The 72,089-nt window shown below is 41.7% G+C and overlaps 2 protein-coding genes across 2 annotated transcripts; both read right to left on the bottom strand.

Annotated features, from left to right (window-relative positions):
• Window positions 1-49,231: 49,231 nt before the first annotated feature.
• Window positions 49,232-67,030, bottom strand: LOC117533496. Its single transcript, XM_034197274.1, has 2 exons — window positions 66,397-67,030; window positions 49,232-49,336 (listed from the first exon to the last, which is right to left on the bottom strand). The coding sequence occupies exons 1-2, from the start codon at window positions 67,022-67,024 to the stop codon at window positions 49,251-49,253; spliced, it is 714 nt and encodes a 237-aa protein (XP_034053165.1). The 5' UTR covers window positions 67,025-67,030; the 3' UTR covers window positions 49,232-49,250.
• On the bottom strand, window positions 64,009-65,938 carry LOC117533495. Its single transcript, XM_034197273.1, has 2 exons — window positions 65,666-65,938; window positions 64,009-65,178 (listed from the first exon to the last, which is right to left on the bottom strand). The coding sequence occupies exons 1-2, from the start codon at window positions 65,915-65,917 to the stop codon at window positions 64,660-64,662; spliced, it is 771 nt and encodes a 256-aa protein (XP_034053164.1). The 5' UTR covers window positions 65,918-65,938; the 3' UTR covers window positions 64,009-64,659.
• Window positions 67,031-72,089: the final 5,059 nt, after the last annotated feature.

The following is a 72,089-nucleotide window of genomic DNA, read 5'->3' as shown; positions in this document are numbered from 1 at the left end:
TACTTCATGCCAGACATGCTTCAGATGCTTCGATGGCCTGCCCTCTGTATCAGAAGTGTGGTACACAGAATCGTACACGATACATAGACATTGGTAAACTAGCGAGCTCCCTGGGCGAGGAAGTCTGCCAAGGTCTTGTTGGACTACATGCTCTCACTGGGTGTGACATGGTCAGTGCATTCGCTGGTCGTGGAAAGTTAAGTGCACTGAAGCATCTGAAGGAGAATGAGACGTACCAGGAGGCCTTCAAGCGTCTTGGTGAAGCATGGGATGTATCTGCTGAACTATTTGATAAGATGCAGGACTTTGTTTGCCGGTTGTATGCATCCTCATCCACCACCTCTGATGTCAATGAACTCCGCTACCAACTCTTCTGTGCACAACGGGGAGAGGTGGAATCCAGCCAACTGCCACCATGCAAGGATTGCTTGCACATGCACGCCCTCCGCGCAAACTATCAGACCGCGATTTGGCGACGCTGTCTTGTGAGTGAACCTGTTGTGCCAGACCCCAAGGGCTGTGGCTGGACTACAGATGACGATGGCAGTCTGGAAATAGAATGGATGCAGGGATCACCGGCACCTGATGCAGTATTGCAGCTGATGTCCTGCAAGTGTGCACATATCTGCAAACGTCCAGCCTGTGTGTGCCTGTAGAACCAACTGAAGTGCACGGACATGTGCAAACTGCAGACATGCACCAACCAGAGAAGTGAAGATGAGGACGAAGTCGCAGTGGAACTGGACGAGTCTGACACTGATGATGAAGATAACTGACAATGTTTTGTTTAGGCAATGGTCTGGACTTTATAGTCATACCGGTACAACTTCAGATGAATGTATAGTACCCATGAAGTGCATGGCAAGTCACTGTCGATGAGTATAAACTGATGTATACTCAAGTACTGGGTAAATATGTAAGTAAATCAAACTAGACTTGCCCCCATGAATATTTCTTGACCTTGTGAAGGAGTTCTACATATAAAACTGGTAGTATAGTTGACTTTGTCTAGTTGGCTGGTCAAAGCTAGACACTACAGCCATGTACATGTAACTATGTTATGCAGTTCCATGTTTTATGTTTTTTTTTTTCAAGTAATAATAATTTTATTTGGCTAAAATATTGTCCAAGTTACTTTAGAATGACCTGTCTAACTAAACAACACCATAAGAACAATGCATTAGCCATTAAATGGTTGACTTCATGTTGGTATTTGAGTTATATGTACATTCAAGCCACATTTTACGCCTTCGAATTTGGCGCTTCGGGTCATTGTATTCAATAGCTGATTTCTATGACTAAGCTACCACTCTGGAATGTCTATCATACCAAAATATCATCTATAGATATATGCCACTTAAAAACACTTCATTAAAATTTGCCACCTTGGGTGGTACCGATAAGTGGAAATCCAGGTATGGGCCCATGGATTATAAGTCCCTGAGGGTGGATTAGGCAAATGAAGCCGCTGACGTCACTTCTTCTTCTTCTGCTTTGGGTTTACTGGCAGGCCGCAAACCACTTCTCGGCGTATACTGCCGCCCAAAGTCCCCGGCCGGAAGTCCCCGGAGTTGGGGACTGGCTTCAGTAGAAGCTGCTGGGACTCCCAGCAGCTTCTACTGAAGCCTTCCGAGTAAATCGCCAGAACGCCGACACCTCCTCATCTCCACCGCTCCCATGTTTTATTTTGTGTTGCCATAAGTTAGTCTCTCTGCATTTCTGTGCTGGGCTAATGCTAATGCTAATAATGCTAATGCGAGCATAATAAAATGGCGGCTTCACAACACTTTTTGGGAGTTTTACGGGGCGTGGTTTGCAATCCGCCCAGCCAATCAGAAATATAGCTCTTTTCTCACAAGAGAGCCGCACGAAAGTCCCTGCTCTCTAGCAGGGACTTTCGTGGGGGTAAAAAGGTTCTCATGAACTAATTTTAGTACCGGCTCTTTTTGGTGTGAACGCGACAAAAGAGTTCTCATGAACTAAGTTCTGCTAGAGAGCAGGGACTTTCGAGCGGCTCTTTTGTGAGAAAAGAGCTACATTTCTGATTGGCTGGAAGGATTGCAAACCACGCCCCGCAAAACTCCCAAAACGTTTTGTGAAGCAACCATTTTATTATCCTCGCATTAGCATTATTAACATTAGCATTAGCCCAGCGCAGAAACGCAGAGAGACTAACTTATGGCAACACAAAATAAAACATGGGAGTGGTGGAGATGAGGAGGTGTCGGCGTTCTGGCGATTTACTTGGAAGGCTTCAGTAGAAGCTGCTGGGACTCCCAGCAGCTTCTACTGAAGCCAGTCCCTAACTCCGGGGACCCTCCGGCCGGGGACTTTGGGCGGCAGTATACGCCGTGAAGTGGTTTGCGGCCTGCCAGTAAACCCAAAGCAGAAGAAGAACAAGTGACGTCAGCGGCTTAATTTGCCTAATCCTCCCCCAGGGACTTTTTCCAGTGTGAACGCGATCTGTACTTAGTTCATGAGAACTAAAGAGTTCTCATGAACTAAGTTCACATGAACCTTTGTGGGAAAAGTACCGCAGTGTGAATGCGCCTAATGACTGTCCCTGCAGTTTGAGGTGTAAACAGTTGTATCGAGGAAAAAAGTTTAAGATGGCAAGATAATTGTATTTGTTGCAGTTTTGCATTATAATTAAGTAAATATGTTTATTATTTATAGAGTCATTACATCCATGCCTGTGTGTTCTTGGGGCATTTTTTGTCAACTGTTTGTATTTATAAACTTCTATTTGTGTTCAAAAGCTTTTTTTAAAAATTAATTCTAGTATCTTCCTTCATTGTGTTCAAAGTAAAGTCATGCAGGTAAACCTTTTCAGGTGTATTTGCACTCTCAACCAACTGTACAAAAGCTTTTAACTAGTCTTTGTTGCACCTTTTAATGTCATTATACACCTTCGTTGCCATGTTAAGGCTACAGTAGGTGAAAGTGGGCAATGAGTGCATAGCGAATGTGATTCTGACATTATACATGCATAAACAAACCTCTACCTTTATATGTGGCAGATCGGATATATTAACAGTTTTTGGTGTTAACAAGTCATTTTGCGATTAAGGAACGAGGACATGTTTGCTCAGCGACCTTCTGCAGCTGCTCTCGGCTCCCTTTAGCTCCACGGGACTTTTTATCTTCTGTGGTCACTGCTGCTGAGAGACAGATCTCCATTAAGATTGACCTGAGTGACAAGAGCTCCAGGTAGCTAAAGGAAATCTCTGTGGTAACCAGCAGGATAACATCTGCTGCTCAGTCTCTCAGAACGAGGCTGTGAATATCTACTTTTTAAAACTCACATGCTCTGTAGATCCGCTCCTTATCTGTCAGGAAGAGCTGAAGCTCATCCTGACAGAAATATATTTCACACCTGACTCCTTCCTAAGCAGATTTCCTCCCTTTACTGCTCTCCTCTTGCAGAAAGTGATGTGTGAGCTGATATGCTCTAAGGTGATATTGCTACTTTCAAATAGAAATCATGAGCTTTATTTTCCACATTGGAAAGTGCATCCACATGGTTTAAAGGTCTCCTATTATGCACAATAAACTTGTTCATGTCTCTTCTACATCAACATGTGTCCCCTCTTCTTCATGTCTCTTCTACATCAACATGTGTCCCCTCTTCTTCATGTCTCTTCTACATCAACATGTGTACCCTCTTCTTCATGTCTCTTCTACATCAACATGTGTCCCCTCTTCTTCACGTCTCTTCTACATCAACATGTGTCCCCTCTTCTTCATGTCTCTTCTACATCAACATGTGTCCCCTCTTCCTCATGTCTCTTCTACATCAACATGTGTCCCCTCTTCTTCATGTCTCTTCTACATCAACATGTGTCCCCTCTTCTTCATGTCTCTTCTACATCAACATGTGTCCCCCTCTTCTTCATGTCTCTTCTACATCAACATGTGTCCCCTCTTCTTCATGTCTCTTCTACATCAACATGTGTCCCCTCTTCTTCATGTCTCTTCTACATCAACATGTGTCCCCTCTTCTTCATGTCTCTTCTACATCAACATGTGTCCCCTCTTCTCCATGTCTCTTCTACATCAACATGTGTCCCCTCTTCTTCATGTCTCTTCTACATCAACATGTGTCCCCTCTTCTTCATGTCTCTTCTACATCAACATGTGTCCCCTCTTCTTCATGTCTCTTCTACATCAACATGTGTCCCCTCTGTGCAAAGAGACTCTGAAAGTTTCAGGATAAAAGATTCTCTCTCTTTTTGTCCTGATCCATTTCTATAAAAACCTGTCTGAAAATGAGCTGATCAGATTTTGGCCACTTTATGATGTCATAACGATGTTTTGTCTTGTGTAACCATTAGCCAATCAGCAACCAAGGTAACCCCCCCCCCCCCCCACACACCTTATCACCTGAATCTCCTCCTAGAGCACCATTGAGTTCTTTGTAACCAAATGTCTCTCAGAGGGGCGTGGGGAGGGGCTCCTTGTTTTCATCTAAAGTAACAGACAGAGAATCAGCACTTTAGAAACAGGGCTGAAACAAAGGGGATTATGGGTAATGCTGCCATGATCTGTTTGGTGTTTGGAGCCAAACACTTCAGAGACATTTTCTGTATATATCTGAGACCTGTAATATATTGATGAGAAACAGTATAATAGGGGACCTTTAAAGTATGTGAAGCTTCATCACGGAGCAGATGGCCCGGCTCATTCGGCACTCACTAACTCCAAAAGGGGAGATCCCCTCTTTGGGGTAAAGTGACACCTCTTAATGTCAGGTTCCTCTACAAAACGTGTGTGATGTGATTACAGAAAGAAAAATGGCAATGTTACCAAGTTAATGAGATGTATCCAGAAAGGCCAGTCTGCTGATCCACAGCGACTCCGTGACATTTCTCTCTCTGCAGTCGATCGATAGGCGGCCACGGGCTGAACACGAAAGCAAAAACACAAAGAATTGACTTTGACTGAAATGACTGACTGGAACAAAACACAACAAAAACAAAAGCTGATGCATAACAGTTTCCTAGGATCATATGCACGTTTCTAAAGTATAGATGATCCAATAACAAAAGTGATTCTTCATTACATTGGTTGAGGAAAAGTGGTTTTAAAGATATGCCTTCAGAACATTTCAAATATAAATGTCAGGAACTCAAAATAGCTTTTCAATAACCTTGCAAAACTAAACATTACTGAAAATAAGTTTAATGAAAGTGGAATGAAATGATCTGTTAACTATCAGCGAGCATCAGATAAGAATAGTCCTGCCGTTTGTTATATCATTTTCTTTGTTCAGTAATATAATGACATTTTCCTGCATATAAAAACGGACATTATTTTGCATATGAACAGGTTTGTGATATATGGAGCATATAGGAGCCGAAATATATTTATAGTAAGCTCAACTCGAACCACCAGCATGTTTTCGAGCTGTGTTGTGAACAAACTGGAAACACATTTGATACATTGCATTTTAAACTGATGTTTGGATGATCGTGAACATCTGCTGGCTACAGTGGTGACTTTAATGAGGGGTGCAATTCAGAGTCAGATGTACGTGAGCAGTGTGTGCCAGCGTTTCCGTCAACAAAAGAAATTGGTGCAAAGGATTTCCCTTGACTTTGTTGCCAAATAGAAGAAACAGAATACATATACTGTAGGGTATTTTTATTATATGTACAGCACTTTGGCTCGACCAAAAATCGTTTATAAATGTGCTATATAAATAAAACTTGATTTGATTTGATATACAGTCCCGTCTGGCCCATTACATTTGATATAAGGCTTGGTAAACACCAGTTTATGGAAACAATGGTGGGGTGTGGCAAGCATTCTCCAAACTGTCTCCAACAAGGCCAAATGATAAAGCAGATTAGATTAGCATAAAGTGTCCAGGAACGGCTCGGAGATTTGTCGCCACACTTCTGCTGCACGCTGTCTCCAGTAAATGAATTCACGATGAGAATCACCTCCCCCTAAACTCGGGGCATCACGGCTGAATGGTTGTTATTCTTTGCTTTAGTTTGTTTTTGAGGAGGCTTAAAGCAGCTCCATCTGAAATCGTTAAATGAGTTGATGGTGGCAGCATCTGCTCTCACGGCATGCGTGGTTAGATCCGCTCCGCGGGGAGACTGTGGAACAAAAGCAGCAGGAACGCCACGTTGTCTTTTCACATGCTCCGGTAAATTTGACCACCGTGTCGGCTCGCAGCGTCGCTGTCTTGCCTGATTACTCCCAACAAGTTCCACTTCTCCACTCATCTGCTGTCAACAAGCTCAGTGGAAAAACATCACGCACTTTGATGTCTGGAGTAATTTGATGATAGCTGCCCTCTGTGGCACAGTTAGCCTCTTGAGGGAAATGTACTCTTTATCTTCCATCCAGGACCTTTTCTTCTGCCCACATAATGGTGCAATGCAGTTTCTATTTGCCCCCAATGATATCTAAAACAATCTAAAAGCTTGGACTTGTTTTGCTGGAAAGTGAGGAGGTGTTTGTCTGTTGCCTGTGAAGATGGAGGCGTGTTGGCAGGAAGTGGAGATGTTTGTGTTTGTCGAGCTGCTTTGGAAGGAAACACAATGTTTTCTCCTGTTTCCATCACTAATCTCTGTTTCACTTAAATCCGCCAACAGTCCTGGAAATCACATCAGTGTGAATTCAAGTGAGGGAATCCTTCTGCTCTGTGTCACCAGTTAACAGGTTTAACTGCGGAGCTGAGAATAAAGCTGCAGGATGGAAGAGAGAGAAAATGAAGCGGAGACGCTGAGAGAGAGACCGTCATTATGAGTTATGTAAATCTCCAGAAGCTGGTTCCAGACATCATTTCCATTGTAGATTGTGGTGTAATTGTGCTGCTGCGTGCTGCTGATAAACCTTTGGAAGAGTCCGGTCTCCTCTGGATTCTATCAGGAGGCCGTCAGACAGGAAGTGTTGGCTCTGACAGGAAGCCAGGAGCAGCAGATTCTCCTCTTTGTCTCTCTGCACTAGATGTCACAGCTCGTGAAGAGAAGACAGAAGCAGCGGACAGGGACAGATATCAACACCTGTCATCATCATCTGTACATGCAGCTGGCCGGACGCTCAACCTGCAGCAGCTCACAGTCCTGAGAGCACAGACTGAGTTTAGACGCTCAAATAAAACTAGTGACTGTGGAGGAGCTCGGCTGAGTTCACAGGACTTCTGTTTCTGTGGCTCCATCCAAACCTTCCTGACACTTTGCTCTCCAATCACTTCAAGTTCAACACTTGAGGCAGTACCAGAAATAATCAAACAAGTTAAATCACAAATCTTTCCTTTTTCACTTTAATGTCGGTCGAAGGGATGAGCAATTATTTCATTTGAATCGTGTTTATGATTTTCTGCAATTTAATGAACCTGATGACGCTTCAAATGAAATCAAACGTTACCAGACCAAACTAAAACTTTGAACAGTCCAGAGTAATAATCAGGAATAAGGAATAATAATGATGAATATTTGTGGTTTAGATATTGATCAAAAATAATTGTAATTACCTTTTTGGCCATAATCGTTCATCCACTGTAAGTTATAATCAGTTCTGATCCTCCAGCGGACTGACCTGTCTCACTCACAGAAGATTAGCTGGTGAGCGAAAGCCAAAGTCTACAATGTGCACCCTCCTGATTTAAAGTGTATTGAAGGAGCCAGAACACCACAGGAAGAATCCATGATGTAATCAATCTTTTACTGAGGCTTTAAATAAACTGTGCTTACATCTGCACAGTTTGTGCTGAGCTGATTGACACAGATAGATGAAACCACAGACTCAATTTACACAAACCAGAGAGAACTGAAGAGGCAGTGCTGAGAGATAAAGGTAAATGTAAATGTGACAAGATAGAGAACACATTTTTGTATTTTTTGAACTGCAAATAAACCTAAAGTAGTCTCTTAATCTTTAAAGGTAACAAAAGAAAAGGATAGAAGGGATTTTTAATTGTTCGCCTGTAGTGGAAAATGTTAATTCTGAGGTCATTCTAATGTTGATCATCAGGAGGGGAAGAACTATTTAGACCCTTAACTTGAGTCAAAATACTGCAAACATTTCCCAATGGAACTAAAAGTCCTGCATTAAAATCCTACTTTAGTATGTAAGGATTATCAGTACTTGTGAAAAGTATGAAAATAACAGTAATATGTTTGCTGTTACTGCTATAGGAATTGTTGGATTCATTTCACTGCTGCATTAATGAGTACGTTGCATTTAACTGTATATATGTTCCGTTGTGCATAAGTTAAAGTCCTTTAATATACTGTTGGGTAGTTCACCATACAGCAATAGGCGCTTTCACACCAAGTACTTTGCCCGGCTTGCGGTGCGGTGGTGTTGCACAGGGTGTGGGTGTGGGTGATTATGTCCAGGAAAATGAGGTGGTGGTTTTGTGTGAAGCAGAAGAAAAGGGGTATGGGAGAAACATCTTTAAAAAAACAAATACAAATGGTGAAAAAAAACCTGGAATAATCAATGAACCACACGGTGATTTGGTAAAAGAAAATGTAGGAACAGGTGAAGTCAGTAAAACACAGGAGGAGGATATAGATAGGGAAACACATTTGGACAAAACAAGAGAGGAGAAGAAAACATGGGGTGAGCAGGTGGAGGTTGCTGAGATGGAGGAAGAGGAGGTCGCAACAGAAATGATAAATAAAAAAAAGACTGCTACTAAACGCAGGAGAAATAAAAAGGATGAATCAACCGTTGCAAAAAACAGTAAAGTAGTGAGTGAGGGAAAGGAAGAAAGAGAGCAAGAACAGGCGGATGAGAGTTGGGATGATTGTGTCAGACAGCAGTGATGTGCCAGGTTTTTTGAGCAGTAGCCAACAAAATAAAATGTACTCGGCTGAAATGATAACAAATTACCTAGTGCAGACAAAAAACCAACATAACGTAATCATTGAAGAATATTTCCCAGATTTGTCCGTTTTTTGTGCCTCAGCCAGAACTCATGAGCCGGAGAGAGTCTGTCCTGGATGAGCTGGAAATATACAGACTAAAAAGAATTGTTACTAAAGTAAGGAAGCAAATGGGTAGCGTTGATTTTAAAAACCTCAATGTCTGTGTTTAATTTATTTGTTTTTATTTTTGCTTTTAACATCTCACTCGAAATGGATACTTTTAGAGTGGGACGTTTAAATGTAAATGGAGCCAGAGAGGAGAGAAAGAGGGCTTTAATATTTCAGACTGCAAAAATAAAACATATCGATGTCCTCTTTTTACAAGAGCGACGTTTTTAATGAGACGGACTGGAGAAAGGAGTGGGAGGGGGAAGTGATTTTAAGCCACAACACCTCTCTTAGTGGGGGGGGGGGGGGGGGGGGGGGGGGGGGGTGGGCTTCCTCCTCTCCAAGTCTTTTAGTCCTGTCTCTCTGGAGGTCGAGCATTTTATCACGGTTTGACATTTTTACAGCTATTTTTATAAATGTGTATGCTCCAACAAACGGTGCAGAGAGGAAGCTGTTTTTACTCAAAGTTAATGATGTTTTAAACGTTTGTGCCACGGAGGATTTTTTATTCTTCGGTGGGGATTTTAATTGTACAGAAAATGCATCTTTAGATCGCAACCATGCAGAGCCGCATCCAGCATCCCAGCATCCCAGCATGCTCTGAGGCAGCTGGTCCACTCCCACGGCCTGGTGGATGTATGGAGAAGGATGCACGCAGACAACAGGCAGTACACCTGGTCCCACATCAGAGAGAATAGAATCTCATCAGCTAGACTAGATCGTTTTTATTGTTTTAAGCATCATTTTAATACTTTTAAAATGTGCAGCATATCACCTGCTGGTTTTACGGATCACTCTTTGCTTTTATGTAATGTTTTTATTAGAAATGTTTTACCCAGAAGTGCATATTGGCCTTTTAACTCGGTTTTAACATTTGATAAACATTTTAAAGAGGCCCTTATTTATTTCTGGAGTGTTTTTAGGCAGAGGAAGGGAGATTTTAGCAGTCTTAGGCAGTGGTGGGACCATGGTAAGACTGAGATAAGATTGCTCTGCCAACAGCACACCCTAAATGTCACACAAGACATCATTAGATCTATGAAAGACCTGGAGAGTGATATTGTGGAACTAGAAACAATAAGTGAGACCACAGGAGATCGAGGACATATTGAAATCCTCAAAGAGAAAAAAATGGCTTTAGCCAACCTGCTAGACGTTAAAGTTCAGGGTGCACTAGTCAGGTTCCGGTTCCTCAACACCAATGAGATGGTAGCTCCCACTAGCTTCTTCTTCGGCCTGGAGAGAGAGAATGGGCAGAGGCAAGTGATCCACTCACTGCTGTCAGACACAGGGCAGGAAATAACAGAGCCAAGCCAGATCAGGAGGCGAGCTGTGAGCTTTTATTCCACCCTCTACACAGTGCTTGAATTGGAATGAAAAAGGTGCCAGTACTCTAAAATCAGCAACTTTTTCAAGTCAATTTTATATATACAGCCCACAAACAAGAATTTGGCTACTATAATGCTGGTGGGTTTGTCTCTTTACTACTGTATATTTTAGAAAGGTTCACTGTACTTAACATTTGTTATGATAGGCAGCGGATATGGCTAAAGCTCAGTAAGGTCAATATTAACTGAAAATATAGCAATCAAAGTCTAGATCTTCTGCTGAAGACACATGAAGCAGAGACCTTTCAGGTGAGAGCCCCTCTGGTGGTGTTCAACATTAATGACAAGGAAACAAAGCTCTGGTCAGAAGCATTTTTTATAAAAAGCTTTAACAAAATTAAGTATTTCTGTACATTTTGAATGCAATCTAACTTTCCAACTCAGAAAACGAAAAACGAAAAAGTGCCAAAAGTCTTCTCACATGGCTGAGCTGCTTTGCAATATACTTCACCACTGAAGAATACAAATATGTATAAAGTAAACTATGATGCAATCTAACTTTCCAACTCAGAAAAATGATAAAGAGCATGAACAAAGAACATGTAAAAACAAATGCAAAATTTGCACAATCTAAAATGAGAAACTGTAACTGCAAGTAACAAAGTCTGAGCCATGGTAAAGAGTTACATTGAACACCAAGCTGATCAGATAACTCCCTGGTTGGTCTGAAGTCCTTCTATCTCCAGGATCTGTACAAATCGGCACATTATGCCAAAAGTCTTCTCACTGGGTGAGCTGCTTTGCAATATACTTCACATTGTTAGAAAAGGCTCCAGAAGGCCTTGGGGACATCAGTATCAGGGGCTGGAGCTGGACAGGCTCTTTCATCAGCACTTCTCCTTCCCTTTGCCAGCCAGGACCTCACATACTGTTCCGGATTGAACTGTCCTAGTGATGGTCCATTACATTTAATGAAAACCAGGCTGGACAGTCGGCTGACAGAGAGAGCATTCCTTTTTGCAGTAAGGCTATCGTTCATGCAGCTGAATGCCCGCTCACACTCACTAGTGGAGACAGCGATGGTTCGGACTGCTTTCAGTAGAGGCTCCATGGCAGCAGGTGTACGGGATGCCCTGGTTTCCTTGTATTCGCGAAAGCCCTGAACAGTCTCTCTTCTGTCCACTTTCAGCACTTCGCACAAACGTAGCACCTCTACGTCCCCATACTGTACGTCTAACTCCTCTTCAGGCCAACTTCCAGGATGGATAACTTTCATGTCCTGGATTAGCTGATTGTCCCGGGCCTCCCGGCCATGTAATGGGATTTCTCTTGTGCTGACATGAGAGGAGGTTGTGGAAGTCATTCTGTGTCTCAGATTCTCTACCATACTGCGGAAAAACTGACCTGCATGAATCTGTACAAGCCTGCCATTCTCACGCAGGGCAACACCCTTGTATGACTTCTCAGCTAGAGCTGTATGAACTGTAGTCATGTGTGGGCCAGGCATGGTGACCATGGATTCAAAAACTCGTATTTCTCGAGTTAAGAGCCTATCTGCTGTAGGCATGTCATCTCTCTTTTTTGGAGTTGCCGAGAGAGGTCGCTGAGCTCTGTGAGCGCATCGTACATCAGTCCCAGATTGCTGACAAACGTTGCAGATGTGAGCACATCATCCAGGCCCTTGTACTTTGCTCTGTCTCTGGAATCCCTGCTCGTGTCGTTTGCAGCATTTGTGAAGTGATCATGAAGCACTCGGTAGTTTTCCCAGACTGCTCTGACGCTCCTTTCACTTGAAGCCACCCAGCGGATGGACAAAACACGCCCTATCACCAGGAGACGCTGTCCGACTGCTTGCGCACACTGCGCTAACTGCCTCTGATTTTTGGGGGAGGCATGGAACAAGGAATAGAGTTTGTCAAAAAAGATCTGGAAATGATTGAGCCCTGAGACCTCCTTGACCACATCCCCAACTGCCAGCTCTAGACGATGATTGGAGCAGTGCCACACAAACAGGCTTGGGAATTTACTACACAACTGGGTAGCAACGCCTGTTCTCTTCCCTAGCATGACTGAAGCCCCATCACATGCAAAAGAAACGAAACACTGACCTAAAAAGTCCTCGTTAAAATCTCTTCCAAGACACTCCATTACACTTTGTGATGTCATCAGCCGTTGTTCCATTCAACTCGATCAGCTCCCAAAAAAACGTTTCGGGCTCAGCATCAGCTAATGCTGAGCGTAGACACACAACAAGCACCGTTTTACCACTAATAGTGGTAGATTCATCGACCAAAACACAGAGTTTTCTTTGGTTTTCTGTAATGTCTATTGCCATTTTTTTCATCAGCTCATGAGCTATGTGGTCGATGATTTCGCCACAGGTTTTATTGGAGTGCAAAACCCTGCCCACGTTCAGCCCATTCAGTTTCTGTACATTCAAATCAATTGGCATGTCTGTGAATGGCCGGCTATGTTTGCCAATTGTATATGCCGTTCGAAAAACTCTGATAGTGGTGTCTAATTCAGATTTATGCATAGACTGCACTTGATGTTGAATAGTTTCACGTGAAGCAGATGTAAGGATGTCAGCAGCTTTTACATGGGCTTGTGATTCTTTATGTTCTTTGATTTTTTTTCTCAGGCTAGCTTGTTGTTTGCCCTTGTCAACACCGAAATGAGACACTGCACACTCACCCCATTCAGTTGACAGTTTCAGTCCTTGTCCAGTGTGTATTCCCAAAGATTTGACATCTCTGCATATCCGACATCCTAGCTTCTTATCTTTAAGAAGGAGCCATGCATTGGTCTTGCAAAAATATTGCACCTGGTCCGTTGTCCAGCAGTCAGGTGCATCGCTTTGCCCGGTGTTGGTGGTGGCAGTTGCGCCAGCAGCAGCTAACGTTAGAGGCTCTGGAGGAGGCGGCGGAGCTAGTGCTAATGCTAATGCACTAGAACTTGGAGCAGGAGGATCAACCAAAAAAAGATCCCCATCAGACACAATTTCCAACACAGGCACAGCATTCTCTGTATTTGAAGTTTCTTCCGGCGACAACCGCTGTCTTTTTGCACTTTTATTAATCCACGCTAACATTTTAGAAATGCTAATTTGTGACGTGACTTGCTTTCCTTCTCTCGGGGGCGTGCCTGCTCTGTTCTATCACTCTACATAGCCACCCACTGGGTGGGAGTTGCACTGCATAAACACAACACACGTGCATCTAGGTATGTAAATGGTAAAGTTAAAAAAACAGTTTTCAGTATGTTGTTACTTCGGCATTATTATTATTATTATTTTGAAACGTGTATTACTATTAAATCACGGTCAAATAGGTTAATTTTGACATAGTCGTTTCCACCACAGTATTTACATGGAGAAGATAAGCCCCGCCCCCTCTCCAGCACGTTCTGTTTGAATGACAGGAGTAAACAGCTGACAGCCGCTGTGAAACTCCAGCGGTTAGAGCGATGAGAATGTCCGTTCGGCACCTCATGACGCATCTACTGAGTACCGGGCGGCTGTATATATATATATGGATGTATAATAAGAACGGCGGGAGAGTGTTGAGTACTGGCACGGTGCATGAGTACCGGAGTACCGCCAGCATGCCGGTACTGAGCAAGAAGTGCCGGTACTCCATGGGTCAGAACCAGAAGTGCCGGTACTGCGTACCGGTGAGTACCGGCCCAATTCCAGCACTGCCTCTACACAAGCGAGTATGAGGAGGGGGAAACTCTGTCCGAGGGGTTCTGCAACGAACTACCTCAGGTCTCCGAGGAGACCAACTCACAGCTCGAAGGGCCGTTAACGATCCAGGAGCTGCAGACCGCCCTGCAAGGCATGCAGGGACGGCAGGCTCCTGGTATCGATGGCCTCTCCGTAGAGTTTTATAAAGCCTACTGGGACGTCTTGTCACATGACCTTTTAGACGTTTTTAATGAAAGTCTGGCCTCTGGCTCGATGCCGATGTCCTGCAGGAGAGCAGTGATCACGCTGCTACCAAAAAAAGGAAACCTGCAGGACATCAAAAACTGGCGCCCTGTGTCTCTGCTGTGTGTGGATTACAAACTTCTGTCCAAGGCTTTGGCCACCAGGCTGGGGAGGGCTGTGGAGCAGGTCATCCACCGGGACCAGACCTACTGTGTGCCCGGCAGGTCCATGGTGGACAATGTCCACCTAATTCGAGATGTTTTGGAGGTCTCCAGCTCATTGGGCATTAATACTGGTCTGATTTCTTTAGATCAGGAAAAGGCTTTCGACCGCGTTGAGCACAGCTTCCTCTGGAAAGTAATGGAGAAGTTTGGGTTCAGCGCTGGTTTCATAGCCAAGATCAAGGTGTTGTACAATAAGATTGAGAGTGTGCTGAAGTTCAACGGTGGGCTGTGTGCTCCGTTTAGAGTGTGTAAAGGGGTCCGGCAGGGCTGTGCTCTGTCTGGCATGCTCTATGCACTCTCCCTAGAACCCCTCCTCAACAAAATACGCTCCAAACTGCAAGGGCTGTTTTTACCTGGTTTTAGTGGAGGCATGGTTTTATCAGCATATGCAGATGATATCATTGTTTTTATTAGAGACCAAAAAGATACAGACATTTTAGTTAACATCGTGAGGGATTTTAGTTCAGCATCGGCAGCGAGGGTGAATTGGAGGAAAAGTGAGGCCCTCGCTGTCGGTGAGTGGAGTGGCGGTCTCCCAGTTCTCCCCCAGAACATGATATGGAAGAAAGATGGACTAAAGTACCTGGGTGTGTTCCTGGGTAATAAAAGCATAGTCCTGAGGAACTGGGAGGACGTCATAGGAAAGATAGAGGGAAAGCTGTCCAAGTGGAGGTGGCTGCTCCCTCAGATGTCTTTTAAAGGTAGAGTGTTGGTTTTAAACAACCTTGTGGCATCCCAACTGTGGCACCGTCTTACCTGTGTGGACCCTCCCTCAGGCTTACCTGTGTGGACCCTCCCTCAGGCTTACTAGCCCAAATACAAAAGAAGTTGGTAGATTTCTTTTGGGAGGGTCTACACTGGGTGCCACAGGGGGTGCTGTTTTTATCTAGAGAGGAGGGGGGAGAGGGGATCTGGCCCTTCCTACATCCAGGACATGGTTAAACCGTACACCCCAGCGCGTGCACTACGCTCTGCATCAGCCAAACGACTCGCTGCACCCTCGCTGCGAGGGGGACCCAAGTTCCCATCAGCAAAAACACGTGGGTTTGCTGTCCTGGCTCCAAGATGGTGGAATGAGCTCCCCATTGACATCAGGACAGCAGATAGCTTGTACATCTTCCGGCGCAAACTGAAAACTCATCTCTTTCGACTCCACTTCGAGCGATAGAACTATTAACAAAGCACTTATATACTAATAAAGGACTGGCTTATCTAAAGCCAGTTGAGTAGCACTTGAAATGTTTGGCTCTATGAAACCTGATGTACTTATATGATTCTGTTTTCTTCAAGGTTGTGTCTTCCTGGTCGAATGTACTTATTGTAAGTCGCTTTGGATAAAAGCGTCAGCTAAATGCAATGTAATGTAATGTAATGTAATCCACCTGGCCAGCCGAACAGCCACTTTTAGGATACAGTTTTTACAGAGGTATCTGACCGGCCCGGCTGATTTGGTGTGGAGAGATGTGAGCAGCTGCATTCTCCGACGCGTGAGTAACCTGGGGCTGGATGCTGCTCTGTTTTTAACTGATTTCAACATTTTAAAGTTAAGTGGGCTACCTCCTTTTTATCAGGGTGTTTTTAAATCTTGGGCCCTTTGTAACCATAAAAGGTGTCCAAAGACTGACTCTCTGTACTGGTTGTTGAAGGAGCCTCTGATTCACAAAGCCAGGTTGGACGTCAGCAGCAGCGAAACACCCGGCCTGACGGTGGCGCTGTGCCGATCCAAGACCCTGTGCCTTCAGCAGCTGGTGGATGCAGTGGGGCCGGAGCTGAGCGATGCCCGGGCCTTGGGCTCTCTGCTGGGTCTGCACTCAGATGTAGGATCCTACAACTCTGGAGCCGGATCCTCTCCGCTGATGAAAAAAGACTGTTAAGGAGCTACGGACAGGGAAGAGCCAAGCCGGACCCAGCAGACCCTTTCCCGGAGATCTACCTGAGCCCAGGGCTCGGAGAACTGACCGGCCCCCTGCTCAAGGTGGCAAACCAAGGACAAATGACCATCCACACAGTTGACAAGAAAACAATATACATGAACATTGCAAAGATGACCAACAAAAATGCACTGAAGGACAGGGCCTCCACTGTGTGGAGCACCAGACTGGGTGCAGGAGGCGGACCAGGCCCACAGTGGAGGATTTTATACAAACCTCCCATAAAAAAAACGTACTGCCGAACTCCAGTGGAGAATTTTACACGGTGCCATCGCCTGTAATTCTTTTATCTCCATTATTAATCCTGCTGTTTTTAACAAGTGTCCATTTTGTGGTTTTAGAGAGACTGTTTTCCATGTTTTACAGAGTGCAAGAGACTCACGGGTTTCTTCTCTCTTTTAACATTGGTTTTTAGTCTTTTTAGTATAGCTTTTACAGAGTGTTTTTATCATGGGGGCTCCATATAAAAAGACAAACAAGGAAAAGTGGCAGCTCCTGAATTTCCTCTCTGGCGAAGCAAAAATGGCCATTTATTTAAGCAGGAAAAACAGGGTTGAAAATAAGAAAGGGGAAGAGGCAAAAGCGATCTGGCTGTGTAACATCAGAGCAGACTCTGGCTGGAGCATCGTTTTTATAAACACATTGGGGACTTGGACGCTTTTAAACAGCGTTGGTGTTATGAGGATATTGTGTGTTCTGTTGTGGATGAGGATTTGCACTTTGCACAAGTTTTTAAGACAGGTTTTAATGTATTATTTTAAGTGATTCGTTTATTTTATTGCACAATGAAGCACTTTATTTGAAGAATGTATAATTGATCGTATGTAAATAAAGTGTTTTTGCAAAAGTCAAAAAAGTCTTCTTCTTCTTCTGCTTTGGGTTTACTGGCAGGCCGCAAACCACTTCACGGCGTATACTGCCACCCGAAGTCCCCGGCCGGAAGTCTTCGGGGTTGGGGACTGGCTTCAGTAGAAGCTGCTGGGACTCCCAGCAGCTTCTACTGAAGCCTTCCCAGTGAATCGCCAGAATGCCGACACCTCCTCATCTCCACCACTCCCATGTTTTCTTTTGTGTTGCCATAAGTTAGTCTCTCTCCCTTGGTGCGTGGGGCTAATGCTAATGCTAATGTTAATAATGCTAATGCCAGCAAATACAATGGCAGCTTCACAAAACGGGGGTGAAAAGGTTCTCATGAACTAAGTTCTAGTTCCGGCTTTTTTTGGTGTGAACGCAACATTTCACGAACTATCTGAACTGTACTGGGAAAAGTTCTCCGGTGTGAAAGCGCCTAATATCGCATATTAAAAAAAAATTGCAAATAGAAAGGTCGCTGATAAATATACTGAGATAAAAACAATACAGCATTGCGTTTAAGATCTCACCTGTGAGTCTAAGAAAAGTAACTTTAGCACATCTGTGGGTCAATCAGTGCAACAACAGAGCAATAAGATTCAAAGACACAACCCATAATCAGCTTCCTCTTAATCTCTTAATACATTCAGACACTTTTAATCCAGCGTGCTTTAGTTTTCAAAGTAAATCCTGCTCACAAAATGGTTTCCTTTCTGTTTGCTCAGGCGTAGTGCGGAGGACAGACTGTTTGATGACTGAAAGCCACTCAGAGGGAAGATTATAAAAAACTCCTCAGGACTAAAGAAGAGTCTCTCCGAGAAGCGGAGCAGGGTGATTATGTACATGGACACATTCAGACTTTGCTTCAATGTTTCAGCATTAATACTTTGCAATGAATTGACTTGCTCTCATATCAAAGGCATTCCTTTTGTTGTGGTGATACAGAGTAGACAGAGGTAAACCGAGTGTCAATATCACTTACTTGTAACTTGATTTACCCAAGTACTGTTTACATTTCAGATCCTTCCTTTATGCGAGTCTTTTCTTTTCAGTCCACTTTCTTTTCCAAATCTATTTCAGTTTCACTCCACTATACAGTATTTATCTGATGGCTTTAGTAACGTTACAAAGGAAGGTTTTATCACACAAAATCCATGAAGCTTGATACAATTTGAAGGTATAGTAAAACTTAAACTAATGCTCCATGTATCGGCCTGCAAGTGTGGATAAAAAAAGTACATTTCAGTCATTTTTCTTTCAAATAAATGATTGAATATTGGGATTTTTATGCATTAAGTTCATTTAATTGGAATTCCTAATGCATTTTCGTAATTATAATTACATAATTTGACTCAACACTTTCAATTTCAGGACTTTTTATTTGTAACATTCTGTTTTTACATTGCTGCATCAGTACTATAACTTAAAGGTCACCTATCATGCTATTTTTAGGCAATAGCATAGGTCTCAGATATATACAAATATATAAAAAACATGTCTATGAAGTGTTTTGCTCAAAATACCAAACAGATCACCCATTCTAGCCACGCCTCATATCTCTCTATTTGATGCTACAAAATCAGATGCTGTTGGTTCCTGTACATGTGGTTAGATATGTAAATTGTAATCCCTGTACATTTTGCTGTATGATGTCCTTTTGTTGTTCTGTTGTTTATGTTTTTATGTCTTCTTGTGGAACCTACTGCTGCAGGTCTCCCTTGAAAAAGAGATCATTGATCTCAATGGGATTTTACCTGGATAAATAAAGGTTTTGAATTGAATTTAATTTAATTTAATTCACTTCCTGTTTCAAAAGTGCTGATTTGGGGTATAAAGCTTTAATAAAAAAGGAGGGGTCTGAGCTCATGCGGGACCCGGCAGCTACTGTCTAAACTAAATGCTGCCGTGATGAAACACCATATCATGGATTATCAAGGATCTGAAACAGTATGGAGCTCAAAGGCTTTCTCTCTTGCCGGTTATACCACAAGGTGAGTTCCTTTTTACTTCCTGCTTCTTCACACACATGCTCTCCAGTACAGGTTAGCTCTGAGTGTTAGCGATGCTAATGTAAACACCGACCATATTACGTCCAAAGCAGTCGGGCATTGTTTCTGATAGCAACGTTCACATTTCAGATATTATGTCATATCGGACGTAAATCTGGATCAGCTCCGTTGTTCCCCCGTTTTTAGAGATTTGGGTACGGAGGAAAAGAGAGAGGGTTTTATTTTCTGACGCTGCGTGAGTTCCCTGACACACTGGGGACACATCTTTATGTATAAAAGACATCACAAAGTGCATTTTGCATGATAAATCCCTTCAACTAAGAGACCTCAATACTTCCTGCCCTAATGGCTATTTAGTAGGGCCGGGACTTTAACGCGTTAATTAAGATTAATTAATTACACAAAAATTAACGCGTTAAAAAAATTAACGCATTTTAATCGCACTTATTTTTGCACCGCGGAACGTTTCTCACTGGATGAGTTTCAGGCGTACCGATTATACTGGAGCACCAACTAACGTTCATGACTTAAGACAACAACAAACCACAGTGAACAACAGTGGGAAATGTTGTTTTAAAAAACGGACGGATGGAAGCGTCGATAAGAGCACGGTTGTGTGCAAATTATGCAAAAAGGAATTCGCATATCACCGCAGCACATCAAGCCTCAAGTATCACCTCAATGCAAAACATATAGCAGCTAGCGTGGACGTTAGCCTCTTTTATCGCGTTCACACCAAAAAGAGCCGGTACTAAAATTAGTTCATGAGAACCTTTTTACCCCCACGAGAGTCCCTGCTAGAGAGCAGAGAGCTGCTAGAGAGCAGGGACTTTCGTACGGCTCTCTTGTGAGAAAAGAGCTATATGTCTGATTGGCTGGGCGGATTGCAAACCACGCCCCGTAAAACTCCCAAAAAGTTTTGTGAAGCCGCCATTTTATTATCCTCGCATTAGCATTAGCATTAGCCCAGCGCAGAAACGCAGAGAGACTAATTTATGGCAACACAAAATAAAACATGGGAGCGGTGGAGATGAGGAGGTGTCGGCGTTCTGGCGATTTACAGTCCCCAACTCCGGGGACTTCCGGCCGGGGACTTTGGGCGGCAGTATACGCCGTTTGCGGCCTGCCAGTAAACCCAAAGCAGAAGAAGAAGAAGTGACGTCATCGGCTTCATTTGCCTAATCCACCCCCAGGTTCAAAGAGTTCTCATGAACTAAATTCTCATGAACCTTTGTGGGAAAAGTACTGCGGTGTGAATGCGCCTAATGGTATACTAAAATCCATGTGAAAAAAATTGCTTCTCACTGTTCTCAGGTCAAATATTTATATGTGATTAAAATGCGATTAATTTCGATTAATTAATTACAAAGCCTCTAATTAATTAGATTAATTTTTTTAATCGAGTCCCGGCCCTACTATTTAGTAAACATTATAAATGATCTGTGCAGTGTCCCAAAAGCTTAAAGCTAAATCTGCTCCACATGTTTCCTTCACCATGACGTTAACAAGGTGAGGTGATAAACAAGATGAAGCATTTTACCTCACAGCTGCTGCAGACACACCTGCCTCTTATTAACCTGATAACTGACATTAGGGAAAATCACAGAAAACTAATGAGACATCTGCGCGCTGAAGTCTTAAATAATAAACAGCATATTTGACACATGAAGGGAAAAGCTCCTAACAAATGTGTTGTGGCGGTGGCTGTCTGGCTCTCTGAGGACTCTTTATCTACTGAATGCTGATGGAAAACCAAAACTCTCAAGCGTCAGATGGCTTTGTTTCAAACGTTTCCAAACACAACAAGTCCAAGGTCATTTCATCACGGCAACAACAACAGGAAGTGTTTCTGTCCGGGGGGATTTTAGCGTCTTCAGTGACTGCAGCTCGGAGGTGTAGACGGACGTCCTTGGCCATGTTCCAGTTTGAGATGCGCAGCGAGAACCGAGGCTCTTTTTCTCCATTTAAAGTCTTAACATTCACAATGCTTTGACATTTCATGAAACAAAACAAAAGATCACTTTAATATTAAATACTCTAGCGACTTCAGGAAACAGACTGCAGGTTACTGAGGGGCTAAGCTGTTGAGCCTGGTTGCTTTAGTCTGACATCGAAAACTGGCTGGGATCCTAAATGTCTTGAAGTAATCTTAGTTTAATTCAAAATGATCAATGTATTATATCAAGTGCAGAAATTATTATCAAAATAATCCGGCTATCAAAATGTACGGCCCGTCCACTTCAACGGAGACGCTACCCATTCACTTTGAATGGGGTGACGTCACGCTTTGCCGAACTGCAGTGTGGTTCGAAAGTTGAGAAAAGTTCAACTTTTTAAGCTTCGACGGATCAAATCATATGCCAGTACAAGCGCTAGCCAATCAAACCGCGTGCTTGTGTGTCCGGGGCGGGAGATTAATGTGATTGGTTATTGGTCACGCGCCAGACACGCCCACCGGCAAGCTTCAACGCGACGCTGCCGTGTGGACGTACCGTTACAAAAACAAACAAACAGAAACCCTCTATTTCTTAAACAGGTGATGACATCGACTTTGATCCCGCCCATATCCATGTCATGTGACACAACTCAACTCACATTAAGAACAAAATTCACCACTTTGTGAAATTCATGGCTTCTAAAAATACAATTTTGGTGAACTTTAGTTGTATCCAAAGCTGTAAATCATTGATGAAGAACAGAATGAAACACGTTATTCGCTCTGGGGAACAGAAAGAGGATGGTAACAGATCCCAGACCTGCTGTCTGCCTGAAGGAAGCCAGAGGCGTGTTACTGTTTACCACAGGGCAACATCTGTACTCTTCAATTCCACATTATGAGTGTAGAACTGTATGCTGTTATATGCAATGTAATAATACATGAGACGTTTAATCCCTTTGAATTCTCGCATGTCAGATTTCGAGTCATATAAGGAGTCAAACTATCTGGACTCTCAGCAGACTTCAGTTAAATGCGGGTGGGTTTTTGGAAGTGAACAATCTTCGGGGATATTACCAGCAATATGATAATGTCAAACCAATACATCTATAAATTCTCCTTCGTCAGTAGGAACTAGGCGTCTTCCGTTCTTTCGATGTATTTGGCAAAGTTAAAGAACAGAAATGTAAAAGTTTAATAAAGCGCTGGAGGCGGGATGTAACTCTCAGGATGAACCCTGTAGTCTAAGTGCACCTTATGGCCAAACGCTGTTTTATGGTTCCCATCATTTTGAATGATTTCCTAGGGAGACACTGATTTTAAGTAGTTATTCCAGAGCAAGATGCCTGGAACGGAATATATTATGTGCTACTTATAATGGGGGGAAATGGACACAGTGTTCAGTTGGTACATTTCCACTTAATTCATTCCACTTAAGTGCTCATGCAGCGTATACAATCTAAGAGCACAGCAGGTCAGCTGAACATACAACACATTACATATTTTAGTAGAGCGTACAATTCATGCTAATACACAAAGACGATTTCTAAATACCAAGTTGAACAGAACAATCACACAGGTGATACAAACACAAACTCACAAAAGCCTAAAACTTCCTATAGAATAAATATCCGTCTGACAAATCAATAAAACAATACTCCTTTATTACTTGATTCAAAACATAACTGTTGACCATCATGTTCTCTATCAATTTAAAAAGGGAAAACATGGGTGATCGAGCAACAGCTGGAGCTTATCCAATGCAAATGGACTACAGCGGCATATTATTAAGCGAGCATAAACAGTCTCTGCGTGTCTCCTGGATTGTAGTCGAACCTAAAAGCGCTGAGCCTGCATGCGGAGTGAATTCACACCTCTGTGATGAGCCTTCTGCAGGCGTAGAGCAGCCGTTGACTGTGTTTTGGAAGCAGAGGGCTCTTAGTGGCAATTATTAGAGACAGAAGCTCTGGAGGGACTTTTTGTTAGCAGACGCACCAAAGGCTTGCTTTCGTGCAGCTTTTTAGGCTATTCCTTCCTTTGTATTCTTTGTGAATCATCTGGTTTCTACTTCTTTTTTTTTTTAGCCTTTATTCATACAGGTGTAGATCTCATTGAGACACAAGGTCTCATTTTCAAGAGAGACCTGTTCAGTGGTAACACTACCACACACAGTTACAGACAGACAGGACACTAAACACAGAGGCAACACTAAAATACAACATCGTAAAAAAGTAGTCATTAAAATCCATATTCAGTCAGATATAGCAGGTGAAAACACCCACAGATGATTTATCCAGCTTTTAAAAAATTAGTTTAAAATCCGTGATGGGTATCAAAGTGGTCAGCTTAAGTTCCTGCTGAAGTGCACTTCACAGTGTACTTCTTCACGGCAGAGTGAGACTGCAATTCGGTCTGGGGCCATTTTTTTTAATCCTCCTTCTGTTTGTTTGGTGTGTGAGCCAAAGAGCCTTTTCAACCCTTTGCAACAAGGAACAATCCATTTTCAATTGTTACGTTTTGCAGCTTGATGTTAATACCAAAGAGGAACAGACAGAAGAATAAGAATCGTTATGCTACATCCAAAGGTGCTTTTTGTTTGAGGCTATCCTTTTCTTTATGTGAAAACATAGCTGTCCAGTTTGAAGCACACTGGCCTGCTTGCTGCTTGTGCTCAACCTTTGGCAGTGTTCATATCAGGTGTTTCTCTGCCTGCTGGTTCCTTGGTGATATCTGCTTGGCAGTAAAATGCCTTTCTGTCCTCATGACTCTGTCTTAAGCGAGGTCAGACTCACAGTGTCCCCTCAGTGAGCAGCTTTATTGTTCTGATTCCACCCCAGATTGATCTTTTCGATTATTCCCTGCTCTAAGGGAATAGATGTGTGATTTTGCTCCCCACAATTGTTTATAGCTTCACTGGAGAACCACATTGCAACCATATAAACACCAAGGTCCAGTCGGAAAGAGACGGGACCTTTTCCTCTTTGTTTCTTAGTTGCATCTTCTTCTTTCGTGTAACGTCAGAGGTCCAACTCGGTGTCGTGTAGCCATGCCCGCATCTCTGGTCCTAAGTCGAAGAGACTGGCTTCCGAGGGTGGTCTATATCTGTCAAGATCTGTCTGTGTTGTATTTTGTCTTGTCTTTTTCTGTCTTTTGTTTCATGTTTTATTTTGAAAGGTCTTCACCTCCTGTCTTGCGTGTTTCTGTCTGCGTTGTGTTTTGTCTTTAGATCTGTCTGTGGTTCCCTGTCGTTAGTTTCCCTGGTGTGTCTTATTACCCGATTGTGTGCACCTGCCCTGGTGTCCCTGTGTTTTCTCCTCCCTCCTCACCTGTGTCTTGTTTGTATAATTAGTCTTGTGTGTATTTAAGTTCTGGTTTTTCTGTCTGTCTTTGTCGGTTCGTCTTGTGTTATGACTTGGTCTTCGGTGAGTGTTCTGTTCTGTCTTTGTTTATAGTATAGCCTTGAAATAAAGGAGATATTTTTGACACTTTAATCTGCATTTGGGTCCTGCTTCCTGCACACACCGTAACAATATCAAATCAAATCAAATCAAGTTTTATTTATATAGCACATTTATAAACGATTTTTGGTCGAGCCAAAGTGCTGTACATAAAATAAAAATAGCCTACAGTAGAGACACTTTACAGCAAATACAACAGCACAGATTGTTCAGAATATCAGTATGAGAAAAACGACACCCTCTATCCTTAGACCCTCACATCGTACAAGGAAAAACTTCCAGAGAAAACCCACAGTTTAAGGGGAAAAAATTATATATGTATATATATAAAGGGCAGGTGGTGATTCGGCAGTCCATTCAGCGGCACCGCACTCGCATGCAGCACTGTCTGCCAGGCCCCACTTCTTCATCGATGTTTTGAAGCGACCGACCCCAGTTCGTAGACGGTTTAGTGTGGTCCATTGCCGGCGTGGTAGGTCGTCTCCTCCTATGGCGCCATCTCCTGGGTCCCAGATGTAGCAATGGATGCGGGAGGGTCCGGCTTTCTCCCACTCCTGCTTCCAAGCAGCCGCCAACCATGCATCTATATATAATACTCATGCTACATTATTTGTTTTAATTATCTCACTTAAACGAAGACTTTAAAACTGAAATCCTTCATAGTGATGTGTGTGTGTGTTTGTGAGGTGACTCGCATGCATTTCTACATTAATATTTTACTTGGCAAGCAGCTTAATGTTTTAGATTTCACTGCTGTTGCATTATCATGATCAGACCATGTCTTCAAAAGGAAAGCTTTCCATATATTAAGGATTATTTCTGTCCCTATAAAATATATCATCATGTCTTTGGTAATCAACCAAAGGCAATGTATGAAAGCTTCTCTAATGACTAATGAATAACTTTCAATAGTAACTTCTTTGAAAGGAAAAGGATGAACTAGTTAGTATCAGAAATCTAACAGCCTCACAGCCTCACAGCTGGCAGTTGGCTGTGAGGTTTGTTTCCTGCTGGGAATCCGTGTTCAACAAATCGAATACGCTCCCAGTGTGAAGAGAAACTTCGGATGAAAGCCTCCACTAATCTGTGTTTTGTTGAAAAAACAAAACAAGCTATTGTTTTACCTTATTTGTCCCTATTTTTGTCCTCAATCTCCCCCTTAGGAGATATAAAACAAGACAAAATAATGAAAGCATGTCACAAGAAAAGTGCGAGGAGGGTGAGGAGAGAATGAGAGCAGCAGACGCTGAAGGGGCCGAGCGCTCTGCAGGAGGTGAAGAGGCATGTTGACTGCAGCCCTCTCATCATAAAGGTCATTAGTGTTTCCCCTCCTCTGATTAATAACATCATTTAGATCAAAAGGCTACTTAACTCAAGACCTCTGAATGATAGACAACAAGGTCACCAGAGAGGCAGCTCTCTCACTGCAGCCAACACAACGTAACACTCTTTAATGGAGCTGCACAATCAATCCAAACATAATGGCAAAGCTCGTGCAATATGCAAATCGCAGCAATATGTGTTACAGATATGTCTAAATATTATTCTGGGGTAAGTATTGTGTGTCGCATACAGTAGATGTCACGGCCTACAGATCATATTCTACGGACTTCATCAAATGTCTCTTTTTGTTACAGATCCTCTTCAAAATTCACACCAGGATCAGTTCCAATATGTCTTTTATTAATTATGATAATTATGCAAAATGGTCAATCCCTCCAAAACCATGAATCATATGTGCATTAGCAATATCAGTCAAAATTATCCCAATTAGTTCGTTCTTTTTAAATCGTGCAGCCCTATTTTTGGATAACAGCTTTTATGAAAAGTATTTTAGACATTAAGCGACGTCTTAAATCAGAATCAGGTTTATTACCAGGTAGGTTTACACGTACGAGGAATTTGACTTGGTGTCGTGGTGCATACAAAAGTAAAACAAGAATTAAAAACACATGTAGAGAACTAGAAAATTATAAAAAATATAGTAAAATATAACAGTATTTAAATTGCAATGGAATAAGAAGGAATAAAATATGGAATACAAATCTAAACCTAAAGCTTAAAAACTGACCAAATATTTGATGAGAAAGCAGCCGACAGCTCTCAGAATGGAGAGAAATAACAGATGTGAAGTGCTTTAATCTAATCTGATGTGAAACCAGCCACTAATGAAAACACATCTAAAAGCAGTTTCTCACCTCACTTCAGTTTGATTATTTATTCAATTCCACCTTTTCCTCTTCTCTCTTTGTCTACATTTCATAAACCTGGCGACCAATTTGACTCTCCCTCTCATCCAGCAGCCCACCTGGCGCACTTTGAGTTGTAATCTCTCCTCTCGGCAGTGTTCATTACGTGTGTAATTGTGCTGTTTCTTTAGTGTCTGACTCTGCCTTCAGATCAGAGAGCAGAGCAGCAGCCGGTCTTAATGACAGCACTCACTGACAAAACAACTGCTTTATTCATGACTTATAACCTGAAGTATTCATTGTGGAAGTATGGGACACTATGCAACCTCCAATCAAACTGAGAAATTGATAACAAGTCATATAAGATGCTGCCAGCACTGACCTCTTGAATTTACTGTACACGGTAGGGCTGCACAAATGTATTGACATGTTGTAAAAATCACAATATGGACCAATACACACACACACACACACACACACACACACACACACACACACACACACACACACACACACACACACACACACACACACACACACACACACACACACACACACACACACACACACACTACTTTTGCAACCCGGTCTCACAGTCTGCGTACAAATGACACGACTTTGCAAAGATATGCAATAGATACGCAAATGTCCGATTTTGCATGCATATGATACACTGATATTGCACCTCAAATATTAAAACAAAGAGCTCTGTGGCTTCAGGCTTGATCGCCGTTCCAATGACAGTTTGCGGTGGAGAGGGAGAGGGAGGGAGTGAAACTGTAAGACACTCATAGGCGCATTCACACCGCAGTACTTTTCCCACAAAGGTTCATGATCACAGATCGCGTTCACACCGGAATAAGTTCCTGGGGAGGATTAGGCAAATGAAGCCGCTGACGTCACTTCTTCTTCTTCTGCTTTGGGTTTACTGGCAGGCCTGCAAACCACTTCACGGCGTATACTGCCGCCCGAAGTCCCCGGCCGGAAGTCCCCGGAGTTGGGGACTGGCTTCTACTGAAGCCTGTCGCCAGAACGCCGACACCTCCTCATCTCCACCGCTCCCATGTTTTATTTTGTGTTGCCATAAATTAGTCTCTCTGCATTTCTGCGCTGGGCTAATGCTAATGCTAATGATGCTAATGCGAGGATAATAAAATGGCGGCTTCACAAAACTTTTTGGGAGTTTTACAGGGCGTGGTTTGCAATCCGCCCAGCCAATCAGACATAGGAACCTTTTTCTCCCACGAAAGTCCCTGCTCTCTAGCAGGGACTAGGTTCTCATTAACTAATTTTAGTTCCGGCTCTTTTTGGTGTGAACGCAACAAAATGTCGGAACTATATCGGAACTAAAGTGGGAAAAGTACTGCGGTGTGAACGCGCCTAATCAGATAAAAAGAGATAGAACCACACTGTGATGCAGCATGTGGAGGAAAACCCTTCGTATTGTAGTAAAGCTGCCTTATGGTTATGAAAACATTAATTAAGCCTGCGTCAAATCTACCCCCAAGAGCTGTGTGTGTGTGTGTGTGTGTGTGTGTGTGTGTGTGTGTGTGTGTGTGTGTGTGTGTGTGTGTGTGTGTGTGTGTGTGTGTGTGTGTGTGTGTGTGTGTGTGTGTGTGTGTGTGTGTGTGTGTGTGTGTGTGTGTGTGTGTGTGTGTGTGTGTGTGTCTGCAGGAAGATACCCCCTGCTTTTCATTTTGCAGTCGTGATGTAATTCTGCAATGTTAATTTCCCCACGGGCAAACATTCTCTACTAAATTAAACAGGACTGGCTAATGATTGATTCAAATTACCTGCAGAGATGTAAGCGTATTCTATTGTTTCAATTTTCTTTGAGTTTAAAGGCAGCAGGTTGTAATCAATAGAGGAAGTCAGATTGTGTTTGTTAATCCATTGCTGTAGCATTGGTTTTCACCTTGGGGGAAACATCAGGTTTGTTTACTCTTCAGGAAGAGCTGTAAGTGGCTGAGATAAAAAAAATAGATATATTAGATTACATGGCATTTAGCTTTTATCCAAATCGACATGCAAACGCTTTATACCATGGACATGTCTAGTTCATTATTTAATGTTTCTTGTTTTGCTGCTTTCTGGATGATACACTGATCACTGATACAGGTTAGTGTAAAGTATTGATGCCACATTAGTTACTACAGTACTTTTGCATCATCAAAACATTACACAGTGATAAGAAGAAATTGGCCCACAGTGTATTAAGTATAGTCCAAAGGGAAATGAAGGCTGTAATCTTCTTGCATGTTAAGTGTGAACATATTGTAGCGACCCTGTATAGGGTGCTGAGTGTGTCACTCAAGCATCCCCCGTCTCTCTGCTAATCACAGAGCTGCACAGTGATGCTGGTATGGGTGGTGCGGGCCTGTGGTTGGGGGAGCAGAGGGCGGGGAAGTTGTGACGTAGACACTACTATATATGGGTGTGAGTTGGGGTGTAGTGTTCAGTGTGATAAACCACCTGTTCATGTAACCTGTGTCCGTGTGTGAACAAAGGAGTGAATAAACCCTCCATAACTTGAAGCCTGTTTCCGACTCCCAGAACGTCTTTAGATGCCTATAAACAATCAGAAGAGCAGCTGTAATCTTACTGCAGCAGCTATCTATGTTTCAACATATATTATTCTGCTCTTCATGCACATCTTTGTACGTACAGGACACACATCTAAAGCATCAGACAATCCCTTGTTGTAGGATCCAGGTTTCTTACATGACCCGAGGCTTAAGTCCACTCCTTCTTCAGTTAACTGAATATTCTCCAAACTTAATTGTCAGACTCGATACTAAGTCCCCTTAAAAGAAATGCTGGGATGTAGATTCCCCTCATTAAATAAAGACAAAAAATACGTCTGTGAATAAAATAATTTAAGCACAGAAGACCTTACCATGTGGGGATATTCAAAGAGTTACAGCAAAGGGACCGGGCAGATACAAAATAAAATAATAACTGTAAGAGAATATTTTTATCTGATCTGTTTATAGAGTTTCTTATAGTTTCTTAGACTCTGTGATACTGCAAACATGTGTTTGTAACTAGTATCAGTCAAAGACTCCTCTGTAGGTTGAGGTCACAGGTCAAACGCTTCTCCTATATCCGTGGGGGAGGGTTGAGACCTGGCTGCATCTCTTTGAGACAAGGAGATTATTGTCTCCCATCTGCTATTGATTAGGTAAACGCGGGCTTCTGTGGGCCGGCCTCTCCTCGTGTAGCTGTGATGTTTTGAGGCTTTTGAACAGAGATGATTTTGGGTGGACCACGGGAGGGTGGGAAACTAAAGCGATCTTCCCGGCCGTATTGTCTGTACTGTGTTCAATAAAACTCTCAGTGCTTTGGCTAACGACGTTCCAGACTCCTTCATTCTACCTCAACATTGCAACAACAGAAGTTTATCTTCACAATAACATTAGTTGAAAACATATTAGGCAAGCACACATTTATAAGGTAAACCAAAAAAGTACACCTCCATGGTAAGAAATAAGTAGCATCATTGTAAAATAAGTTATTGAACATATACAAATGTTGAAGTACCGCTCTTCAACATAGTTTAACAGGCTGAATCAGTGGAGTAGCCATTATTATAACAAAACATTTTTGAAAAATGCACAACAGTTTGTTATAGTTTGATGGTCTTCCGTTGTGATTAAATACAACAAAAAAGCTTGGAGCTTTATTCTTACATTTTTTTGTAAATTATTTCCAAAGATCAACTCTTACACTCTAAAAGTAAAAATAAAAACATGTTATTTTTACGTTATTGTCCCTCCTGCTCAGTACAGCCTGGTGTCCAGACGGGGTCAGATCTCCAGTTCTTTCACACCGACACAATGCATGCTTTGACTCATCAGAGAAATGACTTAGATTTGACCTTGATAAAGACAATAGAGACACAAAGGGGTAATATATGTGTGATCCCCTGAGGAGCTCCGTTCAGCGTCTGAACACAGCTCCAGTGTCCCGTCTGCTCGCTCTTTCATTTCCTCACAGACACCTGGAAGGCTGATGCGGCAGACAAAAACAACCTCCATTCCTCTCCTCTCTTTCATTCGGCCCTCGCTGAATACGCTACATGAAAGCGGGTTGAATATCCCTGATATCTCTCTTTTCTTTGTTCCCTCTCACAAACTGTCTCCTTTGACTTTCTCTGCCTGTGTAGCTTGCTCTCAGTTAAAAGCCATTTCTCCTGACAGCAGTCTGCATGTCTCTGTTGTCTCTTTGAGGTCCGGTATATGATGAGTCGAGTCCTAGTCGGAAGAGTTTCACATTGACATGCAGCCTGACATCTAAAGTACAAAAAGCCATCATTCAGACGTACAGTGTAGACAAAATGTATTTTGTGACGGGTTTTTCTGAACGTCTCTATTTGTAGCGTTTAAATCTCCACGGGCACACTTTGAATTTACAAATGGGCGCCACACCGTTTAAGTTCAATCAACTGTCTCTCGAGTAAACTAAATGCATAACAACAAGGGATGTGGACAAGCTAACAAATCATTCTACATTTTAATTCTCTGCACACATACTGAGGCTTTTTGTTATCTGGAGACAAATCCAGATCCAACAACATTATTTCCCCTGATGTTAAACTTATTTTGTGACATCAAGACAGAGCACCAAGATAAGATAACAATGCAAAAAGGTTTCGTAAAGTTTCATTATGACTTTCAAACTTCATGACTTTTTTTGAAGTCTTGTCTATCAACTCTGTCGGTGATGATGAAATTGTAAAAGCCGAAACAATGTCTGATACTTAGGAACATGGTGACATTACAACAACAAAGCCAAAATCATATTTGAACCACTTTTGTTGGACAAGAAACCAAAAGATACGCAAAGTAAGACATGTCAAATGTATTAGAGGAAATAACAATTTTCAGTTCAGGGGAATTATCAGAAAATAGCAGTAATACCAGGAACGGTTCTATCAACACGTCTCTCATCCTTCAGTGCCAAAACAGCCTCAGCAATTAACACGCTTTCCTTCAATCACCTCCAAAGAGCTTCAGCTTCTTTTGTCACATATCAGCCTTTGGATGGAGCTGAAACGAAAGGATTGGATTCAGTTTACCAGGATGTCTCTGTGTGTTTTGGATTAGCATATTTTAGCGAGGTCAAAGCTAAACAGGAAGTTTCAGAAGCTACATTTCTACTTTTATAAAATGACAGTAAACAGGATGTGATGACAACACGCCTGGACCTCTGATATCAGGGAGGAGGCTTCCCATGAGATTAGGAACACATCGTTAAGCTCTTATTAGCTGCATGGCTAAAAGCTACACATCAATAGCAGGTCTGGCTTTGTGCCATACCGTCTCTGTTAACCTGCGACACACTGATGTGTTTAGGATTAGCAGCAGGAATTCACCTCTAATAGGAAGGAAATGAGCAGTCTGAAGAAGTGAGGAGGCAAAGCGTCCAGATAATTGTTGTGTGTTAGCGAGGGCTCAGAGAGGACGTTGATGGGAGTCGAGGCGTTGATAATTCCTTCAGGTACGAGGCTTCGGGTCGCTGTGATCTCAGTATTTGTATCTTCCTCATTCATATTCCAGACGGGACACTCACACTGTGTCAATGGGTGATAATTACACAGAGCTGAGAGTCTCACTCACACAGCCAGTGTCATGTGACCCAGTCCAGCTCTGCTGATTGGAGGAATGGTAGGACACTAACGGCCCACAATCCTCTGCTCTGTCTCCTCACAGTCTACTGCTGGCTGATGTCAGATGAAGCTGTGAGCTATAATGTGGGAATCACTTGTTATTGTGTGTCAATGAAGATGAATTGCAGAACACCTCACCTGAACAGTCATCATCCAATCACAGCTTAGCAACCGTAACTAGGCACGGCAGCCCACCTCAAGCTTTAAAATTCTCAACAAGATAATGGAAAAATGTGAACAAAGTTGATAGAGTGGATTTTTGTGTTTGTCTGCTCTCAATGTGATGTAATGATGCTAACATTAGCATGCCGAGCTAAAGTAGCGCTTCCAAAGGATACCAGGTCATTAGCTAGCTTCAGTTTTTGAGGGGTTAAAACGTCCTGTACTGAAACTGTGTTCTGCTCTTAACTGGATTCATGTGAGTCTATAGATCACTTTGTTCCTCTTAAACATGAACATTATTTGAATTAATAAGGAATAAAACTCACCATTACTCAAGTCATAACAGTCAGGGGCTTTTGCCGCTAGCCTTCCTTGATGAGTAGCTGATGTTCGCAAAATTGAGGTAGATACGAAACACAATTTGTGATTTTAATGGTTGTTGGTTGGACTTTTCTTGGAGCAGGGATGTTCCTATGAATGATGCCGTCGTCCTTTGTGAAAAACTGCTATTATTAACCACAAGGTCCAGCATAAAAATGAATTGATATACATTTTGAATTTGAACACAATATAATTTGATCAGTTAAATCCCACGGCCCTGCCTGCTAATGTCTTCCTTTGTCTGAAATAATCATTGTTAGAAAATGACTGAATCAGGTTGCACTTCTATTAAAACTTTCAGAATCAAAAAGCTCCCCAGGCAGAGCGACAGTGTTCGTCAGAGTTGTACAGCCACATGCTAAGCAACTTGGCACAATAGTTTTTCCCCAAGAGACGGAGGTTCATTTAAAGATCACCAAATGAGTTTTTAATGAAAGAAAACAACATTTATGTAATCACGATTAAGACGTTGAACTCCTCCATGTCAACATAACAGTGTCAGCTTTCATTTCAGTATTTATTCATTACATAAAGAAACTCAGGATGTAGTGTGAGATTTCTTCTCTTTAGTCGGCTCAGGGTTTTAATTAATTTGACCGTGACAGAAATAGAATATTAAGCATCTCATTAGTGTTGGCAGAACATACATGAGTGTGAATAAATGACCTGCTTAATCACAGCTGCTATTTAACACCTTTGAGGAACATTTAAAAGGTGTTGCAGGTGGCGACTTTAGAGACAAAGAACGAAGGATTACGTGAATGGAGGATATAAGAGAAAGTTCAACACCTTCTTAAATCTGGCCTCTCCTCAGGTTATCATATTACAAGTATTTGCCTTTTGACACTAAAACCAAAATAGTCCATTAACCTTTGAACCTGCAGCCACTCCACTCTGATTCAGGAGAGTCATTAGCCTCTCCATTAACTCTCCACACTCAGCCATTCAAAAAGCCCGTGGACTAAACAGGCATGTCTTCAATTACTGAAGCAGTTCATTACAGCAGAGCGAATCACTTCCTCCTAATGCTCGGCTCACAGAGAAAGCCACAATTCAAACACAGCAGTTCAGGTCAAACATGACGAGCCTGAACCAACAGATGATTGGTGACATTTGGATGGCGCAGAGACGGACCTGAGCTCTGAGGAAGGTTTCAGCTCACAGATAAAAATGACAAATTGTCATATGATTGCTTGACCTTTCGTTGCAAAGTGCTGGTGGGAAATGAAGTGCTTAACCTACGCTGTGTCGGACTGAGCATTAGTGTTGGTGTGGATTGAGTCAAGGCTTAGCAGGAATTTAGAAGGGGTTGATGTTTAAAGAGCAACATGTTTTATTCCACAAGGAGATTGCTGAACAGGGTTTCATTAAATAAATTCATACAACAATCCAAACGTGTACCATAACCTCCCATTCTCTCACTTGTGTTCATGGCTGTGATGAGTTTTGTTTAGCATTTAGAGTACCATACCCACGTTTTATATTAAAGGTCATGCAGGTATGTAGTCCAATATGAGGATTTTGAAACAAGGGATTTCACATTTAGTATACTGACTGTCTACCATGTTATGTGGGTGTCCAATTTATTAGTGTGAAAGTTACACATCATAAAGCACAGAAAAAAATAAAAATAAGGTTGTTATATAGTAGACTCTGACGCTGAAGACAGACTGTTAATACATTTGTTGAGGTGCTTTTTCTCTTGACTTGTATATATTGCAGCTGGCCTTTCAAAGTAAGCACTGTTACATGCAGACTGCGTAACATACAGTACTATCTCATAACACTGTGCCTTGAACGTTGGTGCTGTTGGTCAAACATCCATCACATCGGGCTGGCTGTGCTCCATCGCTACCTCGGTGAACCATATGTTTCCAAGATGATTGTGAAATGCAGTTGGACATCCTGGTATTTTTCAGCCTACTGCATTTGAATAATCACAATCAGAATACCTTTATTCCTTCCACATAGGGGACATTTACATTGTTACAGCAAAAGTGAAGATAATACAAATACAACACTATTAGAAAGGGCATGCACATAATATTTAAAATAACATTTCTTTAATTAAAATACTAGTATAATAGTTTAATCGTTTTTATGGCTGTTGGAAGACACCCTGTGTTTAATTGACATGTTCCTCTCTCTTTGTTTTGGTGTTTTGAACCATACCAGGACAAACTACAGCTTTATCCACTTAAATACTTCCCAGAATAATGTTGATTTATCCAAATCTAGCCTGAAACACTAACTAAAAACTCCTGTTTTGAATTATCAATAGATATTGATTACAATTACACTGAGATGACTCCAACTATAGTCTCCAAATATAGCTTTAAATGACCTGTCAGATTGCCCCCCCCCCTCAGGAGTCCAGATCCAGATTACTTTATTGTCCATTATATTAAACTGATGAGAGCATTTTTATTCCAATGGACTACACGCCAGGGGAATAACAACTAACTCTTTTAATCATGACTGCCAAATAGTCATTTTGAGATGTGTGTGAACTGTAGGTTGTGCTGTGTATGATTGATACGTGAGTGTTGTTTGGTTTGCCAGTGCCAAAGACACATTTCCATTTCATGTAAATTCAGACGACAAAACATTTCAGTCAGACAACTCACGTGTTTCTTTAACGTGTATTAGAAGCAGCATATAGTTGAGTTTGGCGTCTAGGCTCGGGCATCATCACTCCACAGATACACATAGCACCATGAGTGATGATTACATAACTAACCCACCGAGCCTACAGGTGGAAGCTGGGGTGGTGGGGGGGCAGCGAGCAGCAGTGACGTAGAGGTAGCTGCAGCAATAGCAGCAGCAAGCAAAGCATGGAGAGAGATCTGGCAGGTTCAATAGAGCGGCATATTAAGGAGACTCTGGTTGGTTGTAGAGTAGCAAGGGGCGTTATGTATGAATGCAGCACAAGTGCTCGAGTTGACTGCCTGAACGAGCTCGCAGGCTTCGCCCCATTAATGTAAATCTGAGTTGATGGCGTCCAAACCAGAGCCACAAAGACAACATTCATCAGGTGAAACAAAACACATGAGATGATAATGTCGTTCCGTGTCCGGCAGATCTGGATTTATACACAACTGCCGGCCATAACTTTAAAATTCAATCATATTCCCAAGGTGCAATTGTTCCTTCTGCCATGGATCGTGACGAGAATAGCTTGATAAATTGAATGTCACTGCCGAATATACATTTGTCGTGTGTATGGAGAATCTATTCTCCTGTCGTGAGCTGCTGCTGGAAACAAATTATGCTGCATGGAAATGTCCTCACCTGTTGTGGAATTGAGGTCAAAGCTTTCACAAGGCTTGTTTTGTTGGTGAATGCAACAACTCCCAGTAGCATCTCACTTCTCTCACTTCTCTCTGTCTCTGTCTCTCTTTTTCTCGCTGGTCAGTAATCGATGTTTACATGTGAGGAGGAATAGTTTGCTCAGATCAGCCCGCCGCTGTCAGCAGGAGATTGGAGGAGGAGAAACAAGTCAGCGGGGACAGGAAAGAGAAAATGAGCGACACTGAAAGAAAGAAGTGAGAGACAGACAGGAAGAGGACAGTATAGACACACAGAGGGAAAGAAGCAGAGGAGGAAATGACGTGAAGGAGAAACTAGCTTTGAATGGAGACCGTGGCCTGAGGCAGCAGTTAATGCATATCGAGTTAGTGAAGAGCAGGAAATTATATGATGACCAAGTAGTGTGAAGCAGGTTATTAAAAATGAATAATTCACCAAATGTATATGTGGGCAATTTCCTTTTTCATAGCACAGTGCTGCTGCAGTGTTTCTTTAAAGGACTTCAACCACGCTGTTATACAAAACCTTCAGAGCAGTCAGATGCCATCTCTCTCCACGAGGAGCTCTGACGCTTTCTGTTTTAGATGTCGTACAAATGCAGCTTCTTTTACCGCCTGGTCCTGATCATGTTGATTTGACCAGCGGTGCTTATACAATTGGGACATAAATAATTAGAAGTTTAGGATCCAGCCTTTTTTAATCAAATCTAGACTCGGAAGTGCACCACAGAGTAGTTGTGTTGCAGAGTGTTGCATCACTGACACCTGTTACACACATGAGGTAACATGTCCTCACAGTATGGGGAATAATTGACCACATTTTAACCGAAGTTTCTACACCCTTACTGAATGTTACATTCTCCTTTTCCTGCATACTCCCTCCTTGCTCACACTTCATTATTCCTCCGTTTGGACTGGTTCTTGGATCCTTTGGATACACTAGAACAGGGCTTCTCAAACTCCGGACCAAGGTCCGGATCCGGACCGAACTGCAAATCAATCCGGACCGAACCCTGTGTCCTATTAAAAAAAAATTAAAAGAAAAAATTATAAAAAAAAGAAAAAATTATTCAAAAAAAGAAAATTCTGATTCTGATGTAAATTAAAGTGGACCTATCATGCTATATTGGAAACAATATATTGTAGGGTCTTAACTATACAAAACATGTCTGTGAAGTTTTTTGCTTAAAACACCAAACAGTTCACCCATTTAAGCCATACTGCTCATACCCCTCTTTTGCAGCCCTGTTAGAGAAACCCGAAACCCGGATGTTGGGTCCTTACTTTGGAAAAAAAAAGAAAAGAGGAGGCGGAGCTAATGCCTGATCAGAATTCTACCGGAGATAAAGTTACATTCTGTTGTGAGAAAACGCCATCCTGTTCTTATCCACATCAAAGATTATTTCTGAAACAGTATGGAGCTCAAATGCTTTTTCTCTTGCGGGTTTATCACAAGGTGAGTTTCTTTTTTGATTTCCTGCTTTTTAAACACATGTGCTCTCCAGTACAGGTTAGCTCTGAGTGTTAGTGAGGCTTGCTAATGTAAACAAAGACGAGATTACGTCCAAAACACGTCAGGCATTGTTTCTGATAGCAACTTTCTGTGGGTCTGCTGCCGATTTGACGTCAGATCGGCAGCAAATCTGTATCCGCTCGTTGTACCCCTGTTTTTAAAAGATTTGGGTACGGAGGAAAAGAGAGAGGGTTTTATTTTCTGACGCTGCGTGAGTTCCCCGACGCACCGGGGACACATATTTATGTATAAAAGACATCACAAATTGCATTTTGCATGATAGCTCCCCTTTAATGTATATTTTCTTGTGTCTGACGCGTTGTGAGAATGAACGTGCATATATATTTACTTGTGTGCGCGAGCGTGACACGCATTTAAGTTAACCGCAAGTTTACCTTGACTTTCTAATGCTTCTAATGCCATTTTTGCCGAGGTTCAAGGCATTGGCTACAGACAAACAGTTCCATTTCTCCCACTAGTTCAAGCCATCACACTGTATGTATGTATTGAATGTGTGTGTGTGTGTGTGTGTGTGTGTGTGTGTGTGTGTGTGTGTGTGTGTGTGTGTGTGTGTGTGTGTATACAGGGGCGCCGTTTACCGACAGGCAAGTGCTTGGACCAGAAGGGGGCCCCCAAATAAAGTAGATTAATCCAATCCAATCCAACTTTATTTATATAGCACTTTAAAACCTCCTGACCAAAGTGCTGTACAGAGAGATACATACAATATAAAACCACACCGCTCAGCTCACAAAACATAACATTTATTAATTAATTTAAAATAAAAGATACAAACACAAAACAAAACAGAATAAACGTAAACATTTAAAAAAAAATAAGATTAAGAGAGTCCACAGCAACGACAACATGAAAGACCCTTTAATTTACTGCAACGACATGTCGGGAAACCCCCTTAAGGGGGCCCCATGCATAGCACGCCGAAACTGCTTCTTAATTTCCTTTTACTTTACTGGCATTGATCCGGACCATTGACCTTGTATACAATTCACAAGTGGACCTTTAACAAAAAAGTTTGAGTACCCCTGCACTAGAACAACAAGTAATACTTTTAGAACAACAACAACCTAGCTCTCCCCTCTCTGATCTTATCATCGTTGTGTCTTACGGTTTTATTGGTAAAAATCAAATAAGGCAAAGGGGGATGGTATGCTGACTCATTTTCCAGGGTTTAGTGTCTCGGTAAAGTCACGTTTGTGACCTTTCACTTATTCTCTTGGACGAGATTCTCCGACTACACATACACGTCCAGCTGTTATCTGTCCTCTGATCTGTGGTCAGTTCTCTGTCCCTTTAGCAGCTTCACTTCTAGTTCATGTCCAAATCCATCAAGTGTTCTCAGTAATCTGTAGACAGTCCCTCTCCTAATAGCGGGTTTATTCTCCTCACCATTTCTCTCTTTTAGCAGAGTTTTGTTCCAGATGAGAGCAGCTGTCAGTCACAGCTGACGGTTAGGACTCTGAAGCCCCCCATTGTGAAGCTCAGGGTCTAATATCACGCTCCACAACACCCCCCATCTGGATCCCGTTAGATACAGAACCAGACAATCATTGGATCGTCATTCAAACAGTCAGGTGGTTTGTTGTATTTAGATTACGCTGTGAAATCTGCCTCGAATCAACGATAATGAACGACCAGGATTTATTTAAAGTGTGGTAAAGATTCCCCTATTTTGGGTGTTTTCTTGAGTTTTGCCAAATAAGACATCTGGCCTGCGTTCTTATTACTGCTCTTCCTGGTCTGCTGTGTTTCAACACCTCTTTCCTCCGGCTTCTTCCTTTGGGCTTTTTTTATTATTCCTTTATTTCCGATTCTGTTGTTTTTTGTTGAAAGCCATGGTTTATTTTACACTGTCTCTTTCTGCAACATGTATGTACTCTTATTTAAATAATATAATATACTACAGGTCAAATCACGGCAGTTTCTCACCACTCAGAAATCAATCAGTACTGCTAGTCTATAAATTACAAAGTTACTAAATTGAAATGTAAATAATAAACCAGGGACCGCTTCAGAAAACAGATCATTTTGAATTCCCCCTCCTGCAATTATTTATGATCATAAACTGGGCAACTCCTGAGTTTAAATGTTAGATTGTACCAGGGTTCACAACCAAACATATAACAGCTCTAATTCCTAATAGCAGCACAGTTGCAGTGTTGGAAAGCTCTAAGGTAATTTGCTGAGCTCATCTGCTGTTTCATTGCGGACGGTTAGAGATGCTGAGAGGTTGTTAGGACCCCAAAGCCTCCCATTGTGAAGCTGAGGGTCTAATATCACGCTCCACAACCCTCCGCAGAGGTACAACCCTCCAAAATCACTCAGTTGGTCATACAAACAGGTATTTAGAGAAAACTGTGAAGTCAATCTAGAGAGTCTGAGAGCTACAAAATAAAAATAACCCAAGATACCAGAACAACATGGACCCACTAGTGTAATGAGTCACAGGTCACAAGTTAGTGCTGTCAGCGGGTTCATTTCTATCTGGTTTATTAAGGAATGAAAGCTGCTGCTGAGTAGTTTGGTTCATCTCTATTGTACCCTTAAGGAACATTCAACTTGCAACAGAGCACGGTAAACAACAACAGAAAACACATTACGATACAACAATAAAAGACTCTTCTTTAAAAGGATGTTTTTTGTAGGGTTGATAAAGTGGTGTAGTAATGGCAGAAAGTACAGAGATGCAACCTAACAATCACATTGTTAATGCAAAATGAGCATGTGTATTGCATTGGGAATATTAATCTGGGATAGAGTTTACAATCCTAAAAACACCTGACATGTTTTAAACAATCCAGAAAAGAGGTTGGTCTAATACATTAAATAATGAAATACTATTTTTGTCAGTGTGCTTTAGAGACAGGGTTCGTACGGTCATTACAAACCTGGAAAAGTCATGGAAATTCAAAATGCTAATTCCAGGTCCTGGAAAAGTTTTGGAAAACAATATTTTTCCCAAAGTTTTGGAAAAGTCATGGAAATGTAACTAAAGTTGCATCAAATATAATTTATATTTTATCTAATCGCCGAAATAGTAATACTATAATGATAATAAATACTGTATCGTATAGTCTCTCTCGAGGTCGTCCTCAGACGAGCCCTCCATCGTCGCTTCCAGTCATCCCGGTTCTCCATACATCTGGCCAGTTCATTGGTACTTTGTGCTCCTGCGTCGTTCTTGAGTACGTCCACGTATGTTTGTGCGGGACGTCCTCATGACCGATGCCCGTGTGTTGGTTCCCACAGCACCAATTTGCCGGCTGGCAGCTCTTGATGCCTTTGGCAATGTCCTGCTAGTCTCATTCTCCTGGCTGAAATGTTCTCGCTCACCCTTGGTATTCCCTCGTACAGGATGTTGTTGGTTAAATGTACACTCTTGCTGATGTTAAATACTGCTCGCAACATTCTGGTGTACCGTGTAGCATCCGTCTAGAGACTTTTGCAGGGTTGGCTTCAGGGTCCAGCATTCACTGCCATAGAGGAGAACAGACTCTACCGTTGCATAGAAGAAGCTGAGTTTGATTTGACGAGGGAGGTTGGAGTTCCATACACTGGTCATGCCGTTCAGGGCCCTCCATGCAAGTGCCTTCCTCACCTTAAGATCTTGCTCGGTTGAGTTGACCCATGAGCCCAGGTACTTGAAGTCCTTGACTTCTTTAAGCACAGTGCCTTCTGTTGTTGTCAGAGGTGGATGTTCCGGTAAGATGTTATAGGTAATAACCTCCGTTTTCTTGGCGTTTAGCCTCAGGCCAACCTTGGCACACTCTGACTCCACTCTGTTCAGGAGGTCCTGTGCTTGCTCCACGCTGTCGGAGAGCAGGCTGATGTCGTCCGCATAGTCCAGGTCTGTCAGGACTACTGTGGGGTGTCGTCTCGACCTCCTTGGTGTTAGAGTGAAGCCGAGATCCTGCTCTCGTCCACTGATGGCCTTCCTGAGCGCGTAATCCAGGACCATGATGAAGAGGAAGGGGGCTAGGGTGTCCCCTTGCATTACCCCAGCCAGGATGTCAAACTCCTCGCTGTTGCCATCTGGGGTCACCACCCTGGCCCTTGTTCCTGCATACATATAGTATCATATCGTATAGTAATGACACGTAAAATGGCATTTAACTGTCGAGGTATTTTGCTGGTGAGAGATTTTTACATCACGCCCTCTAGTCGACAGTTGCTTCAGCGTGTAGGAGCTAGTAAGCCTACTATTTGATTTGTTTTAGATAGGCACGATATGTTTCATATGCAGACCTTATTTTCCTGTTCCATGTTAAAATAAACCATTTTCAGTGGTACCGCTGAGAAAGAGTCATTTATTTGGTCATGAAAAATTGGGTATAGGTCATGGAAAAAAAAAAATGTCATTGGTGAAAATATATATGAACCCTGTATAGAGTAAATCAGGGGTGTCAAACTCAATTTCATCGTGGGCCACATTAGCATTATGGTTGCACTCAAAGGGCCGGTTGTAACTATATAAATATACATATATAAATATATAATATATATATAAAATAATGTGTTATATTACATTATTGCCTCTGAATTGGATTATTATCTGATAGGGTAATAACTAACTACGTTCGAAAGCAGAAGTCCAGGGCAAGTATATGCAAGTCTCTTCAGTGCGCAAACGAGATGCATTGTGGGACATGTAGTTTATGGGCAACCTGCTTCTGTAAAGTGGCATGTAACCGTATAATAAACGTATTGTATTCTTTGCAAGCTCTTGCGGGCCACATAAAATGGAGTCGTGGGCCGGATTTGGCCCCCGGGCCTTGAGTTTGACACTCCTGTAAGTAAATGATCTGTGTGTATCTCCAGTAGGTTCCGGTTACCCACTAAAAAGGACTTACTTTACTCCAAAGCTTTTAGCAGGCATTCTTCAGAAACCGCACTGCAGTATATTTGAGTCTTGACCTGTACTAGCTTCAGCTTTTATCCCGAGGTTACGTCTTTATTCATGCCTTCTTGAATGACATCGTACCCCGCCTCTTCACCAATCACGCTGAACACAGATATTATTTCAGCAGTGTATTTATACCCTGTTCCATTACCCTCAGTCCATTTGTCTCCTTTCTCCATCACGTTTAGAAGCTAAGCTCTTCAGCTATCTGTCGGGACATCCACACTGAAATGTCTGCAGCAGCGTCTTCTTCTCTGTAGAAAATATCTGCAGGCAAATGCTGCTTAACAGACTCTATGTATCTCTTTCTGAGCGAGTCGCAATAAACAAAATGGTTGTTCAATCACTTCAACAGACAGATCATCTTTAGAAACGACATGATAGTTCCCATGAAGGACAATAGTATCATAAACGTCATTGTGAAATTAAACAAGGCTTAGTGACTGGTTGGTCTGTCTGGATTTGTATCAGTTAAAACTCAATCCAGGATCATATGTCCTTTAATAGCATGACGTTTGAAAGCAATGGTCATGTTGGGAGATAAGCTGTCAACACATTTTAACCATTCATTTAAATGAAACGCCATATTTAGAGATAAACAGTAGTTCAATATCCTTTATATATTTGAGAAGCTTAAGGAGCTCTGATGTCTCTTATCTTAAATATGTTTCCACTTCTGAGGCTGTGAGTGTGTCAGGGAGATAAACCGAACACAGCTCAGATAATTCTAACTATTTCCATGTAGACGTTTCCACTCCTTTCTCACATTGTGTGAATAAATCTCATCTGAGTCAAGCCATTGCAGATGTTAAGATCAACTTTGACGATAAAAGAAAGAACATTTACATTTCAGAGGGAACTTATATCAGATTCACTTTGAAAAGTGCACACATTTCACGCTTTGTGCTGCCATTTTCCTGTCCAAGGCTTTTTAGAATGAATGCAATAGCCATTAAAGAGAGCAAGGCGGGAAAACCCCTGCGAAAGTTAGATTTTCCGCTGCTATTATTTCCATTATGACCATGTGTGTCCTCTTCATCATTTTACCTTCACTCCTGGCAAAGAAATGAAAATATGAAAGTGTCATATACTTTTATATCCAAAGGGTGACGCATGAATGATATTCTATATAAGGAAGGGAAGCAGCTTTTATTAGATGAAGGGTTGTGTGGAAAGTAGTATTAAAATGAACTCCTGCAAGTTCTTTAACGTGTAGTGAAACCTTATGTTTCTGTGTAGGCCATGGCAGACCCATAGTGCAGTAAAGAAGGGTGTAACTGCCTAACTGGATGGTCCTCACTTACTATGCGTAGGATGCAGCATTGGTTTTTATTAATGTATAAAGCCATTTTAGGAAAGCTTCCACTCTACATATGTGCCAGATTTTTCTCCAGTTTGTGACTCTCACAACCTCAGATCCAGTGCCTGGATACGGGTCCAGGTTCCTGCTGTGCGGACTGAGGCTGGGAAAAGGAGTCTTTTTTATTATGGTCCTTGGTCTTGGAATGACCTTCAATCAAATCTAAAACTGAGGGCACTTGTCTCAATAGCATGTTTTAAGTTGAACTTGTCTGAGGTCCTTACCACCAGCTGCTCTTGCAGTAATAAGTACTTTCTTACTGTCCTAATGTGCTCAATGTAGTGACTGCTTTTTCGTCTTTTGTTTTCTTAGTTATGTTCTCTGTATTTTATGTTTGTATTTTATATGTTTGTGTAACGGTGCTGCCTTCTTGGCCAGGTCAGCATTGCAAATGAGACTTTATCTCAATGCTTTTATCTGGTTAAATAAAGGTTAAATAAAAAAAATTAAAAAAGTAAGCCGACCCAGAAACATCGCAATGGACAAAAAACAATGGGATTTATTTCCTTTGCTTTTTGCTATATAGCAGGAAATGAGCTCTGTAGCGAACACACATTCATGACACTTTAAATGTTTCGTTCAGCAGGAAAATCGCCACACATTTCATATTTATTTTTAGCGTGAATGCAAAAGTAATAAGCCTATAAAGAAATCAGGAGCACATGACTGCAAATCATTAATGCTAAGCTAAGAGCAAACGGCTGTTCGGCGTGAGGACGATTAGTCGCCTAATTTAATTTTTATATTCGAGACAAGGTACAAATAATAATAATAGATTACATTTGTATAGCGCCTTTCAAGGGACCCAAGGCCGCTTTACATGGTGAACAAACAGTCAAACAAACAAACAAAAGGGGCAAATAATAAAATTAAAATAAAATAAATAGCAGTTGGAGTGAAAGGTAACTGGAAGGTGTAAAAAGCTAAGTTATTTCCTACTTTTAGGTATAAGTAGTGGTGCAGTTAGTATAAGTGCAGTTATACATGTTATAATCTGATCACATTTTCCATCAAAGTCATGGAAAGTGGATATGGGAAAAGAAATAGGACAATCTTATTTTAATATATTCAACTGCAGACCCAGTTTTTCTACCTTATTATAAGTTCCCCATTACTGCCCAGTGGCTTCCAGTGCAACCCGTTAGCATTCATTAGCCTCATTCTTGGAGCAGTTTATCAAATAGCTCCCATCGCCTTCAGTTCACTTTGAAAACACTGTTTTCATCCCAAGCGGTCTGCATCTTTCTTAGCTTGCCATTGATATGTCTCCAGGGACTTCAAGTTTATATTCTCTCATTATGATAAGCGTTTGATCTCCCTAGAGGTGTCACTAGCATATATCAATTCTGTTATTTCAGTCCTCCAGCTGATGACTTTTTGGACAAAATATTGACTTGCTTTGGATTTGATTCTCTCGTTGCTGGGTTTATTTGACACTGCTTTTTCTAGATGGTTTTGTGGAAGGTGACGATGGCAGTGCTGTGTCTATGTTCCTTCATATATCATTGTTTCTATTCATTGCTATACCAGTTTTTAGTTATACCGGTTGCCTCTGTGGTCACATTAAAACCAAACTCCAGCCAGGTCTTCAGTAACGACATTTAGTGAGTACCAGCACCTGGATTTCAGGCCACTGCATTGAGGTTTACTCAAAGCCAGATATAAGGGTGTTTCTGGTTGCTCCCAGTCTCATACAGCTGGCTTCTCCTGCAGTCATACAGCTGGCTTCTCCTGCAGTCATACAGCTGGCTTCTCCTGCAGTCATACAGCTGGCTTCTCCTGCAGTCATACAGCTGGCTTCTCCTACAGTCATACAGCTGGCTTCTCCTACAGTCATACAGCTGGCTTCTCCTGCAGTCATACAGCTGGCTTCTCCTGCAGTCATACAGCTGGCTTCTCCTGCAGTCATACAGCTGGCTTCTCCTGCAGTCATACAGCTGGTTTCTCCTGCAGTCATACAGCTGGCTTCTCCTGCAGTCATACAGCTGGTTTCTCCTGCAGTCATACAGCTGGCTTCTCCTGCAGTCATACAGCTGGTTCTCCTGCAGTCATACAGCTGGCTTCTCCTGCAGTCATACAGCTGGTTTCTCCTGCAGTCATACAGCTGGCTTCTCCTGCAGTCATACAGCTGGTTTCTCCTGCAGTCATACAGCTGGCTTCTCCTGCAGTCATACAGCTGGCTTCTCCTGCAGTCATACAGCTGGCTTTCTCCTGCAGTCATACAGCTGGTTTCTCCTGCAGTCATACAGCTGGCTTCTCCTGCAGTCATACAGCTGGCTTCTCCTGCAGTCATACAGCTGGCTTCTCCTGCAGTCATACAGCTGGCTTCTCCTGCAGTCATACAGCTGGCTTCTCCTGCAGTCATACAGCTGGCTTCTCCTGCAGTCATACAGCTGGCTTCTCCTGCAGTCATACAGCTGGTTTCTCCTGCAGTCATACAGCTGGTTTCTCCTGCAGTCATACAGCTGGCTTCTCCTACAGTCATACAGCTGGCTTCTCCTGCAGTCATACAGCTGGCTTCTCCTGCAGTCATACAGCTGGCTTTCTCCTGCAGTCATACAGCTGGCTTCTCCTGCAGTCATACAGCTGGCTTCTCCTACAGTCATACAGCTGGCTTTCTCCTGCAGTCATACAGCTGGTTTCTCCTGCAGTCATACAGCTGGCTTTCTCCTGCAGTCATACAGCTGGTTTCTCCTGCAGTCATACAGCTGGCTTCTCCTGCAGTCATACAGCTGGTTTCTCCTGCAGTCATACAGCTGGCTTCTCCTGCAGTCATACAGCTGGTTTCTCCTGCAGTCATACAGCTGGCTTCTCCTGCAGTCATACAGCTGGCTTCTCCTGCAGTCATACAGCTGGCTTCTCCTACAGTCAAACAGCTGGTTTCTCCTGCAGTCATACAGCTGGCTTCTCCTGCAGTCATACAGCTGGCTTCATACAAATGTTACTCCCTCATTATCCAGCTGCCCTGCCTTCAGTTTTTCTCTTCCTCTTCTTTATGTTGAATAAGATATAATAGTAGGTGTCCACTGATACGATTTAAGAAAGACATGAAACTGCACTTTTCGGACTATCCGAGTCTATCTGGTTTCTCTTCCGCACAGCCATTGTTCTAGGAGCCATTTAATTAAACACATGTTGTTGTTGTTGTTGTTCTTCTCCTCCACACACTGCACATTGGCAACAGTGACTTAAATAAGCCAACCGATGACTATGTACATTCAGTACCATCACCATCAAACTCAAAGTAAGTCCATTCTTAACACCTGTGCATAATTAATTCATGAACTACCTGATTAATTTCCTTTCCCAAATTCATCTAATTATTTGAGCTTCAGACACATTTCCTCTCCAAAAACATTTGTAATGAAGGAGGTGAATTGAAATGCTATTTTCAGGTTTAATAAAATCCAATAATGAGTTCATTAATGCACAAAATAGTGAAGCTCCATTTAAACTCCGGTTATCTACCTGACTGAAGAGTTGATTAAATTCCTCTCAGCACTTTCCAAAATTAAAATGTGATAGTCATTTCAGAGTAGCATGCCTCCTTGGCTTCCAGATTGTTAACGCCTACTTGGAGCCTAATGCATATAGAGTAGTAAACAGTGTATTTTCAGCCAAGGTGAAATGCATAAGTGTTCCTGTGAACTGCACAGAGAGGGTCGATGGATCAGAAGGGAGGATATTGTCTTGTGTAGTAAATGGATAATATAGAAGAACATAATACGCTTTATTCGTCCCTTTGGGAAAGGTAAGGCAGTAGCTCACACAGTCCGATAAATATGACGATAAAAGCTTGGAATACAAAAACAAGTACCATATTATCCATGACTAAAAGTTACCAATAAAAAGAACAGTGCGTAGGTTTACCTCACATTTTATTTTATTTTGTCCAAACACACTTACGAATAGTGAGAGACACAAACTCAGAAAAGCAAGTTCATTGGCTTTTAATCTGCTAAACTAAGTGGTACATTCAGACATATCATTCAATGTTTATCTATACCTGCTGCACCACCACGCCCCTTCCCGCTGCCTCCGCTCATCAGAAGCCAACCTCCTATCCATCCCCACCGGCATCAAGCACCGGACCTGGGGGGACAGAGCCTTCTCCGTCGCTGCCCCAACTCACCTCTTCAATCTGGCTTCTAATGTGTGATTGTTTTTGTATTGCTTGATTTTAATTTGACTTTAACTATATTTATTTGTTGTTCTTTTCTTTTCACTATCTCTGTAAAGCGTATTTGAGCACCTGTAAAAGCGCTAACAAAATAAATCTATTATTATTATCTTTTTTTTATTTTTAAGATGTTATGGCTAAGGTCTGAAAACTCAATACAAAAATGCATTAGTGCGACAAATTAGTGACATTTAAAAAAGGGCTTTCTTTGACTTGGCAACACCAGGAACAATTGACTTGTTGATCATTGTTGCCTTAAGATAATAAAAAATATCCCTTTCTTCAGAGAGAAATGGAATATACAATTTTCTGTTTGACATAATTTACCTTTTCTGATGGTATTTTGTTGACATTTGTGTGAAGTCAGTTGGCGTTCTGCTGCTGTGTTATCTACAATGAAGCGTGTTCATTATTATAAGTTGCTTTAAAATGTTGATTCTTAGTGACATTTTCCCATTTGATTGTTGGAGTATAGGTACCTGTAGAAACGCTGTGTGAAATCCACTGTCATGCTAGAAACATGACGAAGCACATCAATCATTTTACGTAAAAACGTTGTTGGACAACCTCAAACTATAGAAACATTTGGCTCGTGTTGAATACAAGGGGAAGTTCATAGAGAAAGCACAGTGAGGGTTTCTGAGAAAAATGAAAAAAGTAAAGTAGTGGAAAACTAATTTCCTCTGCTAAGTGTTGAATAAGATGGATTAGCGATATCTTCTTTGTAATGTAGATGAAACGTTCCTAATTACGCCGTTAAATGTCATAATCAAAGAGTTATTTCAGTTTGGTTTGTTCTCGATAGTGTGAGGATTACATTGTGAGATCTTCCTTTGATGAGATTGTGGTGAATAGTCTTTACTCGTGTGGGTGTGAAAGCTGCCGTCTGCTGGTGTGAACGCGTGTTCATTCCTGGCAGAGACGAGCAACCACTGAAGCTTCAGGAGTCCGTCTGATCAGCTTTGTTCCAAAACAACACAAACCTGAGTTTCCTGTGACAGAGAAACAGATAGGATTAGTGCTCTCTGTGTTTGCCTAACATCAGAGTTTAAAGAATAAGTTCACTTTGAATGCCATTCAGATCTCATTTCTCTTCTGGCTTGGTTTCATAAATCCAGGATTATAAAAACACCTTCAGGCCGTTATTAAACCAGGTGTGTAAAAAAAAAAATGGAAGCATTAATATGTATAGAATCGGACAGGAGCAGTTACTACAAGGTGAGGGAAGGTCAGACAAGATTACTGAGACACAAACACAGATCTGCTCAGGGTTACCTCCATGCTGCAACACTAGCTTAGGGAGAAGGTTTTGATGCCTTGCTCAAAGGCTGAATCGGCAATGTTTTACACTTAACTGGAGCACAGGAACAAATAAGGTATAGCACCCTTTTTGTGCACCTAGTCTTACTGGAATTCTGCATTTTTATATATTTATCTACCTTTATCTATCTATATTTATTTATTTATCTATCTATATTTATCTATGATGTGAGACATAGTCAAACAAAAAACGTAAATAGCGTTGGGTATATGAAATCACAGGAACATGCAGTGACGTGCGGTGAGGTTCATGGCTGGTGAGGCACTGACTCTTTCAGAGTCAGATTTACAAATATTATATTTTGACCTTAATCGAAATATTCGGTTATTTTCAAAAGCTTTTTTAGTCTGATGCTTCGATTCATTTTAAACAGACTGTTCAACAAAAGGATACCCAACATCTAAATATTGGATTGTTCTTTCTTAGTAAGATCCCATGTTCATTACATTTGTGGTCTTACCTTGACTTGAAGATGAAGTCCATGCTTTCCTTCTGGACAACAATCTCTATTACTTTTTTGTAAAAGTCCTCCTTATCTTCCTCTAGTTTCAAAAGTCTAGTTTGTTGTTTGCGTCTACGGTCTCTGCGTAGAATAACAGTAGCAACAAGAACCTGCGGGCTCACGTGCGCCCCCTTCAGTGCGGCAGAGGTTATGGCTGCCACCCCTGGTGCTTTTTTCATTGCCGTTGTACGGCGAGCCTAAATATCATATATACGAGAAATAAGTTATTTAGAGACTATGGATGGCGAGGATAAATGTAATAAAGGGATCTACAAACATTACATTGGTGACATACAGTGAGATGGTGCAGGCATGCGCTTCGGGCCCACTTTCCAGCCAGTTTCTGTGGGGTGACGCATTCTGAGGTGAGGCAGAGCTCATCTGTGCCTCACCTCACCACACAGTAACTGGCTTGAGCGCGCTCACAAAAGGATCTGTACACAATTCCTGGAGGCTGAAAACATCCCAGTTCTTGCATGGCCAGCATACTCACCGGACATGTCACCCATTGAGCATGTTTGGGATGCTCTGGATCGGCGTATACGACAGCGTGTTCCAGTTCCTGCCAATATCCAGCAACTTGGCACAGCCATTGAAGAGGAGTGGACCAACATTCCACAGGCCACAATCAACAACCTGATCAACTCTATGCGAAGGAGATGTGTTGCACTGCGTGAGGCAAATGGTGGTCACACCAGATACTGACTGGTTTTCGGACCCCCCCAGACCCCCCCAATAAAGCAAAACTGCACGTTTCAGAGTGGCCTTTTATTGTGGCCAGCCTAAGGCACACCTGTGCAATAATCATGCTGTCTAATCAGCATCTTGATATGCCACACCTGTGAGGTGGGATGGATTATCTCGGCAAAGGAGAAGTGCTCACTATCACATATTGTTTCAGATTTGTGAACAATATTTGAGAGAAATGGTTATTTTGTGTATATAGAAAATGTTTTAGATCTTTGAGTTCATCTCATGAAAAATGGGAGCAAAAACAAAAGTGTTGCATTTATATTTTTGTTCAGTGTATAAGTCGCTTTGGAGTATAAATTGCAGGTGCAGCCAGACAGCTAAAAAAACGTGACTTATAGTCCGGAAAATACGGTACATATGTTTTATTTCAGGGCGGGATGAAGACATGCTGCTGCAGAGAGACACAAACCTTTCAGGTTAACACAAATAAAATGAAGTAACAAATAAAATGTCTCTCCTCTGTAGGATCAGATGTGAGCAGCTCAGCTGTGAAGGGGCTCTCAGAGGAAGACCTGCTGCAGTCCTCCTCCTCCTCTGACCGGCAGCCTGCAGGCATCTGCCTCCATCTGCTAGGTGAGGATTCAAACTGTCACAACCCGAGGCTGGCTACCTCCTCTGTTCACACAAAACCTGCCAGGGAAAACTGGATCAAGTTTTTTCGAGTAGTTCATCTGCTCCTTTCTGATTTTATTTCATTCATTCATTCTAAGGGAACTTCATTCAATCCAGACAGCAGAGGTAATTATATACGTCGTTAGAGCACATGGCTGGTTTTTCTCCAATCCCTGATTAATATTACATATTCTTAGATTGAATCTCCTCTGATAGACAGATTAATCATCCGAGGACTATAATGACGTGAAGATAGTTTGAGTGCTTCTCATTTGTTTTCAACATATAATCGAGTGCTTTTTGTACTGGATGAGTTCTTGCGTGTAATGATCAGCCGTCACACGTTAACACACCTGTGACCCGGATAGAGTTCTGACCGTTTAAACCCTCTGCCGTCATTATTTATTATCTTTGGATAAGGTGCACTGAAACTGGGCACAAATAGAAAAAAAGTTTACCGGCACTGCCACCACCTTCATGCTGACGTTGATTTGGTGAAATGTAGCAACAAGGGCAGTTTTATAAAGTTATGTAAGTAACTAAAACGAATTGATGTCTAACATTCAAAACAACTAAGGAGAAGAAATGATTCTGAATGAAGTTGTTCATCACTATATTCAGCGACTGGTACTTGAACTAGGATAAATAGGTTGTTGATTTAACTTTCATATTTCATGGGTCTTTATTTGTCATACATTTAAAGTGTAAACTTCAAGTGTTATGACTTAAAAATAGTCATCAATAATTATTGATACAGAATACATGCAGAGCAAAACTTCATTTCTCATACCAGAGTTGTATGTTTATTTCTTCAATTATAGTCAGTTGCTTTTAAGAACTTATTTTTGATTTGACATTGCACTTTTACAATTTATACAAAATAAATGTTTTTTCAACTTCTTGCCGCCTACATTAATCAAAATGCAACTCCACTATTAACATTTCTGGTGGAAATAATGCTCTGTACTTCTACAGTAGCAATAGTTCATTTAGTTTCCAGCTGCTAACCGCACTAGAGATGAGGAGCGGGCGCCACCTGTTATTATTAAGAGACTCCATTCGTTTATTGACGGTAATTTCAGCCTAAATTAAAAGAGAAATTAAACAGGAACGACACTAAATGGGATTTTCATTCAAACTTGTTTTGGCAACCAACTCTGTAGCACAGCGGGGAACTTTCTGAGCTGCTCTGCCAACATGAGATGTGTTACATGAATAAATAAATGAACTCATAATAAAACTGGAAGAAGAAAGTCTGAAGATCATCAGAAAAAAGACTGAAATGCAATTAGCTGCTTCATAATGGAGATGTATTCAAAACCATACATGAGGAGGAAAACTGACTTAATGTATCACAGTCTGCAAAGACATGATTGGGAATCAATTACAAGTATGATTTAATAAGTGTTTTAAATGAATGGAATTTAAATTGTAATATATTTGGAGTGCTAAACGTTGTATTCATGGTTATTGGCTCTATAGTAAAGAAAGGAAAAAGAGAACAGGAAAAGCAAAAGATGTATAAAGACGCGCAAAGCTGGACGAAGACAGACGTGAAGTAAACACTAAGGGAACTCACGATGGGCTATGATATAAATCTTGTTTCCGAGAGCGTTTAAAAGGGTAATCTTCCCTGATAGCTCTTCATTTAACCAGCAATTAAAAAAGTTTTGTATAATCCCCCTTACCTTACAGAGAGATGCCCTTTTACTTGCTTGTTAAAGATTTGCTATGCTTCTAGAGCGCTTTCTAAAAAGCTACATAACTCGGTACTAAATGAGTATTTAATTACCAGCAAACAGAAGGGCTGCCCACCTTTTACCCACAGTGCAATGCATCAGTGTATACAGTACTCAGTGGTGTTGACTTCTGTCTGAAAGTCATTGATTTCTCTGCCTCTTTTCTGGCCTCCAGCAGCTCGGTCTCTGCTCTGCTCTCAAAGAAACTCAGAGTCTTTTCTGTTTCTGCCAACTGGCCGGCCGAGGGGCAGCCGGCCTCCATCAGCTGCTGCTGTGAATACAAAACAGAGTCAGAGTGCATCCATCACCACCCCGCTCCATCTGGTACTCAACATACAAGCGTGGACAAAAGGAAACAGCTGGCATCGTGTGAGAGACACTTTGAGCCTTTTAATGCTTCAGTTTACTCCTTAATAAACTCTGCTCTGCTGACAGCTCACGATGGCTTTGAGCTCAGATTGTGAAGGATTATTAAGGCTACAAGGAACTTCGCCTTGTATGTATGGGAGAATACATAATCACGGTAAAATAGATTAAATAGTCAAATAAGAGAAAATATAGACACTATATATAACTCCCTGCTAACTATCGGTTAAGACGCGTTTTATCTCAGTTGCTAACGGGATTGCCACTGAGGGTTTATACTTTACAGGTAGGAAAGCTTGAATAAAAGTGGACGCTGCAGCAAAGCTAATTAGCATTAATGCAATTTCTCCAGTTTGAACTCTTCTGCTCTCCGTTTCCTCAAAGGTCAACATCGTCAAGATTGCTTCCCCGTTTGGACAAGAGCTCAGACTCATAGGTCAAACTGAACCTGGTGACTGATGAATTGATCACGCCCCACCATTTGAAATGCTAGTAGACCTGACCTTTGTTCTTCTGTCCCAATTAACAGCGAGGGGACTGTGTAAAGAATAATTATCTGTTAAATGTTAGCACAGTGAAAACACTACAGTTTCCTTCCATGCTGTTAATGTTTGGCAGAAAAGTCTTATCTCTCAGAAACAAACATGGATGAGATTATTGACAACAGGATCAGGATCCACCTTCACTGACTTCTTGCTTCTCATCAATATTCAACCAGAGAATCACACATAATTATTAACACAGCCTGAATCAATGTTTGTTTAAAATACTAACACATTTAATTCCCAGATCACACTTTATGTTAAAGGCTATATCAAGTGTGTACAAATGAGCTAAGTTAACTCATTTTAGATGCTTAAAAAAACCGTCAACCTGCATGAATTCATAATTAAAAATAATCCACATTAAACTCCTATTATATTACACTTGGTTCTTTAAACTCAAAACTGTCTTTCTCTCCTCCCAGATCATTCTCATGCTGTTTGCTTTCAGTTTTTCTAAAGTCCGTTCTACGTCTGCTTGGCTGTTTTCCAACTAACCAAGGTAAAGGCAAAACTCTCCATTGTTGATGATGTGGTGCAGCTTTAACCTGATACCTAGGGGGTCTAATAGTGAGGATAACTGTGGGAGTAAATTGCTGAATGAGTGATCAATCAATTAAAAGCATGTTTTATATTGAAGCAAGTGACGGGAAAAGATTAATCTGAGCACAACGTGAGAGCAGTGTCACCTGGAAGTGCTGAGTCCTCCTTTCTTCTACTTCTACCCAGCTGTGTTTTTGCTAGGAAAAAGTCTTGTCATTTTCCCATTTCTCTTTGCTTGTGTATTTCTCAATATTCAGAGCATTAACACAGCAGCAGATGCTTGATGCTGATATAAGCGAACTACATTCTGGCTCCATTGCCTGACAGTGGAATAGTCCTTCTCATCTACAGTTCATCAAATCACATGCTTTTTTTAAAAGGATGGATTCTGAGGCAATATTATTCACTAATGATGCCAAACATGTATGGGTAGACAGGAAACAACATCAGTGTGATAACTTAAAAGTATTTCCCCTCATTCACTGGTAGACATTACATCTTAGTTTGAATGGCTTCTGCTAACAAAATCTACAGAAGACAAGATGTTACTTTATCCAACAAATGAGCTCCTTCAAGTTTGACTAGGGAGAGGGACACTTTTTAGTTTACCATTGAATAGCTTCGTGGCCACATTCTACTTGCTCTCTGAACTGTACAGTTGTCATTAAGACAGACCTTTTGATCTGTATACACATCCTGTAAAAGCACCACTCAGTCAGTTAAAATGAGAACATAGTTTTCACCATATTCCTCGTGCAGTACAAAACAGAAATAACCTTCGAGTCTCAGGGTCTTTTATTAAACGGAAACATTTTCAAATACAAGTACAAAACCTAACAAAGAAATGTGTTCTTATCCCAGCTGGTTGAAAGAGCACCACCCCTACCCATTGCTCTTTTCTGCTTTGACATTTTGGGAATTTTTATTTTTCATTTCTTCTTATCTAGCCAACTCACCCACAGTGAGTGTGTCACTGTATTTGACTCAAGATTTGTTTTAAAGTTTCGAATCTCTCACATTTCCTCTCGGCTTGAGTATCTCTGGTTTGCTGGTTTTAATCTCTCACTCGTCTGATTTGAACATCAAACAGCCAGCCGGTTTCTCAGTGTGCAGGCCACCAAAGTGTGTGACGCTCATGATGAGTGTGTGTGTGTGTGTGTGTGTGTGTGTGTGTGTGTGTGTGTGTGTGTGTGTGTGTGTGTGTGTGTGTGTCAGAGCACAGGTGTGATCCTGTGTTTCTCGCTGACTCTGGCTTCAGTGTTATCTGATTCCCCCGCTGTGTTTGCTCTAAACAGGTTTTTTTATCTTCTGATTCCCCTGCTGTCTATGCTCTCGTGGATTTTCTTTATCAGACCCCCCTGCTGAGTCTCTCTTCCCCTCTCCTCTTGGTTTTCAGGGCTTGTTGTTGACCCTCCAATGAATACAACAAAAAGCTTTTCTCATAAATAAGATTGAGTTCATACTCGGTGCTTCACTTGATCTGTCGAACATGATGCCGTAACTTTGTCCCCAGGCGGGTCTGTGTTACACAAATTGGTCTGAGACTCCTGCTTTCTATCGATTCTTTGTTGCTCTCGCCCACCTGTTGTAATTATAGCCACATTCACTCTGGACTTGTAATAGGCCAAAAGCATTGTTTGAATTCAAACACGCAGAATTTCCAGAAAATAAGAAGAAATACATTTAGAGTGGGTTCAATCAAAGTGTTGTGGGAGAAAAGGGGGTAGCTAATAATGTAGGGGTGTGCAAAATGGCATGCATCTTCTATCACTGCTTATGTAATTTTATATCAACGAAACGATAAATATTGCAGAAGAGTAACTGTTCTGAAAACTTTACTAAGAAATGGTTTGAAGTAACAATACCGTACTCCATCACATTTGATTTTCTTTAATTGGATCTTTCATACAAACGAAAACAATTGCCTCACATGAGAACCCCATTTTAATTAAAAAACAGCAAAATAATGTTTTTGAGAATGTTAATTTAAAGTGTTACAGGTTTTAAGGTGAGCCCTTATCATAGAGTTTTTATAGAAATGACAGAATACGTGGTTTTTCCTGAAAGATTTGTTAATTTTTCCATTTCAAAAAGTTGACAAAGCAAAGTCAAAAATAAACTTAAGAGGGGAAAAGTTGCCAAAGTTTAACTACAGTAGCTCGGTAACTAACATATCGGGACACCCTATTACCTCATTCACACCAACGCAACTCCGGTTCAAGCTCCGTGCTAGAGCTTTTCAGGTTCAGAACCGGTTCTTCGGTTTAGCTCCGGCTCTATTCACACCACCCAGAGTCCGACTGGGGCTGCGTCATTGCGTCATTGCGTCATCGTTTGCGTCATGATGTAACCGTTTGCGTGCCTGCCTCATAAAGCCAAACCGCGCGGATGAAATCAGTTGCATTCATTTCTTATGGCTCTATCTGCAGCTTTTCCGGAGTCATTTATGTGGTTTAGAGTCAGACTATATTCTTATAAAAAAGTGTACTCGTGTCAATAAAGGTTTTTTTAAAACACAACTGCTTCCGAGGTCGGTCTTATTTCTTAAGGTGGACTGAACCATGAGTGTGGAGTAACGTTGTATCTTTCATTTAAATGAACTGTAACCTTCACCCAGGTATGCAACAGCTGTTCTCAAATGAACACGTGAAGTAAAGTTTAATATTTATAGTTTTATGGATTTATAATGAGTTATAATGAGAGGTGATCAACGTGAATGCTCAGGTTCCACCTTAACACGCAGACACGTTGCTTCACCATGAGCAGAAACCTTTATATATACAGTCTATGGCTGAAATTCTGAAACTCTTGTTAAGTTTCTCCATCGTTGTGTACAAACTGGATAAAACGCGGGCTTTTTGTTGTTGTTCAGGAGTTGATGTGTCTCTGCCCCCGCCTCGACGTAAGCGTGACGTATGCGGTGCTTTTTGCTCTGGCCGGACAACTTTTTGGTGCTTGAAACGAACCGGATTCCGGAGCTAAGAGGCTGCTCCGCTGCGGTGTGAAGAGGAAAACCCGGTGCTTTTCAAGCTCCAGCTCCGAACCGGCCCTGAAACACCGTTGGTGTGAATGAGGTATATGTTTACTTTGCTACGTGTTTAATATGAGGAAAGTTAGAGTTGAATAATAGCTCAACAAAGATCTGATGTCCAATATTTTTATTGGCTGTTGAAATCACATGTAAGTAGTGTGGGGGAAACATCTGAAGCAATTGGAAACAGGACTCAGAGACCTCATTCACACCAACGGTGTTTCAGGGCCGGTTCGGAGCTGGAGCTTGAAAAGCACCGGGTTTTCCTGTTCACACCGCAGAGGAGCAGCCTCTTAGCTTCGGAATCCGTTTCGTTTCAAGCACCAAAAAATTGTCCGGCTAGAGCAGGGGTGGCCAACCTGCGGCTCTCGAGCCGCATGCGGCTCTTTGCCTAGTTTCATGCGGCTCTTCAGTTCATATTGAATTGTATATGTGTGAGTTCGGGGGAGAGACACTGACTCCTGACTAGTTGTGCACGGTGTACCGATACTTGAAAGGTATACCGCGATACCCTGCCGTTAAAAACGTTACGATTCCTCCGTTTAAGAATGACGGCGGAAAGTACTCCGGTGAGAAAGCGCCGTTTAAATAAGAGCTGTGTGTGTTCAGCGCTCTGCTTCCACTCCCTGCTCTGCAGCCGTGCCTGCAGTCCCGCCCCTCTAAAGCACGCTCAAGTGCCTCCCCGCACTCGTGCACGCGCTAGCTGCCAGAGCATGTGAGAAAACGAGAAGCATGGCTGCAAGTGGGAGTGCAACTGCCGCTGCCCCTCGGCTTGTTGACAAAAAAGACGCCAGAAGCGAAATGTGGAAGTATTTTAGCTATATCTCTGACAGTGAGGGCAAGCCTACGGACACCACGAGGCCTGTCTGTAAGAAATGTATTAATTTTATTTAATACGAATTCTTGTCATTTATTGTATTTATTGTTCTCATTGTTTAAAGGTTGTGTTATGGTTCTGGTTCTGGTCTGAAATAAAGCACAATAATTACATTTAAGACTGTTTCCCTTTTTTTAAGAAAAGTATCGAAAAATAATCGGAATCGCAATTCTTGACTTGGTATCGAAACCAAAATGTTGGTATCGTGACAACACGACAGTTAAACCTGATATTTAGTAGGTCTGTTAAGTATTGAATGCTGATAATTCTGACGTAATTTGGCCGGTCAAAGTTGTTTGGGCTCGGATAAAATTGCTCCGTTACTTTCGTTCCGTGTTACTTTCGTCCCGGCTCTCCCTACGTGTGTATGTGTGGTGTCAGGTGTCAGTATGAGAGGATGACAGCGCGTCTAATTTTGATGTGGCCCAACAGCCAATCACAATAATACCTGCGATGCAGTGAACCAATCACTTTTTGAGGGGGGGAAAACCTATCGTTGATTAAACACTACTATCCAGTGTTTCCCCTACCATTGTCTTGGAAGAGCGCTGCACCCCGCCAACGGAGCCCCGCGCCCCCCCCTGAAATTCAAGGTGTTTAAAAAAAAATATATAATTTTAAAAAATATATATATATCGCACCAAATTGCAAATAATCTATAACTACTGTCACTTTTCACATTGAACATGTGCTCTTTTATTAAATAAACTAAACGCTTTCATTTGAAGTTGTGAGTTCAGTGTTTTTGACCCTAAGAAACACTGATGCATTAATCAATAACAATAATCCACAGCTCCTCTCTGCTCCAGAGGATTTAAAAAAAAAATATCCCAATGCCACAAAAATGCATCAGTGACGTGGTTGAAATCTTGTCTCCAGAAAACAAAAAACTGAAACAAGCGGTATCAGTGACTGTGTGTTTGATGTGGCTCTTTGCAGTAACATAGACAAAATGTGGCTCTTAACCTCTGACTGGTTGGCCACCCCTGGGCTAGAGCATAAGCACCGCATACGTCACGCTTACGAGGCGGTGGCAGGGGCAGCCGGCGTTTTATCCAGTTTGTACACAATGATGGAGAAACTTAACAAGCAGCAGTGGTCCACTGAAGAGACCAGCTACCTACTGGGAATCTGGTCTTCCGAAGAGGTACAGAGGAAGCTGGAGCACAATCGGCCATTGTTGTTGTTGTCGGTGTCAGCTGTGAGGGGTTTCCGCGCGGTTTGGCTTTATGAAGCAGGCACGCAAACGGTTACGTCATGACGCAAACGATGACGCAATGACGCAGCACCAGTCGGACTCTGGGCGGTGTGAAAAGAGCCAGAGCTAAACCGAAGAACCGGTTCTGAACCTGAAAAGCTCTAGCACGGAGCTTGAACCGGAGTTGCGTTGGTGTGAATGAGGTAAGAGAGACACGAGGAGAGCTGGAGCTTTGATGGCAAACACTGGCGGTTTATTTGGAGTTACTGCCGGAGAATTGACAAGACAGGCGGTGCGTCACGAGTTGACACAGCGGTTGCCAAACCAATTCTGAAGAACTTTTTCTGCAGCTCGAGGTTTTAACTAGTTCGGAGTGTAATAATCAACATTCTTTATCAGTGAGACCAAAGCAATATGGACCCTGAATCTAACTAGAGCTCTCGTCCACAGAAAATAATGTGTGCCAGGGAACCTACGTCCCTGAACAGTAAATACCTCATGGCGGCTTGTGCTCTGTCACAGACTGGCAACAACAATGCGCCCAAGCTGCCCGTGCTTAAGAGAGATAGCAGCAATACCCAAGGCCGTAGACCTGTGCCATGGGAAAGGAGACAGTGAGAGGAGAAAATTATGAACTGTGTCAAAGGTTGAATACCTAAGCAAATTATTCCCCAACAAGTAGTTTTTGCTATCTCTTTCCCCGGTCAAACATAAAAACATTTCCTTAAATATCTCTGACTTTTTTGAACAAATGTCCACTGTATCCCCTCTCTTTTTATTGTGCTCCAATGAACAAGGACATGTTATTTCCGTTTTAGAAAGTATTTGACTGAGGAGATCCTATGGTACGATTGTTGGAAACCAAAAGACTGACCCGTCGTACTTTCTAAATGAAAGTAAAGAAAGCTGAATACTTCATCCTCTGCTGCACATACTGAAGGAGACTAGAATAATTCGCTCAGAGCAGTGAATCAATCAGACACAGTACAATTCCTATTGTATTATTAATTCATCATTTACATAATAAATAAATGCCCAGAGGTATTTTGAAAAATAACTGCTTTAACAATTAAAAAAAACTATTTTCTTCTGATAGCAGTAATTGCTCAGTTTTAAATATAAACAACTGTCAATTATAATCTTTTTTACATAATTATAATTGTCTGTTTTTATGCTGGATGCCAGATGAGTATTGCAGAAGCATTGACTCAAAATGTTCCCCAAAACCATCTTCTCAGTTTAACATGGATTTCCACAAGAGTATAATTTTCTCCAACAAGTTCCTCTTGAGGTAAATGGGTATTTTGTTTTGGGTTATTGTTCCTTCCATGTGATGAGTTTAGTATGTTATTGTTATAATCGCCCAAATATAACTAAGGATGATGGCACAAGTTTGGAGGATTGGAACGATGCAGAGATAAAATATGACTAAATATGCCTCTTTTTATTTTGGTTGATTAAAGCATTTAATTATTCATGGTCAGTGAACATCTAAAATACATGTAACTGTGTGTTCAGTTCCAGGTCTTTACAAAACACAAAAGCCTACAATTATAAAAGCAACTATGTTGAACATGTTTGTATCACTAACTCCACATTTCAATGATGAATAAAATACTGTTTTCAAGGATTTATTCATTAAAATCTAAACAAGAAGTGAACACAATGTCTTAAAAATGGGTTCTTGTCTTTCCCACAGGCTTTTTACTCTTGGTCTCCGCTGTTCTGCAACCAACGATCCTCTGATGTGTAGCTGTTAGAGAGAAAGATAGACAAGGTTAATATACTGTCATTAAACAACACGTACATAAGTAAAACACAAACAAAATAAAAAAATGATGTGTGTACATTGCTCAAAAATACTGTATTGAGCAACAGCATTACTTATTTTCAAATCTATTGTCTTGTATGCATGTTATTCGTCCTGAAAAGTACTCTTTAATTAGCCGAAAAGACTGTAAAGCTTTCTAATTCCATTGATCATGACTGAATTATAGTTATACTGATAATGACCCACGTAAAAAACGGTTAACTCTATTGATTCCCCTGGCCCTAGGGCTTTTAATTCGGTCTAATAGCAACACAGGTAATTATTATCATTGTCTACTTACTCTCCGGGATGCAAAGAGGTTCTTCCACCATGTCGCGTAACTCAATTTCTTTCAGCCTGATGTTGATCTCACACATGTCATCTTCCTCGCTTCACGAGGTTGAACCAGGATCCACTGCTGACGAGCTGAAGACGTCCAGAGGTCGGTAATCAGCCACCGCCAGAGAACCCCACCAGTCTGCTTTAGCGTCATCCTGCAGAGCTGTTGAGTGTGTTTTACCAGTGCCATCTTTGCAACCCTTATTAAAAAATGCTTTAGTGAAGCTGATGGGCCGAGAGTTCAGCTGTTCTGTTTTCAGATCCAAATAGGTCCAGATGTTCTTGTTGTCTGCTCTTTTGTCATGAATTGAGGGGAAATACCTGCCAGCAGCCATGTTGCTTGTTGAGTGCATTTATTTGTGTTTAGATTCAAACTGGATAACATCATTAGTTCTAGAACATGGACAAATGTTATGTTCAACAACAAGGCCCATCATAACGTGGTCTGCAGTCTGCTCATGGTGTAGTTTGGCATCTAACAAATATGCTTGTTTCGTTTCACAGCGAGTTGGCTGAGTATAGGTTGATGCAGCCTATTTGTTTGTAGAGTCTAACTATGAAGCTATAGCCTACTGCCAGACAGTGTTGTGCTAGTTACTGAAAACCAGTAATAGTTACCATTACAAGTTACTTCATTTCAAAAGTAACTCAGTTACTTTACTGATTACTTACACCAAAAAGTAACGCTTTACTGTGAAAGGTAACGTTTTAGTTACTTAAAAAAAAGGGCTCCCAAAAAAACACAAAGCTCCCATTAACCTCTTAGGCCCCACGGACCCGGTTCCGGGGCCGAAATCGCGTCATTAGCAGGAAACAACGTCTAAGTAACCTTCATATTTAATAAAATAATAAATATTAATAAATAAATATTTTATATCCATATAACGGGAAAAAACTCATTTAAATGATCTTTTTCATTTAAATACACACAATGCTAACAGTGAGCCTCTGAATTAGCCCCGAGCGAAAAATGCTAACCTATTACTGCACCGAAAATCACTCCTAGCTCCCTTATTACTTATCCTAGCTGCACATCCAACACATCGTTTATGATCGTAAAGACACATAATCTAACGGTGCCCACCTCAACACTGAAAGATACAAACTCGCGACGTTATCAACAAAAACGTACATCAAAACAAGTGGCGCTAGGTAGCCTACAATGCTAAAATGGCTTACCTTGGTTTTGTCTGGTCAAAACTGGTCTTCAATGGCATTAAAACGATAACAACGATGATGTAGTTAATCCATAGGTTAATATCCAATGTGGCTGTGTCCCCTTTGAAATGTTCTGATAATCTATAAGCAATAAAACTGCAATTCCGTTTTAAAAGAGTAGAGCAGGCCATTCCTAAGCTCTGAAGCTTCATTGAATGCGCGAAGAAGCCATCTTTTTTTTAACATGAGTGTGTGCGGGACGATTTCCCTTCGATTCTATTGGCTCTGACGGTTAGAAAGAGATGTCACATGTCAAAATCCAGCAAGGGGGGCCAGAGATATGGAAAATCCACCCAAATGGCCCCAGAAGAGGTTTCTTTTGCTATATCTGTCTAAAAAGGTCAAATATCACTTGTTTTGCATCAATCTTGATACAGGGTACTTATTATATGTTGTACTTTGGATTACTAAAGCTTTTAGTCTACTAACCCATCATCCAAGGTTAGTTTTCACTATAAGTACAACATGTCTTTTGGACGGACACTATAATTTACAATTTTCTTTAAAATAAAAAACATCTATATTGATTCTGTCTCTTCTACATCCAACTCACAGGTTTATCATTACTTTGAGATCAAAGATTATTAATTTAACCCTTTTAGAAGATATGGTCATTTGTTCTGGGAATGTCATTTTCGAGCCTGAAACCTGAAAAACAGGCTTGGGGCTTAAGAGGTTGTAATGCCCTTATAGCGTTCATTTCAGTACTGTTATTGCATTGGAGAATAATACAATCTGTTGATCAACTTGACATGCATTTGCATCACTGAACTCTGCTAAGCAATGTGGTCTATACAAACACAAACACAAAGATATGTTTCAATGTGCCAATTTATTTCAGGCCAGAACAAACTGACGACTTTAGTTGCCTGCAATCTACAGGTCTAGTCTGCCATAATTAACACAACATAGCTGTATACCTGTTATGGTGGATCTGAACACACTCAACAATACACACACTAACATTCCCAAGATCAAATACAATCTGAATATATTATTCAGAATCAAGTTGGAAAAAATGATGTACTTTCACACCAAATGCTGGTACAGACAAGACAACCATAAATGCATTAAAACAAAAAACATCAGCTCCTCAAAAATGAAATCTACAAGCAATACCATAAAATAAGAGTTGTATGCCGGCTTTTCTGAAACTAATGGAGAGTAAGCTGAATATATTGTTCAGAATCAAAGTGCAAAAATTAAAGTGCTTTCAGCACCATATAGAGGCAACTGCTGTTGTAGTCCAACAAAATAAGTATACAAAAAGTCAGTGTTTTTCCTTTAGTTCAAGTATGAAGTCCAGCAAGCATACAATAAGTGTTTTGTAATATATATAACAGAAATTAAAGTGCTGTTGTGTCACTGTGGCACACGCACACAGATGACGAGTGTGGGCCTAGTTAATCAAAACAACAAAAAGTGCTTATTGGCAAAGACCTGAATTAATGTTTGAGTGGAGGTTTAGCTTTCGAACCAGTGGTTGTACCTCATGAGAAGCAGCTTCTCAAACCTTTGGTCAGACAGCCTGTTCCTCTTTGGAGACAGTACCAGACTTCCCAGACTGAAGAGTCTCTCAACTGGTGCACTGGATGGGGTAGCTGCATTTAGCTTCAGACAAATTGCCTTTATTGTGGGAAATGTTTTGAGAATCTCCATGCCTGTTTCGGCTGTTTTCAAGTAGGCCATTACCTCAGTTTCCACAGTGCTGAAGGTTTCATCGTCATCCTCAAAGCAAAAAAAGTCCTGCTCTTTGTCTTTGGAGGAGCCTGAATCTGGTGGCGTTGTCGGAGACACAGGATTCCTGGCTGGTTGCTGCTCATGGCCAGGGAGAAACTTGTGACACTCTGCTGCCAGGATTCCCTTGACCATCTCTTTCTTCCTCTGGTCTCTCACCCACCGTAACTTAAACTTGGGAAGTGTGACGGCTGCCAGCATTGCATTGTTGCTTTCCAAGACGGATGCAAATCGTTTTTTGATAGCCTGTAAAACATACACACAGTGACACAGACATTAGAATAAGTGAGATTCCCTTTTATTTATTCATTTTATTTGTGTACATTTCCATGAAAGCTGCACACCACCAGGTGATTTTGAACTATAGTTATGAGTTATTAAATCATTTAAACTAAAACTTTATTTAGCCAAAAAAAAGCAATACTATTTATTTCTGTTGCACCCTAGAGTCGAGTTTATACATTTCAGTCAGTTTATCAATATGTTCAAGACTTATTGTGTCCCTTAAATAGAATGCATTGAAAACTACTTTTTGCACATTTCATCCATTTTCTTTGGCTATATTAGTGCTCTCTCTCAGCTAACAATATGAATGACATCTATTCTATAGTTAACAATTATATCACGTGTGCTGTAATAAAAATGAGTGGTGTCCACTGATTACATGCAGTCTTTCTCTACAGTGAAGAGGGAAAACCAGATAATTACAAAAGTGTTGATGAATGTTTCTTACCTGAACTATGGCTTCAGGTAGGCCAGTTGCTACAGTCAGACTGTCTTTCATCTCCAGGGTCTTTGACATTAATGTTTCTAGAGTGGGCAGGAGGGTGCCAAAGTAACAGTTGTCCTCTCCTTGCAGGATGTCCAGAGCAACTGTGAGTGGCTTCATTATGGCACAATATTCCTTCAGAAAATGAAGTTCCCTGTCGCTAATAGATTTTAGCTGCAAAGGATCAGAGATGGCACTCAAGTCAATCATAGGCATTTCAACAATTCTTGCCACAGCATCATAAAATGAATTCCATCTTGTAGTGCATGGCACAAGCAGCTTTTTGGTGAACACGTCGCTCACTATCTCTGAGGCCACTGGACCTGCTTGCCTTATTCCACAGTGCTGTGCACTTAGCTGTAGAGCTTCTGTAGATTCCTTTAGTCCCAGGATTTGAAAGGAGCCACTTCAGCACGTCAGCGCATTGCATTAAATTAAATTTAGTGTGTGAGATGCACATCTTTGGTGCGGAGGTAAAACAATCCCTTCCTCTGCGGCGGTGTTAAGCACGTCTGCAACGTCAGTGAAGATAACCTCTTCTTCATCATCAGAGAGCGATTCCGGTTGATACATGGCAAAGGCTTTCACAAAGTTAGAGCCGTTATCAGTAACCGTGGAGGTAACTTTTGTTGACACTCCATACAAAGAGTGAATGTGGTCAATCTCACTAGCAATAACATCGTACGTGTGCCTACCCGTTATCCTTTTACAGGCCAACGCAGCTTTCTGGCGTTGTAAAGTGGTGGGGTTTATCCAGTGAGATGTTATCCCGAGGAAGTTGTGGACAGACCAAATGTCTGCGGTGGTCGAGATGTATTCCAGCCCCTCAAATGTTTTCTTTAGCTCGCTTTCCATTTTGGTATATTCTTTCTCCAGGTAGTTGGAAAACGTTTTGCGTCCCATATGCCGTGTGCCGCCCGGACATGCTATCATGCTAACTAGCTCCCTGAAAGCGGGTGACTCCACTGTAGAAATAGCCTGCACGTGTTCAACAACATACCGTGCAATGGCTTTATCCACTTTTCCCTGGCTAGCAGTCCCTCGGTTGAAATCCAACCGCTGTTGCTTGGGTGGAGGTGGAGAGGCGTCGCCGTCGGATGGCTCTGGGTCTGTGGTCTTAGCTACTAGCTTCGTCCCAGCATGTTGTTTCTGCAGATGTTTTAACAGATTGGAATTGCTGTTTTGGGCAGTAGATAGGATCTTTGACCCGCCAAGACACAACTTACACTTAACTACCACGTTATTGTCTTTATGCTCGAGAAAAGTAAAATAGTGAGCATATCTCCATGCGGAGAAACTCGACTTGTGCTCCGCCGTCGCCATGATAGTATTGTTGGTAGGCTAACTAAACACAAACACGCCCACAGCGCGTCCCGCATGTGACACAGGAAGTATTTAAGTACATTTACTCAAGTACTGTACTTAAGTACAGTTCTCATCTCTGTTCGCCTGGCTGTTGACTATATAAAAAAACTAACGGAGTAACGCATCATGTAGTAACGGTAACTGAATTTAAAAAATAACGCGTTAAAGTACTGGTTACTGCCAACAGTAACGGCGCCACAGTAACGCGTTACTGTGTAACGTGTTAGTCCCAACACTGCTGCCAGGAGCCTCTTAGCTTTTCTTATCTAGGCTTAGCTATTTGTTGGCCTATAGTGCGGTGACTTCCTGGATTCAATTGAACAACCACTGTTTTTTTGCCTCTGAAACTGTAATGTTTCTGAGTGATGTTAAAGTCACCTCCTGTTTACAGAGTTGATTGCCTTTGATTGGACAGAATAAAAATACATTCAATCGATTTTCACATTGCCAAAGTCACTAGCATTAGCTAAGCTAGCCGATATATTAGCCTAGCTAGCGCTAGAATTAAAGTTAAACTAGCTAAATAGTCATTCATATTATGGAGGACTTTATGTTCAAACGTAATGTATATCCATTCCTCATATTTGTTAGTGGGTAAAGTCATCCTACAATAAGCCTAAAACTATTTGTTCAGCTCCTTGGTTAAAGGTAAATGAAATACACAGATAATAAAAAGTACAAGTTAAGTTATAAGTAGGCAAGGTGTTGGCTAGCTCAGTGACTTAAACGGTCCAAAAATATATATTATTTGCCAATCAATCTTGTAATCACAAGAAACACTCAAAACAAGGACAGGGACTTTTTTGTTTGCATGTGTAAACAAACTAAGAAACAAGGAAATATAGCTCTCAAAGCTATAGCTACTTTGGAGCTCATCCCACAGCCCAATTGAGAGACTTGTCATTAATTGATCTATAATGCAGTATTAGGCTTCAATGTGTCATTTAGTAACTTTGTTGGTTGTTAACCTCGAGATTTGTTTTATGTAAAACGTTTACCATGGCTCAAAAGGTTGAAAAACAGTGTGCTAGCTAACTTAATTGTGTTGGCGCCAGAAGCCTGTCTGGCGGGATGTATCGCCCTTTAGGCTGGTTACATGGTGACCAATAGCTCCTTATTTGTCAGCAGCACACGCAGTGGAAGATGGAGAACTGGAGAATTGGCATTGCGGAGGGTTTTCTTGGAAACTGCTTTTATTCGACAAGGGGAGGAGGAGGTGCAGTGAAGTTGGAGCTGTGAACACATAGTAAAACCACCTTTCTCTCTTGACTCTTTCTCTCTCTCTCTCTCCCCCTCCTCTCTCTGGCCCTTCAGCCGGGTTTTGGGGAGATCTCTCTTGGAGCTGTAGAGGAGAGGTCGACCGTCTCTCTCCTCCAGCAGTTTTTCTGCAGCCTCCCGTCGCCTCATCATGGATTTTTGGACTACAAGAGTCGCTGGGATTATCGCTCAGGTCGCCCTGCTCCTCTGCAGCTCGTCCGGGACACACGGAGCAGGTGAGCAGGCTGCGCGCTTTCTACTTTCCCCAGGGGAGAGGGAGCGAGTCCGGGCAGCGCGGACCCGGAGGGGAGGCTCTGAACTGGGGCTTCATGTCTGTGTGATACCGCCTTGAAGAAATATAATGCTTCTATGTTTTGAATGCAATTATATTTCATTAATAAGTCTCATTTGCCCGGTCTATCAGTCTGGGAAAAAGTGCAGAGTTTTTCTGTTTTTCAAGGGGGGGTTACTGCGCGTGAGTTGTTGAGGAGACATACGGTTTGATGTGAATAATGATTCAATTTATGCGCATCGTTTTAACAACGAACAAGATCGTTATTCTTCCAGAAACGTTAAAGTAGAACGTGTCGACTGAGTCTTTTGTTTTAGTTTGATTCAATGTCGTTTCCTTGTTAAGTTTATTTTACTATTTTAAACACCTGCTTCCTGAGGGAAAGCTTTGCATTTTAGGACACAGAAGGCTTGTGATTCACATTGGCATTTAGAAGGTCTCAGCTGTGTGTGTTTATCCTCTATGGGCTGAAATGACACAATTAGAAGCCAGTTCTTGTTTTATCCACTTGCCGAAAACAAGGTTATGTTGTCTTTCTGGTTAATTTGGTGCTCAGTGCAGCATGATGGGAAACCTGGGACTGAGCCACGGTGTTTTGCTCACACACCCCAGAGAGTGAAGGTTGTCAGAAGGAAATGTGATGTGCAGGTTGGAGGCTTGGTTTTGAGACCGAGAGGTTGCCGTTTGGATCCTGTGGTTTATGGCATGTGGAAATACCAATTATCCTCCTCATAAGAGCATTTGAATGAATGTTTGACATCAAAATATGTCGTTTGAGTGTGAGTAGGGGCGTTGCTGTCAAGGCAAGGCAATTCTATTTAGCACTTTTCAGCAAGTGGCGATTCAAAGTGCTTTACAGATTAAAAGCAAAAGACATTTAAGAACAAATACAGCATAAATACATTAAATACAGCATAAATACATTATACTTACTGTATACTAATACTTCAATTCTGAAAGAGGAGAGAAAAGGAGGGAAATCTAAGAGGAGAGAAACCGGACAGGAGAGAAGGCAGTGATTAAATGAATGTACAGATGGCGGAAAAGTATTGTATACCTTCCCTGTTTTACTCTCCTCCTTAATGACACAACAATCTCTTGTCATGCTGTTTCTTGTGCTCTTTTTCGATTCTTCATTCGGTACATTTTTGCCTGTTTTGGCTTTCCTGCTTTGGCTGTTAAAGATGTCAATCTGTGCACAATACTATTTCCATTTTCCCCTTCTTCCCAATCCTCACTCGCTTCTCTCTACCTGACTCTTTTTTCTTCTTCTTCTGCCTTTTCTTATCTTTCCTTACACCCACCTGTGTTGTCTGAAACCCATCAGGTACTACATTACTTTGCTAATAACTCACATGTTTTCATTAATTAAAGAGGACCTCCCAAAATGCATGCTGTCAGACTGAGTAGAAAATGTACATGTCAAAGAAAAACACTGTATATCTTCACTGTATAGCAATAGTAATACTGTCAAATAAGACAACTGTAAAATAAGACAACTTTAAGCTACTTAAAAATAAAGTAAATTGCCCAAGTTAAATATTAACGAAGCAACATGATTATGCAAAAGGTATTCGATCTTCCTGCTACAACAGCCGGCTGTAACGGCCCGTCCACACTACAGCTTCAAAAAAAGCTTGGAGCTCGGCGTGTCTGACACTCGACCAACAACCAATCACATGAATCTCCCGCCCCTGACACACAAGCAGCGGTTTGATTGACTAGAGCTTGTACTGGCATATGATTTGATTGGCTGACACTTCCACCGAAAGCTTCAGAAGCTTCAAAAGTTGAACATTGCTCAACTTTTGCAGCCTGAAACGCCAGGAAAGCTCCGCTCTGCTTCCCACAATGCAGTTCGGCGAAAAGTGACGTCACCCCATTCAAAGTGAATGGGCAGACGCGTTGGAAACCGTTTTTGAAGCTGTCGAAGCTGTAGTGTGGACGGGCTGTAAGACAGAGAGAGAGTGCCTCTACATTCAGACAGAGAAACTAAGAGGGGATACGTTAGAAACTAGGAGTGGATATAAAGACATTATATTAAGTCACTCATATGTTCTTCCTCCAGAAACATCTACATCTGCCCTCACCAAACATCTGGTTGCCCCCCCTGCTGTTTCTGAATCTAACTCTGTCCTCTTCTTCCTTCTCTTCCAGTTGTCAGCTTCTTTCCTCCTCCGTTATCCTCCAAACACACACGTCTCCATTTCTTTTCCTTCCCACTTTCTTTCTCTTGCCTTGATCTCTGCCCTCATGCTGCTCTATCACTCTTCCTTCCCAATTCTTCCTCTTTTCCTTTCCAGTCTCTACACCTGCTTCTTTTTCTCCCTGTTTCATGTCCACATGCCTTGCACAGGAATCTTCCTCTCTCTGTCTGCTCCCTCCCGCTGCTCTCTTTCCGTGCTGTTCGTCTGAAGGTTTTTACATTCGGTTTCAGCTGATAGGGTTTGCAGTATTTTTGTGAAACTGTTTAACTCATAGTTGCCGGCATTTAACATATTTAGTATTTGTATATCAAAGAACAACCATTTCCTGTAAGCAAATTCAGTTTATTTACTTCCATTCGATACCCAAGGTTTGATTAAAGGAAAAGTGTCTGGGCTGTCTATCCGTCCCATTATAATGAATGCTTTCTCTAATGACATTCTAGAGGGATTTCCCTCAAATTGGTTCAAATAATCACTTTGCTGATCTATGGTCACTGACCTAATAACTCAATACCCATATGCTAAGTAAGGCAATTTGACAGAATGTTTTAATCGGGGGGTGCGCGGAGAGAAAAAAAAAACAAAACAAAAAAACATGTTTATTTATTGACTTTTCATTCCGGTATAATCATTTTGTGCAAAGATGGCGCTGTTTGTCAGAGCACTTCATCCTTCTGGGATTTCATGAAGAACAGCTCCAACGCCTGTGTGTATGGGAACGCCTCTGGTGCTGGTCCATTAACTGCCAGTGTTTCCCACAGATCTGAAATATACTTGGGGGGGTGGTGGTAGCGGGCGGGGGGGAGGTTGAGGTGACGTGCAACAACATTAACATTAACCTTTCTGTTGGTCGCTTGTTAGCAGACCCTTCACGCGATGGCAGAGCGAACAGGTACAGGCAGGGCCCATAGTGATAGCCCTATAGTGTAAATCTACTACCCACACATGAACATATGGAAATGGGTTACTATTTAAAAAAATAAATGTATTTATCAATGTATTTAGGAACCTATCCATGCGATTTTTAGTGGGGGTCGACCTCAAATCCTCTAGGGGGGTCCAGGGGCATGCCCCCTCGGTAAGATTTTATTTTTTATTTTGGAGTTAAATGCATCAATCTGGTGCATTTTGAGGGGAAAATAAAGAGACTAGATCTATGGAAACACCTATATTAAACAGAACTGTATACATTTCAATAATCATAAAATCAAGGCCATAACCAATAACATACCATTTCCAATATGAAAAAAACACTGAAACTTGTTTA

This window comes from Gymnodraco acuticeps, unplaced genomic scaffold (genome assembly GCF_902827175.1).
Source record: "Gymnodraco acuticeps unplaced genomic scaffold, fGymAcu1.1, whole genome shotgun sequence".
Taxonomy (NCBI): domain Eukaryota; kingdom Metazoa; phylum Chordata; class Actinopteri; order Perciformes; family Bathydraconidae; genus Gymnodraco; species Gymnodraco acuticeps.
The sequence above is the reverse complement of the archived record's forward strand: the minus strand, read 5'-3'. Positions and strand labels throughout refer to the sequence as shown.

Excerpts from the sequence above, each read along its gene's own strand:
- LOC117533495 (XM_034197273.1), bottom strand. The coding sequence starts at position 65,917 with ATGCCTATGATTGACTTGAGTGCCATCTCTGATCCTTTGCAGCTAAAA. Across the intron at positions 65,179-65,665 it reads TACCTGAAGCCATAGTTCAG|GCTATCAAAAAACGATTTGC; the intron begins GTAAGAAACATT and ends TATGTTTTACAG.
- LOC117533496 (XM_034197274.1), bottom strand. The coding sequence starts at position 67,024 with ATGGCGACGGCGGAGCACAAGTCGAGTTTCTCCGCATGGAGATATGCT. Across the intron at positions 49,337-66,396 it reads GGCCTGTAAAAGGATAACGG|GAAACTCAGGTTTGTGTTGT; the intron begins GTAGGCACACGT and ends TCTCTGTCACAG.